The 72,089-nt window shown below is 34.0% G+C and overlaps 1 protein-coding gene and 1 long non-coding RNA gene across 2 annotated transcripts; both read left to right on the top strand.

The window, feature by feature from the left end:
* The first annotated feature begins 26,938 nt into the window (after positions 1-26,938).
* LOC138929495 (uncharacterized) lies at positions 26,939-27,598 on the top strand. Its single transcript, XR_011445784.1, has 3 exons — positions 26,939-26,972; positions 27,024-27,179; positions 27,236-27,598. It is a non-coding gene; the product is annotated as an uncharacterized lncRNA (long non-coding RNA).
* A 26,636-nt stretch (positions 27,599-54,234) lies between these two features.
* Positions 54,235-60,186, top strand: LOC121501956 (uncharacterized). The gene is made up of 5 exons (XM_070288934.1): positions 54,235-54,602; positions 54,692-55,352; positions 55,424-56,666; positions 56,757-60,097; positions 60,150-60,186. The coding sequence occupies exons 1-4, from the start codon at positions 54,235-54,237 to the stop codon at positions 59,927-59,929; spliced, it is 5,445 nt and encodes a 1,814-aa protein (XP_070145035.1). The 3' UTR covers positions 59,930-60,097; positions 60,150-60,186.
* The last annotated feature ends 11,903 nt before the right edge of the window (positions 60,187-72,089 follow it).

The following is a 72,089-nucleotide window of genomic DNA, read 5'->3' as shown; positions in this document are numbered from 1 at the left end:
TGTAAATTTGTAAACAAAAAGTTCACATCTCAGCTAATAATGAAATTGGTAAACAAAAACTTCACAACTCAGATAATAATGCATGTATCCACGGCAGAATTTGTACTTATATTAGTTTTAACACGGCTAATACATTTGCATACTCAATTGTAAATTTGTAAACAAAAAGTTCACAACTCAGCTAATAATTCATGTATCCACGGCAGAATTTGTATTTATATTAGTTTTTACACGGCTTATACATTTGCATACTCAATTGTAAATTTGTATACAAAAAGTTCACAACTCAGCTAATAATGCCTGTATCCACTTCAGATTTAGTATTTATATTAGTTTTTACACGGCTAATACATTTGCATACTCGATTGTAAATTTGTAGACAAAAAATTCACAGCTCAGCTTATAATGCATGTATCCACGGCAGAATTTGTACTTATATTAGTTTTTACACGGCTTATACATTTGCATACTCAATTGTAAATTTGTAAACAAAAAGTTCACATCTCAGCTAATAATGAAATTTGTAAACAAAAACTTCACAACTCAGATAATAATGCATATATCCACTTCAGAATTTGTATTTATATTAGTTTTTACATGGCTAATACATTTGCATACTCAATTGTAAATCTGTAGACAAAAAGTTCACAACTCAGCTAATAATGCCTGTATCCACTTCGGCTAATACATTTGCATACTCAATTGTAAATTTGTAGACAAAAAATTCACAGCTCAGCTTATAATTCATGTATCCACTTCAGAATTTGTATTTATATTAGTTTTTACACGGCTAATACATTTGCATGCTCAATTCTAAAATTGTAAACAAAAAGTTCACAACTCAGATAATAGTGCATATATCCACTTGAGAATTTGTAATTGTATTAGTTTTTACATGGCTAATACATTTGCATACTCAATTGTAAATTTGTAAACAAAAACTTCACAACTCAGCTAATAATTCATGTATCAACTTCAGAATTTGTACTTATATTAGTTTTTACACGGCTAATACATTTGCATACTCAATTGTAAATTTGTAAACAAAAACTTCACATCTCAGCTAATAATGAAATTTGTAAACAAAAACTTCACAACTCAGATAATAATGCATATATCCACCACAGAATTTGTATTTATATTAGTTTTTACATGGCTAATACATTTGCATACTCAATTGTAAATTTGTAAACAAAAAGTTCACAACTCAGCTAATAATGCCTGTATCCACTTTAGATTTAGTATTTATATTAGTTTTTACACGGCTAATACATTTGCATACTCAATTGTAAATTTGTAGACAAAAAATTCACAACAAAAACTTCACAACTCAGATAATAATGCATATATCCACTTCAGAATTTGTATTTATATTAGTTTTTACATGGCTAATACATTTGCATACTCAATTGTAAATTTGTAAACAAAAAGTTCACAACTCAGCTAATAATGCCTGTATCCACTTCAGATTTAGTATTTATATTAGTTTTTATACGGCTAATACATTTGCATACTCAATTGTAAATTTGTAGACAAAAAATTCACAGCTCAGCTTATAATGCATGTATCCACGGCAGAATTTGTACTTATATTAGTTTTTACACGGCTTATACATTTTCATACTCAATTGTAAATTTGTAAACAAAAAGTTCACATCTCAGCTAATAATGAAATTTGTAAACAAAAACTTCACAACTCAGATAATAATGCATATATCCACTTCAGAATTTGTATTTATATTAGTTTTTACATGGCTAATACATTTGCATACTCAATTGTAAATCTGTAGACAAAAAGTTCACAACTCAGCTAATAATGCCTGTATCCACTTCGGCTAATACATTTGCATACTCAATTGTAAATTTGTAGACAAAAAATTCACAGCTCAGCTTATAATTCATGTATCCACTTCAGAATTTGTATTTATATTAGTTTTTACACGGCTAATACATTTGCATGCTCAATTCTAAAATTGTAAACAAAAAGTTCACAACTCAGATAATAGTGCATATATCCACTTCAGAATTTGTAATTGTATTAGTTTTTACATGGCTAATACATTTGCATACTCAATTGTAAATTTGTAAACAAAAAGTTCACAACTCAGCTAATAATTCATGTATCAACTTCAGAATTTGTACTTATATTAGTTTTTACACGGCTAATACATTTGCATACTCAATTGTAAATTTGTAAACAAAAAGTTCACATCTCAGCTAATAATGAAATTTGTAAACAAAAACTTCACAACTCAGATAATAATGCATATATCCACCACAGAATTTGTATTTATATTAGTTTTTACATGGCTAATACATTTGCATACTCAATTGTAAATTTGTAAACAAAAAGTTCACAACTCAGCTAATAATGCCTGTATCCACTTCAGATTTAGTATTTATATTAGTTTTTACACGGCTAATACATTTGCATACTCAATTGTAAATTTGTAGACAAAAAATTCACAGCTCAGCTTATAATGCATGTATCCACGGCAGAATTTGTACTTATATTAGTTTTTACACGGCTTATACATTTGCATACTCAATTGTAAATTTGTAAACAAAAAGTTCACATCTCAGCTAATAATGAAATTTGTAAACAAAAACTTCACAACTCAGATAATAATGCATATATCCACTTCAGAATTTGTATTTATATTAGTTTTTACATGGCTAATACATTTGCATACTCAATTGTAAATCTGTAGACAAAAAGTTCACAACTCAGCTAATAATGCCTGTATCCACTTCAGATTTAGTATTTATATTAGGTTTTACACGGCTAATACATTTGCATACTCAATTGTAAATTTGTAGACAAAAAATTCACAGCTCAGCTTATAATTCATGTATCCACTTCAGAATTTGTATTTATATTAGTTTTTACACGGCTAATACAATTGCATGCTCAATTCTAAAATTGTAAACAAAAAGTTCACAACTCAGATAATAGTGCATATATCCACTTCAGAATTTGTAATTGTATTAGTTTTTACATGGCTAATACATTTGCATACTCAATTGTAAATTTGTAAACAAAAAGTTCACAACTCAGCTAATAATTCATGTATCAACTTCAGAATTTGTACTTATATTAGTTTTTACACGGCTAATACATTTGCATACTCAATTGTAAATTTGTAGACAAAAAATTCACAGCTCAGCTTATAATGCATGTATCCACGGCAGAATTTGTACTTATATTAGTTTTAACACGGCTAATACATTTGCATACTCAATTGTAAATTTGTAAACAAAAAGTTCACAACTCAGCTAATAATTCATGTATCCACTTCAGAATTTGTATTTATACTAGTTTTTACACGGCTAATACATTTGCATGCTCAATTCTAAAATTGTAAACAAAAAGTTCACAACTCAGAAAATAGTGCATATATCCACTTCAGAATTTGTAATTATATTAGTTTTTACATGGCTAATACATTTGCATACTCAATTGTAAATTTGTAGACAAAAAATTCACAACTCAGCTAATAATTCATGTATCCACTTCAGAATTTGTATTTATATTAGTTTTTACACGGCTAATACATTTGCATGCTCAATTCTAAAATTGTAAACAAAAAGTTCACAACTCAGATAATAGTGCATATATCCACTTCAGAATTTGTAATTATATTAGTTTTTACATGGCTAATACATTTGCATACTCAATTGTAAATTTGTAAACAAAAAGATCACAACTCAGCTAATAATGCCTGTATCCACTTTAGATTTAGTATTTATATTAGTTTTTACACGGCTAATACATTTGCATACTCAATTGTAAATTTGTAGACAAAAAATTCACAGCTCAGCTTATAATGCATGTATCCACGGCAGAATTTGTACTTATATTAGTTTTTACACGGCTTATACATTTGCATACTCAATTGTAAATTTGTAAACAAAAAGTTCACATCTCAGCTAATAATGAAATTTGTAAACAAAAACTTCACAACTCAGATAATAATGCATATATCCACTTCAGAATTTGTATTTATATTAGTTTTTACATGGCTAATACATTTGCATACTCAATTGTAAATTTGTAAACAAAAAGTTCACAACTCAGCTAATAATGCCTGTATCCACTTCAGATTTAGTATTTATATTAGTTTTTACACGGCTAATACATTTGCATACTCAATTGTAAATTTGTAGACAAAAAATTCACAGCTCAGCTTATAATGCATGTATCCACGGCAGAATTTGTACTTATATTAGTTTTTACACGGCTTATACATTTGCATACTCAATTGTAAATTTGTAAACAAAAAGTTCACATCTCAGCTAATAATGAAATTTGTAAACAAAAACTTCACAACTCAGATAATAATGCATATATCCACTTCAGAATTTGTATTTATATTAGTTTTTACATGGCTAATACATTTGCATACTCAATTGTAAATCTGTAGACAAAAAGTTCACAACTCAGCTAATAATGCCTGTATCCACTTCGGCTAATACATTTGCATACTCAATTGTAAATTTGTAGACAAAAAATTCACAGCTCAGCTTATAATTCATGTATCCACTTCAGAATTTGTATTTATATTAGTTTTTACACGGCTAATACATTTGCATGCTCAATTCTAAAATTGTAAACAAAAAGTTCACAACTCAGATAATAGTGCATATATCCACTTCAGAATTTGTAATTGTATTAGTTTTTACATGGCTAATACATTTGCATACTCAATTGTAAATTTGTAAACAAAAAGTTCACAACTCAGCTAATAATTCATGTATCAACTTCAGAATTTGTACTTATATTAGTTTTTACACGGCTAATACATTTGCATACTCAATTGTAAATTTGTAAACAAAAAGTTCACATCTCAGCTAATAATGAAATTTGTAAACAAAAACTTCACAACTCAGATAATAATGCATATATCCACCACAGAATTTGTATTTATATTAGTTTTTACATGGCTAATACATTTGCATACTCAATTGTAAATCTGTAGACAAAAAGTTCACAACTCAGCTAATAATGCCTGTATCCACTTCAGATTTAGTATTTATATTAGGTTTTACACGGCTAATACATTTGCATACTCAATTGTAAATTTGTAGACAAAAAATTCACAGCTCAGCTTATAATGCATGTATCCACGGCAGAATTTGTACTTATATTAGTTTTTACACGGCTTATACATTTGCATACTCAATTGTAAATTTGTAAACAAAAAGTTCACATCTCAGCTAATAATGAAATTTGTAAACAAAAACTTCACAACTCAGATAATAATGCATATATCCACTTCAGAATTTGTATTTATATTAGTTTTTACATGGCTAATACATTTGCATACTCAATTGTAAATCTGTAGACAAAAAGTTCACAACTCAGCTAATAATGCCTGTATCCACTTCAGATTTAGTATTTATATTAGGTTTTACACGGCTAATACATTTGCATACTCAATTGTAAATTTGTAGACAAAATATTCACAGCTCAGCTTATAATTCATGTATCCACTTCAGAATTTGTATTTATATTAGTTTTTACACGGCTAATACAATTGCATGCTCAATTCTAAAATTGTAAACAAAAAGTTCACAACTCAGATAATAGTGCATATATCCACTTCAGAATTTGTAATTGTATTAGTTTTTACATGGCTAATACATTTGCATACTCAATTGTAAATTTGTAAACAAAAAGTTCACAACTCAGCTAATAATTCATGTATCAACTTCAGAATTTGTACTTATATTAGTTTTTACACGGCTAATACATTTGCATACTCAATTGTAAATTTGTAGACAAAAAATTCACAGCTCAGCTTATAATGCATGTATCCACGGCAGAATTTGTACTTATATTAGTTTTAACACGGCTAATACATTTGCATACTCAATTGTAAATTTGTAAACAAAAAGTTCACAACTCAGCTAATAATTCATGTATCCACTTCAGAATTTGTATTTATACTAGTTTTTACACGGCTAATACATTTGCATGCTCAATTCTAAAATTGTAAACAAAAAGTTCACAACTCAGAAAATAGTGCATATATCCACTTCAGAATTTGTAATTATATTAGTTTTTACATGGCTAATACATTTGCATACTCAATTGTAAATTTGTAGACAAAAAATTCACAACTCAGCTAATAATTCATGTATCCACTTCAGAATTTGTATTTATATTAGTTTTTACACGGCTAATACATTTGCATGCTCAATTCTAAAATTGTAAACAAAAAGTTCACAACTCAGATAATAGTGCATATATCCACTTCAGAATTTGTAATTATATTAGTTTTTACATGGCTAATACATTTGCATACTCAATTGTAAATTTGTAAACAAAAAGATCACAACTCAGCTAATAATGCCTGTATCCACTTCAGATTTAGTATTTATATTAGTTTTTACACGGCTAATACATTTGCATACTCAATTGTAAATTTGTAGACAAAAAATTCACAGCTCAGCTTATAATGCATGTATCCACGGCAGAATTTGTACTTATATTAGTTTTTACACGGCTTATACATTTGCATACTCAATTGTAAATTTGTAAACAAAAAGTTCACATCTCAGCTAATAATGAAATTTGTAAACAAAAACTTCACAACTCAGATAATAATGCATATATCCACTTCAGAATTTGTATTTATATTAGTTTTTACATGGCTAATACATTTGCATACTCAATTGTAAATTTGTAAACAAAAAGTTCACAACTCAGCTAATAATGCCTGTATCCACTTCAGATTTAGTATTTATATTAGTTTTTACACGGCTAATACATTTGCATACTCAATTGTAAATTTGTAGACAAAAAATTCACAGCTCAGCTTATAATGCATGTATCCACGGCAGAATTTGTACTTATATTAGTTTTTACACGGCTTATACATTTGCATACTCAATTGTAAATTTGTAAACAAAAAGTTCACATCTCAGCTAATAATGAAATTTGTAAACAAAAACTTCACAACTCAGATAATAATGCATATATCCACTTCAGAATTTGTATTTATATTAGTTTTTACATGGCTAATACATTTGCATACTCAATTGTAAATCTGTAGACAAAAAGTTCACAGCTTAGCTAATTATGCCTGTATCCACTTCAGAATTTGTATTTATATTAGTTTTTGACAAGGCTAATACATTTGCATACTTCATTGTAAATTTGTAAACAAAAAGTACAAAGCTCAGCTAATAATGCATTCACTTCAGAATTTGTATTTATATTAGTTTTTACACGGCTAATACATTTGCATGCTCAATTGTAAAATTGTAAACAAAAAGTTCACAACTCAGATAATAGTGCATATATCCACTTCAGAATTTGTATTCACAACTCAGCTAATAATGAATGTATTAACGGCAGAATTTGTACTTATATTAGTTTTTACACGGCTTATACATTTGCATAATCAATTGTAAATTTGTAAACAAAAAGTTCACAACTCAGATAATAATGCATATATCCACTTCAGAATTTGTATTTAAATTAGATTTTACATGGCTAATACATTTGCATACTCAATTGTAAATTTGTAAACAAAAAGTTCACAACTCAGCTAATAATGCATGTAGCCACGTCAGAATTTGTACTTATATTAGTTTTAACACGGCTAATACATTTGCATACTCAATTGTAAATTTGTAAACAAAAAGTTCACAGCTCAGCTAATAATGCATGTATCCTTTTCAGAATTTATATTTATATTCGTTTTTACAAGGCATTAGCCTTGTTTGCATACTCAATTGTAAATTTGTAAACAAAAAGTTCACAGCTCAGCTAATAATGCCTGTATCCACTTCAGAATTTGTATTTATATTAGTTTTTACATGGCTAATTCATTTGCATACTCAATTGTAAAATTGTAAACAAAAAGTTCACAACACAGATAATAATGCATATATCCACTTCAGAATTTGTAATTATATTAGTTTTTACATGGCTAATACATTTGCATACTCAATTGTAAATTTGTAAACAAAAAGTTCACAACTCAGCTTATAATGCATTCACTTCAGAATTTGTATTTATATTAGTTTTTACACGGCTAATACATTTGCATGCTCAATTGTAAAATTGTAAACAAAAAGTTTACAAGTCAGATAATAGTGCATGTATCCACGACAGAATATGTACTTATATTAGTTTTTACACTGCTTATACATTTGCATACTCAATTGTAAATTTGTAAACAAAAATTTCACAACTCAGCTAATAATGCCTGAATCCACTTCAGAATTTGAATTTATATTAGTTTTTACAAGGCTAATACATTTGCATACTCAATTGTAAATTTGTAAACAAAAAGTTCACAACTCAGCTAATAATTCATGTATCCACTTCAGAATTTGTATTTATATTAGTTTTTACACGGCTAATACATTTGCATGCTCAATTGTAAAATTGTAAACAAAAAGTTTACAACTCAGATAATAGTGCATATATCCACTTCAGAATTTGTAATTATATTAGTTTTTACATGGCTAATACATTTGCATACTTAATTGTAAATTTGTAAACAAAAAGTTCACAACTCAGCTAATAATTCATGTATCCACTTCAGACTTTGTATTTATATTAGTTTTTACACGGCTAATACATTTGCATACTCAATTGTAAATTTGTAGACAAAAAGTTCACAGCTCAGCTAATAATGCATGTATCCACTTCAGAATTTGTAATTATATTAGTTTTTACATGGCTAATACATTTGCATACTTAATTGTAAATTTGTAAACAAAAAGTTCACAACTCAGCTAATAATTCATGTATCCACTTCAGAATTTGTATTTATATTAGTTTTTACATGGCTAATACATTTGCATACTCAATTGTAAATTTGTAGACAAAAAGTTCACAGCTCAGCTAATAATGCATGTATCCACTTCAGAATTTGTATTTATATTAGTTTTTACACGGCTAATACATTTGCATGCTCAATTCTAAAATTGTAAACAAAAAGTTCACAACTCAGATAATAGTGCATATATCCACTTCAGAATTTGTAATTATATTAGTTTTTACATGGCTAATACATTTGCATACTCAATTGTAAATTTGTAAACAAAAAGTTCACAGCTCAGCTAATAATGCATGTATCCACTTCAGAATTTGTAATTATATTAGTTTTTACATGGCTAATACATTTGCATACTTAATTGTAAATTTGTAAACAAAAAGTTCACAACTCAGCTAATAATTCATGTATCCACTTCAGAATTTGTATTTATATTAGTTTTTACATGGCTAATACATTTGCATACTCAATTGTAAATTTGTAGACAAAAAGTTCACAGCTCAGCTAATAATGCATGTATCCACTTCAGAATTTGTATTTATATTAGTTTTTACACGGCTAATACATTTGCATGCTCAATTCTAAAATTGTAAACAAAAAGTTCACAACTCAGATAATAGTGCATATATCCACTTCAGAATTTGTAATTATATTAGTTTTTACATGGCTAATACATTTGCATACTCAATTGTAAATTTGTAAACAAAAAGTTCACAACTCAGCTAATAATGCCTGTATCCACTTCAGATTTAGTATTTATATTAGTTTTTACACGGCTAATACATTTGCATACTCAATTGTAAATTTGTAGACAAAAAATTCACAGCTCAGCTTATAATGCATGTATCCATGGCAGAATTTGTACTTATATTAGTTTTTACACGGCTTATACATTTGCATACTCAATTGTAAATTTGTAAACAAAAAGTTCACATCTCAGCTAATAATGAAATTTGTAAACAAAAACTTCACAACTCAGATAATAATGCATATATCCACTTCAGAATTTGTATTTATATTAGTTTTTACATGGCTAATACATTTGCATACTCAATTGTAAATTTGTAAACAAAAAGTTCACAACTCAGCTAATAATGCCTGTATCCACTTCAGATTTAGTATTTATATTAGTTTTTACACGGCTAATACATTTGCATACTCAATTGTAAATTTGTAGACAAAAAAATCACAGCTCAGCTTATAATGCATGTATCGACGGCAGAATTTGTACTTATATTAGTTTTTACACGGCTTATACATTTGCATACTCAATTGTAAATTTGTAAACAAAAAGTTCACATCTCAGCTAATAATGAAATTTGTAAACAAAAACTTCACAACTCAGATAATAATGCATATATCCACTTCAGAATTTGTATTTATATTAGTTTTTACATGGCTAATACATTTGCATACTCAATTGTAAATCTGTAGACAAAAAGTTCACAACTCAGCTAATAATGCCTGTATCCACTTCGGCTAATACATTTGCATACTCAATTGTAAATTTGTAGACAAAAAATTCACAGCTCAGCTTATAATTCATGTATCCACTTCAGAATTTGTATTTATATTAGTTTTTACACGGCTAATACATTTGCATGCTCAATTCTAAAATTGTAAACAAAAAGTTCACAACTCAGATAATAGTGCATATATCCACTTCAGAATTTGTAATTGTATTAGTTTTTACATGGCTAATACATTTGCATACTCAATTGTAAATTTGTAAACAAAAAGTTCACAACTCAGCTAATAATTCATGTATCAACTTCAGAATTTGTACTTATATTAGTTTTTACACGGCTAATACATTTGCATACTCAATTGTAAATTTGTAAACAAAAAGTTCACATCTCAGCTAATAATGAAATTTGTAAACAAAAACTTCACAACTCAGATAATAATGCATATATCCACCACAGAATTTGTATTTATATTAGTTTTTACATGGCTAATACATTTGCATACTCAATTGTAAATTTGTAAACAAAAAGTTCACAACTCAGCTAATAATGCCTGTATCCACTTCAGATTTAGTATTTATATTAGTTTTTACTCGGCTAATACATTTGCATACTCAATTGTAAATTTGTAGACAAAAAATTCACAGCTCAGCTTATAATGCATGTATCCACGGCAGAATTTGTACTTATATTAGTTTTTACACGGCTTATACATTTGCATACTCAATTGTAAATTTGTAAACAAAAAGTTCACATCTCAGCTAATAATGAAATTTGTAAACAAAAACTTCACAACTCAGATAATAATGCATATATCCACTTCAGAATTTGTATTTATATTAGTTTTTACATGGCTAATACATTTGCATACTCAATTGTAAATCTGTAGACAAAAAGTTCACAACTCAGCTAATAATGCCTGTATCCACTTCAGATTTAGTATTTATATTAGGTTTTACACGGCTAATACATTTGCATACTCAATTGTAAATTTGTAGACAAAAAATTCACAGCTCAGCTTATAATTCATGTATCCACTTCAGAATTTGTATTTATATTAGTTTTTACACGGCTAATACAATTGCATGCTCAATTCTAAAATTGTAAACAAAAAGTTCACAACTCAGATAATAGTGCATATATCCACTTCAGAATTTGTAATTGTATTAGTTTTTACATGGCTAATACATTTGCATACTCAATTGTAAATTTGTAAACAAAAAGTTCACAACTCAGCTAATAATTCATGTATCAACTTCAGAATTTGTACTTATATTAGTTTTTACACGGCTAATACATTTGCATACTCAATTGTAAATTTGTAGACAAAAAATTCACAGCTCAGCTTATAATGCATGTATCCACGGCAGAATTTGTACTTATATTAGTTTTAACACGGCTAATACATTTGCATACTCAATTGTAAATTTGTAAACAAAAAGTTCACAACTCAGCTAATAATTCATGTATCCACTTCAGAATTTGTATTTATACTAGTTTTTACACGGCTAATACATTTGCATGCTCAATTCTAAAATTGTAAACAAAAAGTTCACAACTCAGAAAATAGTGCATATATCCACTTCAGAATTTGTAATTATATTAGTTTTTACATGGCTAATACATTTGCATACTCAATTGTAAATTTGTAGACAAAAAATTCACAACTCAGCTAATAATTCATGTATCCACTTCAGAATTTGTATTTATATTAGTTTTTACACGGCTAATACATTTGCATGCTCAATTCTAAAATTGTAAACAAAAAGTTCACAACTCAGATAATAGTGCATATATCCACTTCAGAATTTGTAATTATATTAGTTTTTACATGGCTAATACATTTGCATACTCAATTGTAAATTTGTAAACAAAAAGATCACAACTCAGCTAATAATGCCTGTATCCACTTCAGATTTAGTATTTATATTAGTTTTTACACGGCTAATACATTTGCATACTCAATTGTAAATTTGTAGACAAAAAATTCACAGCTCAGCTTATAATGCATGTATCCACGGCAGAATTTGTACTTATATTAGTTTTTACACGGCTTATACATTTGCATACTCAATTGTAAATTTGTAAACAAAAAGTTCACATCTCAGCTAATAATGAAATTTGTAAACAAAAACTTCACAACTCAGATAATAATGCATATATCCACTTCAGAATTTGTATTTATATTAGTTTTTACATGGCTAATACATTTGCATACTCAATTGTAAATTTGTAAACAAAAAGTTCACAACTCAGCTAATAATGCCTGTATCCACTTCAGATTTAGTATTTATATTAGTTTTTACACGGCTAATACATTTGCATACTCAATTGTAAATTTGTAGACAAAAAATTCACAGCTCAGCTTATAATGCATGTATCCACGGCAGAATTTGTACTTATATTAGTTTTTACACGGCTTATACATTTGCATACTCAATTGTAAATTTGTAAACAAAAAGTTCACATCTCAGCTAATAATGAAATTTGTAAACAAAAACTTCACAACTCAGATAATAATGCATATATCCACTTCAGAATTTGTATTTATATTAGTTTTTACATGGCTAATACATTTGCATACTCAATTGTAAATCTGTAGACAAAAAGTTCACAGCTTAGCTAATTATGCCTGTATCCACTTCAGAATTTGTATTTATATTAGTTTTTGACAAGGCTAATACATTTGCATACTTCATTGTAAATTTGTAAACAAAAAGTACAAAGCTCAGCTAATAATGCATTCACTTCAGAATTTGTATTTATATTAGTTTTTACACGGCTAATACATTTGCATGCTCAATTGTAAAATTGTAAACAAAAAGTTCACAACTCAGATAATAGTGCATATATCCACTTCAGAATTTGTATTCACAACTCAGCTAATAATGAATGTATTAACGGCAGAATTTGTACTTATATTAGTTTTTACACGGCTTATACATTTGCATAATCAATTGTAAATTTGTAAACAAAAAGTTCACAACTCAGATAATAATGCATATATCCACTTCAGAATTTGTATTTAAATTAGATTTTACATGGCTAATACATTTGCATACTCAATTGTAAATTTGTAAACAAAAAGTTCACAACTCAGCTAATAATGCATGTAGCCACGTCAGAATTTGTACTTATATTAGTTTTAACACGGCTAATACATTTGCATACTCAATTGTAAATTTGTAAACAAAAAGTTCACAGCTCAGCTAATAATGCATGTATCCTTTTCAGAATTTATATTTATATTCGTTTTTACAAGGCATTAGCCTTGTTTGCATACTCAATTGTAAATTTGTAAACAAAAAGTTCACAGCTCAGCTAATAATGCCTGTATCCACTTCAGAATTTGTATTTATATTAGTTTTTACATGGCTAATTCATTTGCATACTCAATTGTAAAATTGTAAACAAAAAGTTCACAACACAGATAATAATGCATATATCCACTTCAGAATTTGTAATTATATTAGTTTTTACATGGCTAATACATTTGCATACTCAATTGTAAATTTGTAAACAAAAAGTTCACAACTCAGCTTATAATGCATTCACTTCAGAATTTGTATTTATATTAGTTTTTACACGGCTAATACATTTGCATGCTCAATTGTAAAATTGTAAACAAAAAGTTTACAAGTCAGATAATAGTGCATGTATCCACGGCAGAATATGTACTTATATTAGTTTTTACACTGCTTATACATTTGCATACTCAATTGTAAATTTGTAAACAAAAAGTTCACAACTCAGATAATAATGCCTGAATCCACTTCAGAATTTGTATTTATATTAGTTTTTACAAGGCTAATACATTTGCATACTCAATTGTAAATTTGTAAACAAAAAGTTCACAACTCAGCTAATAATGCATGTATCCACTTCAGAATTTGTATTTATATTAGTTTTTACACGGCTAATACATTTGCATGCTCAATTGTAAAATTGTAAACAAAAAGTTTACAACTCAGATAATAGTGCATATATCCACTTCAGAATTTGTAATTATATTAGTTTTTACATGGCTAATACATTTGCATACTCAATTGTAAATTTGTAAACAAAAAGTTCACAACTCAGCTAATAATGCATGTATTCACTTCAGAATTTGTATTTATATTAGTTTTTACAATGTTAATACATTTGCATACTCAGGTATTAATTTGTAAACAAAAATTTCACAACTCAGCTAATAATGCCTGAATCCACTTCAGAATTTGAATTTATATTAGTTTTTACAAGGCTAATACATTTGCATACTCAATTGTAAATTTGTAAACAAAAAGTTCACAACTCAGCTAATAATTCATGTATCCACTTCAGAATTTGTATTTATATTAGTTTTTACACGGCTAATACATTTGCATGCTCAATTGTAAAATTGTAAACAAAAAGTTTACAACTCAGATAATAGTGCATATATCCACTTCAGAATTTGTAATTATATTAGTTTTTACATGGCTAATACATTTGCATACTTAATTGTAAATTTGTAAACAAAAAGTTCACAACTCAGCTAATAATTCATGTATCCACTTCAGACTTTGTATTTATATTAGTTTTTACACGGCTAATACATTTGCATACTCAATTGTAAATTTGTAGACAAAAAGTTCACAGCTCAGCTAATAATGCATGTATCCACTTCAGAATTTGTAATTATATTAGTTTTTACATGGCTAATACATTTGCATACTTAATTGTAAATTTGTAAACAAAAAGTTCACAACTCAGCTAATAATTCATGTATCCACTTCAGAATTTGTATTTATATTAGTTTTTACATGGCTAATACATTTGCATACTCAATTGTAAATTTGTAGACAAAAAGTTCACAGCTCAGCTAATAATGCATGTATCCACTTCAGAATTTGTATTTATATTAGTTTTTACACGGCTAATACATTTGCATGCTCAATTCTAAAATTGTAAACAAAAAGTTCACAACTCAGATAATAGTGCATATATCCACTTCAGAATTTGTAATTATATTAGTTTTTACATGGCTAATACATTTGCATACTCAATTGTAAATTTGTAAACAAAAAGTTCACAGCTCAGCTAATAATGCATGTATCCACTTCAGAATTTGTAATTATATTAGTTTTTACATGGCTAATACATTTGCATACTTAATTGTAAATTTGTAAACAAAAAGTTCACAACTCAGCTAATAATTCATGTATCCACTTCAGAATTTGTATTTATATTAGTTTTTACATGGCTAATACATTTGCATACTCAATTGTAAATTTGTAGACAAAAAGTTCACAGCTCAGCTAATAATGCATGTATCCACTTCAGAATTTGTATTTATATTAGTTTTTACACGGCTAATACATTTGCATGCTCAATTCTAAAATTGTAAACAAAAAGTTCACAACTCAGATAATAGTGCATATATCCACTTCAGAATTTGTAATTATATTAGTTTTTACATGGCTAATACATTTGCATACTCAATTGTAAATTTGTAAACAAAAAGTTCACAACTCAGCTAATAATGCCTGTATCCACTTCAGATTTAGTATTTATATTAGTTTTTACACGGCTAATACATTTGCATACTCAATTGTAAATTTGTAGACAAAAAATTCACAGCTCAGCTTATAATGCATGTATCCACGGCAGAATTTGTACTTATATTAGTTTTTACACGGCTTATACATTTGCATACTCAATTGTAAATTTGTAAACAAAAAGTTCACATCTCAGCTAATAATGAAATTTGTAAACAAAAACTTCACAACTCAGATAATAATGCATATATCCACTTCAGAATTTGTATTTATATTAGTTTTTACATGGCTAATACATTTGCATACTCAATTGTAAATTTGTAAACAAAAAGTTCACAACTCAGCTAATAATGCCTGTATCCACTTCAGATTTAGTATTTATATTAGTTTTTACACGGCTAATACATTTGCATACTCAATTGTAAATTTGTAGACAAAAAAATCACAGCTCAGCTTATAATGCATGTATCCACGGCAGAATTTGTACTTATATTAGTTTTTACACGGCTTATACATTTGCATACTCAATTGTAAATTTGTAAACAAAAAGTTCACATCTCAGCTAATAATGAAATTTGTAAACAAAAACTTCACAACTCAGATAATAATGCATATATCCACTTCAGAATTTGTATTTATATTAGTTTTTACATGGCTAATACATTTGCATACTCAATTGTAAATCTGTAGACAAAAAGTTCACAGCTTAGCTAATAATGCCTGTATCCACTTCAGAATTTGTATTTATATTAGTTTTTGACAAGGCTAATACATTTGCATACTCCATTGTAAATTTGTAAACAAAAAGTACAAAGCTCAGCTAATAATGCATTCACTTCAGAATTTGTATTTATATTAGTTTTTACACGGCTAATACATTTGCATGCTCAATTCTAAAATTGTAAACAAAAAGTTCACAACTCAGATAATAGTGCATATATCCACTTCAGAATTTGTATTCACAACTCAGCTAATAATGAATGCATTAACGGCAGAATTTGTACTTATATTAGTTTTTACACGGCTTATACATTTGCATAATCAATTGTAAATTTGTAAACAAAAAGTTCACAACTCAGATAATAATGCATATATCCACTTCAGAATTTGTATTTAAATTAGATTTTACATGGCTAATACATTTGCATACTCAATTGTAAATTTGTAAACAAAAAGTTCACAACTCAGCTAATAATGCATGTAGCCACGTCAGAATTTGTACTTATATTAGTTTTAACACGGCTAATACATTTGCATACTCAATTGTAAATTTGTAAACAAAAAGTTCACAGCTCAGCTAATAATGCATGTATCCTTTTCAGAATTTATATTTATATTCGTTTTTACAAGGCTAATACATTTGCATACTCAATTGTAAATTTGTAAACAAAAAGTTCACAGCTCAGCTAATAATGCCTGTATCCACTTCAGAATTTGTCTTTATATTAGTTTTTACATGGCTAATTCATTTGCATACTCAATTGTAAAATTGTAAACAAAAAGTTCACAACACAGATAATAATGCATATATCCACTTCAGAATTTGTAATTATATTAGTTTTTACATGGCTAATACATTTGCATACTCAATTGTAAATTTGTAAACAAAAAGTTCACAACTCAGCTAATAATGCATTCACTTCAGAATTTGTATTTATATTAGTTTTTACACGGCTAATACATTTGCATGCTCAATTGTAAAATTGTAAACAAAAAGTTTACAAGTCAGATAATAGTGCATGTATCCACGGCAGAATATGTACTTATATTAGTTTTTACACTGCTTATACATTTGCATACTCAATTGTAAATTTGTAAACAAAAAGTTCACAACTCAGATAATAATGCCTGAATCCACTTCAGAATTTGTATTTATATTAGTTTTTACAAGGCTAATACATTTGCATACTCAATTGTAAATTTGTAAACAAAAAGTTCACAACTCAGCTAATAATGCATGTATCCACTTCAGAATTTGTATTTATATTAGTTTTTACACGGCTAATACATTTGCATGCTCAATTGTAAAATTGTAAACAAAAAGTTTACAACTCAGATAATAGTGCATATATCCACTTCAGAATTTGTAATTATATTAGTTTTTACATGGCTAATACATTTGCATACTCAATTGTAAATTTGTAAACAAAAAGTTCACAACTCAGCTAATAATGCATGTATTCACTTCAGAATTTGTATTTATATTAGTTTTTACAATGTTAATACATTTGCATACTCAGGTATAAATTTGTAAACAAAAATTTCACAACTCAGCTAATAATGCCTGAATCCACTTCAGAATTTGAATTTATATTAGTTTTTACAAGGCTAATACATTTGCATACTCAATTGTAAATTTGTAAACAAAAAGTTCACAACTCAGCTAATAATTCATGTATCCACTTCAGAATTTGTATTTATATTAGTTTTTACACGGCTAATACATTTGCATGCTCAATTGTAAAATTGTAAACAAAAAGTTTACAACTCAGATAATAGTGCATATATCCACTTCAGAATTTGTAATTATATTAGTTTTTACATGGCTAATACATTTGCATACTTAATTGTAAATTTGTAAACAAAAAGTTCACAACTCAGCTAATAATTCATGTATCCACTTCAGACTTTGTATTTATATTAGTTTTTACACGGCTAATACATTTGCATACTCAATTGTAAATTTGTAGACAAAAAGTTCACAGCTCAGCTAATAATGCATGTATCCACTTCAGAACTTGTGTTTATATTAGTTTTTACACGGCTAATACATTTGCATACTCAATTGTAAATTTAAAAACAAAAAGTTCACAAATCAGCTTATAATGCCTGAATCCACTTCAGAATTTGTACTTATATTAGTTTTTACACGGCTAATACATTTGCATACTCAATTGTAAATTTGTAGACAAAAAATTCACAACTCAGCTAATAATGCCTGTATCCACTTCAGATTTAGTATTTATATTCGTTTTTACAAGGCTAATACATTTGCAAACTCAATTGTAAATTTGTAAACAAAAAGTTCACAGCTCAGCTAATAATGCATGTATCCACTTCAGAATTTGTATTTATATTAGTTTTTACATGGCTAATTCATTTGCATACTCAATTGTAAAATTGTAAACAAAAAGTTCACAACACAGATAATAATGCATATACCCACTTCAGAATTTGTAATTATATTAGTTTTTACATGGCTAATACATTTGCATACTCAATTGTAAATTTGTAAACAAAAACTTCACAACTCAGCTAATAATGCATTCACTTCAGAATTTGTATTTATATTAGTTTTTACACGGCTAATACATTTGCATGCTCAATTGTAAAATTGTAAACAAAAAGTTTACAAGTCAGATAATAGTGCATGTATCCACGGCAGAATATGTACTTATATTAGTTTTTACACTGCTTATACATTTGCATACTCAATTGTAAATTTGTAAACAAAAAGTTCACAACTCAGATAATAATGCCTGAATCCACTTCAGAATTTGTATTTATATTAGTTTTTACAAGGCTAATACATTTGCATACTAAATTGTAAATTTGTAAACAAAAAGTTCACAACTCAGCTAATAATGCATGTATCCACTTCAGAATTTGTATTTATATTAGTTTTTACACGGCTAATACATTTGCATGCTCAATTGTAAAATTGTAAACAAAAAGTTTACAACTCAGATAATAGTGCATATATCCACTTCAGAATTTGTAATTATATTAGTTTTTACATGGCTAATACATTTGCATACTCAATTGTAAATTTGTAAACAAAAAGTTCACAACTCAGCTAATAATGCATGTATCCACTTCAGAATTTGTATTTATATTAGTTTTTACAATGTTAACACATTTGCATACTCAGGTATAAATTTGTAAACAAAAATTTCACAACTCAGCTAATAATGCCTGAATCCACTTCAGAATTTGAATTTATATTAGTTTTTACAAGGCTAATACATTTGCATACTCAATTGTAAATTTGTAAACAAAAAGTTCACAACTCAGCTAATAATTCATGTATCCACTTCAGAATTTGTATTTATATTAGTTTTTACACGGCTAATACATTTGCATGCTCAATTGTAAAATTATAAAAAAAAAGTTTACAACTCAGATAATAGTGCATATATCCACTTCAGAATGTGTAATTATATTAGTTTTTACATGGCTAATACATTTGCATACTTAATTGTAAATTTGTAAACAAAAAGTTCACAACTCAGCTAATAATTCATGTATCCACTTCAGACTTTGTATTTATATTAGTTTTTACACGGCTAATACATTTGCATACTCAATTGTAAATTTGTAGACAAAAATTTCACAACTCAGCTAATAATGCCTGAATCCACTTCAGAATTTGTATTTATATTAGTTTTTACACGGCTAATACATTTGCATGCTCAATTGTAAAATTATAAACAAAAAGTTTACAATTCAGATAATAGTGCATATATCCAATTCAGAATTTGTAGTTATATTAGTTTTTACATGGCTAATACATTTGCATACTTAATTGTAAATTTGTAAACAAAAAGTTCACAACTCAGCAATAATTCATGTATCCACTTCAGAATTTGTATTTATATTAGTTTTTACACGGCTAATACATTTGCATGCTCAATTGTAAAATTGTAAACAAAAAGTTTACAATTCAGATAATAGTGCATATATCCAATTCAGAATTTGTAGTTATATTAGTTTTTACATGGCTAATACATTTGCATACTTAATTGTAAATTTGTAAACAAAAAGTTCACAACTCAGCTAATAATTCATGTATCCACTTCAGAATTTGTATTTATATTAGTTTTTACACGGCTAATACATTTGCATACTCAATTGTAAATTTGTAGACAAAAAGTTCACAGCTCAGCTAATAATGCATGTATCCACTTCAGAATTTGTGTTTATATTAGTTTTTACACGGCTAATACATTTGCATACTCAATTGTAAATTTCAAAACAAAAAGTTCACAAATCAGCTAATAATGCCTAAATCCACTTCAGAATTTGTATTCACAACTCAGCTAATAACGCATGTATTAACGGCAGAATTTGTACTTATATTAGTTTTTACACGGCTTATACATTTGCATAGTCAATTGTAAACTTGTAAACAATAAGTTCACAACTTAGCTAATAATGCCTGAATCCACGGCAGAATTTGTACTTATAAAATAATGCATATATCCACTTTAGAATTTGTATTTATTTAAGTTTTTACAAGGCTAATACATTTGCATACTCAATTGTAAATTTGTAAATAAAAAGTTCACAGCTCAGCTAATAATGCCACTTCAGATTTAGTATTTATATTAGTTTTTACACGGCTAATACATTTGCATACTCAATTGTAAATTTGTAGACAAAAAATTCACAGCTCAGCTTATAATGCATGTATCCACGGCAGAATTTGTACTTATATAAGTTTTTACACGGCTAATACATTTGCATGCTCAATTGTAAAAATGCTTGTATCCACTTCAGAATTAGTATTTATATTAGTTTTTACAAGGCTAATACATTTGAATACTCAATTGTAAATTTAAAAACAAACAGTTCACAACTCAGCTAATAATGCCTGAATCCACTTCAGAATTTGTATTCACAACTCAGCTAATAACGCATGTATTAACGGCAGAATTTGTACTCATATTAGTTTTTACACGGCTTATACATTTGCATAGTCAATTGTAAACTTGTAAACAAAAAGTTCACAACTCAGATAATAATGCATATATCCACTTAAGAATTTGTATTTATATTAGTTTTTACATGGCTAATACATTTGCAAACTAAATTGTAAATTTGTAAACAAAAAGTTCACAACTCAGATAATAATGCCTGAATCCACTTCAGAATTTGTATTTATATTAGTTTTTAAAAGGCTAATACATTTGCATACTCAATTGTAAATTTGTAAACAAAAAGTTCACAACTCAGATAATAATGCCTGAATCCACTTCAGAATTTGTATTTATATTAGTTTTTACAAGGCTAATACATTTGCATACTCAATTGTAAATTTGTAAACAAAAAGTTCACAACTCAGCTAATAATGCATGTATCCACTTCAGAATTTGCATTTATATTTGTTTTTACACGGGTAATACATTTGCATGCTCAATTGTAAAATTGTAAACAAAAAGTTCACAACTCAGATAATAGTGCATATATCCACTTCAGAATTTGTAATTATATTAGTTTTTACATGGCTAATACATTTGCATACTCAATTGTAAATTTGTAAACAAAAAGTTCACAACTCAGCTAATAATGCATGTATCCACTTCAGAATTTGTATTTATATTAGTTTTTACAATGTTAATACATTTGCATACTCAGGTATAAATTTGTAAACAAAAATTTCACAACTCAGCTAATAATGCCTGAATCCACTTCAGATTTTGTATTTATATTAGTTTTTACAAGGCTAATACATTTGCATACTCAATTGTACATTTGTAAACAAAAAGTTCACATCTCAAATAATAATGAAATTTGTAAACAAAAACTTCACAACTCAGATAATAATGCATATATCCACTTCAGAATTTGTATTTATATTAGTTTTTACATGGCTAATACATTTGCATACTCGATTGTAAATTTGTAAACAAAAAGTTTATTGAGCGGCAGAATTTAAAGCGAGAAATCAGAACACCGTGCGTATGCTGCGGAATTTTATTTGAGACTAAATTTGAAGTTGAAGAAGAAACAAAGAGTAGGTATACATTTTTTCGTATTCTCTATTCCTTAGAGCGAGACAAATATAGATACTTCGAGATCTCTTTCCTATACCTATACAAGCGTGCATTGTATTAAAGAAATATACAGGGTATTCTATTTTCTACAAAGTTCACAACTCAGATAATAATGCCTGAATCCACTTAAGAATTTGTATTTATATTAGTTTTTACAAGGCTAATACATTTGCATACTCAATTGTAAATTTTTAAACAAAAAGTTCACAACTCAGCTAATAATGCATGTATCCACTTCAGAATTTGTATTTATATTAGTTTTTACACGGCTAATACATTTGCATGCTCAATTGTAAAATTGTAAGCAAAAAGTTCACAACTCAGATAATAGTGCATATATCCACTTCAGAATTTGTAATTATATTAGTTTTTACATGGCTATTACATTTACATACTCAATTGTAAATTTGTAAACAAAAAATTAACAACTCAGCTAATAATGCATGTATCCACTTCAAAATTTGTATTTATATTAGTTTTTACAATGTTAATACATTTGCATACTCAGGTATAAATTTGTAAACAAAAATTTCACAACTCAGCGAATAATGCCTGAATCCACTTCAGAATTTGTATTTATATTAGTTTTTACAAGGCTAATACATTTGCATACTCAATTATAAATTTGTAAACAAAAAGTTCACAACTCAGCTAATAATGCATGTATCCACGGCAGAATTTGTACTTATATTAGTTTTTACACGGCTTATACATTTGCATACTCAATTGTAAATTTGTAGACAAATAGTTCATAACTCAGCTAATAATGCATGTATCCACTTCAGAATTTGTACTTATATTAGTTTTAATACTGCTAATACATTTGCATACTCAATTGTAAATATGTAAACAAAAAGTTCACAACTCAGCTAATAATGCATGTATCCACTTCAGAATTTGTATTTACATTAGTTTTTACAATGTTAATACATTTGCATACTCAGGTATAAATTTGTAAACAAAAATTTCACAACTCAGCTAATAATGCCTGAGTCCACTTCAGAATTTGTATTTATATTAGTTTTTACAAGGCTAATACATTTGCATACTCAATTGTAAATTTGTAAACAAAAAGTTCACAACTCAGCTAATAATGCATGTATCCACTTCAGAATTTGTATTTACATTAGTTTTTACAATGTTAATACATTTGCATACTCAGGTATAAATTTGTAAACAAAAATTTCACAACTCAGATAATAATGCCTGAATCCACTTCAGATTTTGTATTTATATTAGTTTTTACAAGGCTAATACATTTGCATACTCAATTGTAAATTTGTAAACAAAAAGTTCACATCTCAGCTAATAATGAAATTTGTAAACAAAAACTTCACAACTCAGATAATAATGCATATATCCACTTCAGAATTAGTAGTTAAATAAGCCTGGTTTCGGGACCTTTGATGTCGGTAAAAAGGGTAATAAAAATGCAATTAATGGATTAGCTGTCAAAATTAGAGTGGTTTAGATAATAAAAATGCACTTAGTTAGGGGGAGATATGAACCTGTCATAAGAGGGGGTAATAAAGATGGAATAAATTAGGGTCAGTGCATGTAAAAGGACACTTGAGATCAAGTGTTCAAGGGGTTCCCACAGGGATATGGATACGAGTGCGAATGCAACGGAGCGATCCCGCTACCGATCCCGGATCGATGCACGTGCACCGACGACCCCTCACTTAGAGGGTGAGGCAATTGAAAAAGGGCGCACCGGGGAGATCCTGCACCGACAGGAGTGATCCTGACCCACACGTGTACGTTCACCCACTTAAGGCAATTGAAAAAGGGCGCACGGCGCACAGTAGCGCCTTTTCTCATTTTACGTTGCAAAAATCATAACTTCTGAACAAAATAAGATAACTAAATAATTTAAACGCCATTTGATTGTTAATTGTTGTAAAATTTACATATGTATTGGAAAATCTGCCACGCCCACTCATTCGCCTTTTTAAAGGGTATCAAAGTAAAGAAATATTTTTTTCTCAATGAAGACAATTTTTTAAAAATATTTTTTATTTAATTTTTTATCTTTATTTTTATGTATTTGCTCAGATAAAAATAATTTGAAAACTGAAAAAAATTTTTTTTTTTTATTTAAACGTGTAACCGACACGCGCTACAGTTAGTATATTTTTTGGTTAGTATGGAGCTGAGTCGGTATTTTGGTATATTTAACCCTGAGTAGTTTTGGTTTATGCTGTTGCATTTCCGGGGACGCAGCTCGACGCAGCAGATGTAAGTTGATTTTAGCCCAGAATAGATCCACAAAGGTCGTAGTTATAGTGTGTATAGTGGCTCAGCCCATCCAAAAAAGATATAGACTACTTAAGCCAGAAAAAAGTGAAAAAAATGGACACCTGGCAGGTAGCGATTTACCTGTGCAAGCCCTAACCCAATTCCCCTATTTTTTAGATTGGGTTACAGTTTATGAATGTGTCTATTATTTAAAGCAAAAATCATGGCGATAGGTAATATAGTTTTTGTGTAATATTACCTGAAAGTCAACAAATTTTTCCTTTTTTTTTCTTATGATGCAAAAATGGAAACAAAGTTCAACTTTGAATGCTCATATCTTCTACAAAAAAAATCCGAAAATTGATTTTACAGCAGATTCTGAATCCATGGGAAATTTCCTGTCGAATAAGTATGGTTAAAATTGTTTTTGCGACAACGACTTTTTCGATTTTTGCAACGGCTTTTGTTCGGGAGGCGCTACTGTGCGGCGGCGGTCCTGCTCCGCCCGGATAAGGCAATTGAAAAAGGGCGCACGGCGGCGGTCCTGCTCCGCCCGGAGTGATCCTGAGCATCCCGTGTACGTTCACCCACGATCCTCGTTTGAAAAAGGGACAGGGTGTAAGTGAAGAAGGGCGCCAGACGTGAACGTTCAGACAACATCCTCACTTGATAAAGGGACGGGGTGTAAGTGAACAAGGGCGCCAGAGTCGAAACATGTTCCCACCCACGACTCAGGACTGTGATTTTCCCTGTGAGATACCTCACTTGAAAAAGGTCACTTGTTTTCCCACTAAAGGGCCGCTGGAAAGAGGATCAGAGCAGTCAAATTTTCCCACCCTCATCCCACCTACACTAGATCAAGTGCGTGCAACAACCTGCTCAATTAGCTTACCAAAAATCTGGATGGGTGAAGGATGCACTTGTAACGGTTTCTCAACACTCTGTGCAATGTGAAACACCCCATCCACCCAAACTCAAACCCACAGTCAATCTGAAAAGTAAAGGCTGCAAAAGAAATATCCCATATCCCATTTCCACCATTAAAAAAATACTATCTATTTATTTATTTATTTTTTTTTTTATAAATATAATTTTATTTTCAAGTATATTAATTAAAAGCGATGTTCCAAATTGACATACATTTTCATAATTTTTAATGATTTTTGTGAGCGTACAGTAAAGAAATGGCAAGCACATGTATCAACTCCATCCTCGACATTATCGTGTGCCCAACAACAAGATGTGAAATGTTGTCCATGAATATTAGAAACCAGCGGTGTATCAGCCATCCTTTTATAAAAATATTTGAGTGACTCCTCCAGATATTGCTCATGTTCGGGGAAAATTTGATGTTTAAACATTTTCATGAAATTATTTATTTTTATTACAAGTTGTTGAATGCTATTACTGGTTGAGATGATGTCTTTGTTTTTTAGTGCTAGCATTCTGATGGATCCGTGTACGTCTACTTGCAATGAATTCAAAAATTTAAATGAAGTAATCCTTTCCAAATTGTTAGACGATACGCTGAACCAATCCAGTTAGTGGCGAGTATTCAACTAGTCGATCATGGATGAGAAGGCAATATGCCTTTGTATTTATCTCACTCGCAACAGTTAGTTCAGTGGAAATTTTTATATCAGTCGCTCCTGATTTGACACTCGCGTTCTGGTATGAGAGATCAACAACCACAATAGGAGCCTTCGACATGAATTCCATCGGAGATAAAAGAGCTCGGGGTTCTCGATTGTAATAGCTCTCTTGAAATTTTGTATACATGTCATACAAGACAGCAAACCGATTCTCATTATATTTAACATTCAAATCCTCATAGGGATATACTTCAGAATTAAGATATACCTTTGCATTTCTCAAATTGTTTGTAATTAGTTCTCCATTCAATGTAAATGCAATAACAGCAAAACGTGGACGTTCTCTGTTTGCAGACATCTTGACATTCCATATATGATGTGTTCCCTGAACCAATGTCGGATTTATATAACAATCCCAACTCCGGAATGCGAGTGGGAGGCTAGCTCCACTCTTTACTACATTAAACATTTTAATTTTAGCACTGTCACTTGGAACGATGTGGGGGATCTTCCAACTTATACTATTTATAGCAATGTTATGGATTTTTACATCAACATTTTTCACAAACATATCATCAGGGTTTTTCGTAACTAACAGAACGAGCTCATGTTTACAGTTTAAGACGACTTTCTTATAGTCTTCAGCGAACCCCATCAACATTTTTAAAGGTACAGAAAAACTGAAATGTCCTCCAGAAGGGATATTGTCCCCGCCACTCCACCCCGCATTGCGATAAGCCGCTCCTTCCTGTTGGCCGACTGAGAGAAAGTTCTTAATAGTCGTTGTTATTCCAGTAAAACGCGTCCTATCCAATTCACAGCCATTCAACTCATATCTTATTTCATCCAGAAAATAGGCCATACAATTATTTTTGAGCAAACCGCTAACGCCATTTGTACTAGTCGTTCCTGTATTTGAGTCAATAATTTTGCTAAGCGTTCCTTCAAAATGGAGAAAACTTTCACATGGAAGGACATACAAATCTTGGTTTTGCAAACTGATCCGTACTTCATCATTTGCTTTGAAGTTCTGCTGATATTGATAATATGAATGAAACTCTTTTTTAATAATAGATTCATCGTTAGCAGGCTTTTCCTGGACATAAAAGATCTCATTCATTTGAATATTAGTTGATAAACTTTATTTAATATTAAATCCCAACGATTTCAAAATCAATTTATTTTTTAATGTGAGGGCCGGGCGTTGATGTGAAGATGATGGTGCTTTCACTTCAGCTTTAGATTTGATAATGTTATCAAAGGATCGATGAGTACCCCTTTTATTGTAAATAATCATTCTGTCGGTCGTAAGTGGAGACGGATTGATACAGTTTCTCCACGCAAATTAACTAAATCTCCGTCCTGATCAGTTATCCGTATTTCTAGTGTGCTTATTTCTCTGGTGTTCACAGGCAAATAAATCAAATTTCGTGGTGTTATGTTCATTTTATATCCAGGGGGGACATTGATTCCAAATTCATGAAGCACATGATTTGATTTATTCCCTACATATGACCCGCTTATAATGTTGCATTCCAATCTAACAGAATTTATTTTTAAAATATTGACGGGATTATCCGAGATGTAAACTTCTTTCTCATGTGGTCTTAATTTTCGTTTATTAAATCCGAATAAACGACCAATTGATCGTTCATGATTAAAATATACGGTCTCATTTTTAGTAATTACTTGAACTTGTAAAGTGTTGATATTACACTCTATTTTTATACTGTCTTGAAGCTCATACTCCTTGAGCTTATTAATAATATATTTTGAAATATCATCAAACTCATATGAGCCAATTGGTATTTCAATGACTTTGTTCCCAATATGAAATAAGTTGTTCCCCTTATCAACATTCGGTATAGAATTGAATGTATAAAAATCAATTAGAGCACATTCATAATTACGTTTTAGCTCAATTTGTGGGAAAAAATTCTCGCTAAGTACAGATGTATTCCCATTTAGAGCTATTGTCAATGATGTAGTCATTATGATGCTTGAGTCTGAACTGACTTTATTCACAATAATATTATTATATTTATATTATCATTATTATTTATTCAAGTATAATAAATTGATCGAATCCTTTTCTATATCGTCCAGCTTTCATATCATCGTCTTTAAAGATTACAAGAAATCCAAATTTATCGTCCCAACACTTTCGTGAAATTTCCATGAATGTTTCAAAATTCATATCAAAATGAACATGATCTCGATATATGTGACGAAGGTTCATATCGTCCTGCTTAAACATTATAATAAAATTTGCATTATCTCGTATTAAATGTTTTGGAATATGTGTATACGTTTGACATAAATAGAATGAATCAATATTTCTATGTCGCCCCATACAAAAATAATTGCGAATAGCAGTTTGCTTTTCACACGCTACGTCATCAAACACCATGATGGAATTGTTTTTAGCTTCCTCTGGTGACAAAACGCTGTCATTCGCTGAAAATGTATAATATCCCATTCCTCGTATTGGTTTTACAAGTTTTTCCAAATACTCATATTTCGGTTGATATAAACTCTTTGAATACACGTATATATTTTCGAATTTCAGGCCGTTTGGGTCCTCGATTAAGGCAATCATCACATTAGTTTTTCCGCTATTGGACGGACCTACCACCAAAGCTCTGATCGTGTTTGGGAGCAGTGAACTGTGACGCCGATGTTTACTCTCCCCATCACCACCACTTTCAATGTTTTTTACTATGATTTTTTTATTTTGTCTTAATAAACGCATGTTTTAGAGATATGTACTTCATTCAAAGACAACCAGTCGTTAATTGAGGTTGATATAAAATGGGTAAACATTTTTATAATATTACCAGTCATAAATCAAATGTCAAACAGGGTACAGGTCTCATAAATAATTTAATAAACACTCTTCCCTTTGAGGCTCATATACCTGGGTATAATTACTGTGGACCTGGTACGAAGCTAGAGAAACGATTAGCTCGCGGTGATCGGGGGATCAACGGCTTAGACGAAGCTTGTAGGGAACACGATATAGCATATTCAAATACAAAGGATTTGGGGGAACGTCATAAAGCAGACTCGATTTTAATTGATAGGGCTTGGGATCGAGTAAAAGCAGCGGATAGCAGCATTAGTGAGAGGGCTGCATCATATTTTGTTACAAACATGATGAAGCTAAAAAAGAAATTTGGTATGGGAGCAAAGCAACAGAAAAAGAAAGTGGTGAAAAAATCTCTTGCATCAATCATCAAAAAGGCAACCACCGAATTGCGAAAGCATAAGCCACTTGACATATTGAATGCTGTTAAAGTGGCACGCAGTGCAGTATCGAAATCAATGGGATGTAAGAAAAATGTTGTAATTCCACGGGTAATAGCAGTTCCAAAAGTTGGTGGTTTTTTACCATTGGTACCTATTTTAACAGCCCTTAGCGCTGTGGGTAGTTTAGCGTCAGGTAGCGCTGCAATTGTAAAATCAATTAACAATGCAAAGATGGCAAAGGCACAACTTGAGGAAAACCAGAGACATAACAGAAAAATGGAATCTGTATCGTTGGGTAAAGGCTTGTACCTGCAACCATACAAGAAAGGCTATGGCATATCATTTTCAAAAAATAATAATAAACAAAAAAACTATTAAATGAGCTACCCAAGAGAGCACTTTCCAATTTTGATATATTGAAGTTTGCCTTTAAAAATATTCCACATTTTCGGGGGGTTTATATGAGAGATGAGATACCCAAAGTACCACATTATTCCGAGTGTGGAATAATAAATTTAGCAGACTCATCATCAGAAGGAACGCATTGGGTGGCGTATTATAAGAAAGGATCAGACTCGTACTACTTTGACAGTTTTGGTAACTTGCAGCCGCCTTTAGAAATAATTAGATATTTAGGGGAAAAAATAAGATATAATTATCAGCGTTTCCAAAAATTTGGTACTTTTAACTGTGGGCATTTATGCCTTAAATTTTTGCTAGACTGTAATTCTTCCCATACCCTTCGTAACCACTTCACATGAAGTGGACACTTTGACCTTTTACAAAGCTAGACGTTCTATCCCTTGAGACCGAATACCATAGTACAAGTGGATAGCAGTGGGAGGAGAAATATGCTCCTTGGCGGGTATAAATTCAGGGACCTCGTCTAGGAAAAATATCATTCAGCCACCAGCATCAGCAGCAACAACAGTAGCAGCAACAGCAGCATCATGAACCAGTTCACCACCACCACCACCAGCTCTACCAGCTCCACCAGCTCTACCAGCTCCACCAGCTCTACCAGCTCCGCCAGCTCCACCGACTCCAACAACGCATCCAGCTCCACCAGCTCCACCAGCTCCAACTCAACCGCCTCCAACCTCCCCACTGGGGTCACGCAGGAGGACATCGATGCCCTTTTGAGGGATATTGAGGAAGACCCTCAGATGCAGGCCTTCAACGCCTGCAGAGTGAAAAGGAAGTTTACCTTTCACAAGCTGCCAATAAATATACCCTTTCATATTTATTCGGCCAGGCGGGTGACGGGAAGGTACGGCACCAATATTATGGTGGAACTGGATACAAGGAATGTATTCCTCCCGGAGAGGTTCTCGCACCTTAGTGATGAGGTAATCCAAAACATTTCTTCAGGGTCGTATTCTCTCCAAAAGCTGAAGGATGGGAACGTTATAATAGATTTAAGTACAAATTTCAATAAATAATAAAAAAAAAATTAAAATTAAAAAAAAATTACAAATTTTTTTATTGGGAAAAGGGACTTGGGAAAATTCTTTTTCAGCCTTTATATTTCAGTTAAAAAATGAAAACAAAAATAATTAAATAAAAAAAAAAAAATTTTATATATATATAAAAAATATTACAAATTTTTTATTGGGAAAAGGGACTTGGGAAAATTCTTTTTCAGCTTTTATATTTCAGATTAAAAATGAAAAAAAAAAAAAATAATAAATAAAAAAAAAATTTTATATATATAAAAAATATTACAAATTTTTAATTGGGAAAAGGGACTTGGGAAATTTATTTTTTTTTTCAGCCTTTATATTTCAGTTAAAAAATGAAAACAGACCTGATAAACAGATCAGGTCTGATTATCAGGTCGGTTTATCAGACCTGATACGGTTTATCAGACCTGGTAAACAGATCAGGTCTGATTATCAGGTCGGTTTATCAGACCTGATACGGTTTATCAGACCTGGTAAACAGATCAGGTCTGATTATCAGGTCGGTTTATCAGACCTGATACGGTTTATCAGACCTGGTAAACAGATCAGGTCTGATTATCAGGTCGGTTTATCAGACCTGATACGGTTTATCAGACCTGGTAAACAGATCAGGTCTAATTATCAGGTCGGTTTATCAGATTAGGTATATATGATCATGATTTATTAATTATTTCTCAGTGCATACCGGACTCCGAGACAGATATAACCAGTATTGTTCTTTCGATTGAAACATTCTAAAATTTCATCACAATGAACCAAAATATTTTATCACAATTGAATAAAACTCGAAATGCTTTAAAAAAAAATTTTTTTGAGCTAAAACAATTTAAAAGTCAGAATACTATGGGTTTAGAAGAAACATTTAAGCCGATAACTGAACCGCTAAATGAACTTGTTAATCATACCAAAAAAATTGAGTACAATAAACACAAAGAGAACCAATATGATAAAACTAAGATGGAGATTGAAAATAAAACTCCGCATATGAAAAAGAGGAAACTTACATTTTATACTGCGCCTAACAAAAATTCAAATGCTGAAGAAGATGAATACAATCTATCGGATTGGAGGTTGAAAAGTGCTGAAGAAGATGATTATGAGAATACTCGCAATGATAATAGAGATGATGATGATGATGATGATGATCAATTTTACTCCCAACCCGCAATAGACGATGATTTTTCATTCACACCACCCGATCACCACTTAAATAAATCACCTGCAATATCAAGCCAAACGTCTCTCCACGCACCAAGTGTATTATCAAGGCAATCCTCCCTCAATTCATCTCCATTGATAGCAACTCAACCTCTGTTTGAAGAGAGCCCGAAAAATTTTAATGTTAGTGAACTGGCACGAGAACGAATTTTGGATAAGACATATGGACCATACAAAAATGAAGCTGGGCAATTAATGTTGGGAAATAACAAAATAAATGTAACCAACAATATAATTGAATTTGATGATGGTCAAAACTGGCGACTCACAAGCGGATTATATTCTTTAATATGTCACCACCTCCCAAATAATTATAATGCAGATGACCTGGAAATATATCGAGAAATATTAATAAAAACAAATGTGTATCGAAGAAATTTTCAACCAAATGGACAAGTGAAAGGAACGAGAGCATTGAAATATTCGAAAATTATTAAACCACTTTTAGCTAAGGTACCCGTCGCCGAATCTACACCCAAAGGGAAAAAAGAAATAATAAGTGGGTCTGGTTTCATGACACTTGAGATGAATAAGCCTAAATTAATCTACTGGAACGATCCAAATGAATTAGTGGAACGACTTCAGCTCTTAATAGCATCGGAATCAGCAGGCAATCAAAACCACAATAATGAGATTACATCGATAATTGAGGAACTAAGAGAGGCTAAAATTATATTCTAATTAAGTATATAATTATGAAACATTATCAAATAAGATTATAATCATAATGTCCGTTGACAAGTTTGGACGTTTTTTACATGACAAGCAGAACACTAATTTAAAACGATATGAAAAATCTGGGACAGGACTCTTCATAGATACGGATGGAAACTTTAATATTCAGCGAAGGCGCTTAAAAAATGGAGACTTTCCAATAGAGAATTCGGACTTAGTCATTAAAGAATATGTTGACAAGGCTATACTCGATATAAGAGCATCGCTAATGTCACATCAAGAGGAGTTAATTATTAGTATTCCTGATGTGAGGGCCACCGATATTGAGGATCGTTTAGACAGACTTGAGGTTATTATTTCAAGTATTATTGAAAAAAAAGGATATTCTAAGTAACTTGTGTGAAAATGAGTAGACGGGGTATTATTAATGAATTACATGCTCCTGCACGAAAACATTTTCTACGTCGGAGAGTTATTACAAAGGGAATAAATTGGTTATGGCAGGCTGACTTGGTGGATATGCAAAAGTACTCTCCCACGAATAAGGGATATCGCTACCTTCTTACAGTTATTGACACCTTCTCAAAGCTCGCCTTTGGCGAAGCACTTAAGTCTAAGACTGCTTCACATGTTTCTGAAGCAATGGAAAAAATTTTCAACTCTGGGTATGGAGTACCTAAGCATCTACAAACAGATGACGGTAAAGAGTTTTTTAACATACAATTTAAGTCGTTGATGAATCGTTATGAAATAAATCATTATTCGACATTTAGTACTCTAAAGGCTTCCATTGTGGAACGATTCAACAGGACATTAAAAGAACTAATGTGGAAGGAGTTTTCTTACAATGGGACCTATAAATGGATCGATATGTATCAAGCCTTAATTAACTTTTACAACAATAAAGTACACAGGACTATAAAAATGGCTCCCGTAGAAGTAAACGCCGAGAATGAGAGGCATATCTTGCAAACTGTGTACAATAATATCAAAATGTTTGCAGGTAGCAAACTGAAAACTGGTGACAATGTTCGAATTTCGAAATATAAGGGAGTTTTTGAAAAAGGATTTACTCCGAATTGGAATGTTGAAATTTTTACAATATACAAAATTCAAAACACTTATCCGGTAACATACCTATTAAAGGACTTGAATGGAAATCCCGTAAAAGGCGGATTCTATAAGGAAGAGCTGAAAAAAACCCGATTTCCCAACACATATCTAGTTGAAAAAGTACTTAAAAGACAATGCAAAAGAGCACTCGTACGTTGGTTGGGCTTCCCGAAAAGTGACGACAGCTGGATAAATACATCTGAAATTTTGTAATTTTATTTTTTTAATTTTTATTTATTTTTAATTTTAACTTTACATTATACATTATATTTTAATCTTAGATCTAAACATTTTGAATAAATTATTTTAGTTTAAAACTTAAATACAATGTTTTATTTACAAATTTGAATTTATATTTTATATCACAAATTCTGGATTTTCTAGTTTAGCTATTTTAATATAATGCCAAATTAAATCTCGTTCATATTCGTCGAGCGCACTGTTTGTTTCCTCCAACTTTCTTTTTAAGTCTTCTCTCTTTCTTTCACTCATTATCGCAAGAGTTTCATTATTTAACCCCCGTGCTCTGTCTGCTAGAGATGAGATACACCCCATAAGTTCCCCTTCTCTTGTCGAATAGTGTCCTATCGCTTTTGTGGCAATTCCGTCTTCACATATTAGCCTCTTGTCATCGTTATTATCTAATGTAATTTTTGTAATTTTGTATGTATTAATTTCATGCCCCCTAGACCGAAACAAATACATGCTATCACTTTCTTGTTGTCCTGTGAACAAACAATTTTTATATTTCTCGAATGTAATTTTCTCCAAGGCACTTCGCTTCACGCCCTTATTTTTTTTGACACATTTTTCGGGCTCGCTACCTGCACTTGACGCTGTATAGGCGTACATCTTAGACCTTAGACCCACAAACTCTGTCATTGGCCTGCCATGCAGCTCATCCTTAAAGTACCCTAAGCGCTTCTTGATACACTGCGGAAAACCATATTGCCTAGCCAATTCATCAGGGTATTCAGATGTATCAAATTTTAATTGAATATCATCTCGAATGTCCTTATATAAATCCTCTGTCTTTATGGAATAGATAAATGAATCTGTATCCATATAGTTTAATTTCAGTGCATCTTGAAATTTTGGTTTCATATAAGAGTAGTGAAAATCGTACATTTTCCATTTGGATAACTCCAACACTACAAAACCTAGATATGTTGGCTTATCACAAACGTTATGCAACCTATTCATTTGAATTGCGTACATGTTTTCACTAAACTTAGTTGCACTGTGAAAATTTGATTTAGCTATTAGGTCCCTAGCACATAATCTCGGACGCCCACCTTTTGGACCCACAGGTGGAGCTTCCCATTCTGTCACTATCCGAATATCTTTGCGCTTTAAGCTGTTTTCCATCGTTTTACCATAGACGCTGTTGTTTAAAAGCTTATACAAGTCTTTTTCGAAGTTACTTTTAGCCCTAGTCCTGTGTGCAGTGTTAATGTCAATATATTCTTTAAGCCAGGGTTTTTGCTTGAATCGAAGGATATTGTGAATCTTTTCAAGTTTCAATCCTTTAAGTAAGCATTGCTGCAAAGTTCTGTAGTGCATAATGTATTTATTTTTATCGCAAAGATCCGCTATTAACTTTGCAGTCTTGGATTTTTTTGAAGGACGTCTATTTGCGGGACAGAAAGGCAGGTCATTGTGTTGGTCGTGAAGTGCATATGGGTACTTCAAGTCGACCTCTAGAATGTATCCATACTCACTACTTTCAGAAATAGAATTAATATTAAATGATTCTATTTCTGAAGGTTCCATCCATTTAAAATCGCCATAGGGGAGTGGTTCAGACATTGCCCATCCATATAAATTGTTCGCGTCCACATACATCAAATATTCCGATTCCTTAGTTGGATCGAAATCTTTGAGGTATTTGTGGTTCGCTTTTGTATATCGATGACTACTTTGAACTAAACCCCCCCGAATTCCACTTTGAATAAATGAAATCATGTCTATATCCGATATTAACTCGAGGGATATTTTGGTAGTCTTCAACATCGCATCCCATGAGAAGCCCGGAGTTGTATAATAATGGGCAGGATCGAGATCGTAGATACCTTTACAGATAGCCCTAAAATTCTGAAAGACATCTGTCAGCAACAAAACGTCTGTCTTCAAATATAGCTCTAAATAATCTCTAAGTGTTTTACACTTGAAGTGGGACCAAACCTGAACTGCATGGAGATAATCAGCTTCAGAACATTCTGAGTCTGTTAATTTGCTGAAAAATGCACTCCTTGGTGGGAGACAAGTTTCCATCAGCTTGCGCTCAGAATCTAAATATTCATAGGGAAATACACCTTTCCTACGAAGCAAACTAAAATCAGTACTATTTGGAAATTGATTTCGAAGAACTTTGAAATCCCCTTCATTTAAAGTTCCTGCAAGGTTGTCTAGGCTAGAGGGCATGAAACGAATAGTATCTAAAAATCTAATTTCTAATTTATTTTTTCCTATAGGAATATATTTTGAAATTGAAATATATACCTCCTTATTCAAGGGAATTATTTTAATTTCACCCTCAATCTCCCCGAGTTCTTTCACAAATAAATGAGCATCGTATTTAGACATATTGTGAAAGAAAACAGGTATGAAATCTCCTGTCTTATACTTAAGGTTACACTCGCTATGTGCAGCCCCTCGAAATTGACCAGTAAAATGACAGTGATCTCTCACTCTATCATTTCCTAAAACTCCCTTACATATGTGGCAGTTAAGGGCCTCATCAAAATCATAAGCATCCTGTGCACTCATTTGAAGGGGGACTATATAATTCATGTACTTCTCGTAAATAGCAGACAAATCAGACGTTAAACTATCTACAAAAGTGCGCCCGACATTTGATCCTGTCTTTGAAACATATTTATCTAAGGCAGGGTCAAATGAACACTTAATATAATACCCGAAGGCAATCGGAATATGCTTATTTACTATTTGCGTCTTCTCACTTACATCTATCGTTGTGGGCTCGAGTATACACTCGAAGTCGGCATACACAGCAAAGGGTACCTCCAGCTGGCGGTTAATATGGTCGAATTTGATGACATCTCCTTCCTTGGGTGCTTCGCTCACAATGTTGGTGCATCTTTCTGCATGGCGCTGAGCTCTGGCCTCATTTGTTGAGTATGAGAGGCACTTGTTGCAGAACCAACGCTTATCACCGCTTTTTCCCAATTGTGATGATAGAAGTCTGTAAAACAAAAATGTATGTATATGTATGAGTGGATTGACATAAAAATGTATTTATTTCATATATATATATTTTTTTTTTTTTTTTTTGATTTATTTATGTTTTTTCTTACCCGGACATATTTTTAATCCACAGGTAATGGCCATAATTATCGGGGGTTGGTCCATCGAGGAAAAGCATATTAACATGATTCTCCTTTTCCATTCCATTTGAATACAGTGGACCGTATACGTTGTCCTTCTCCTCATCATACCCAAACACATTTACACTTATGTGAGGGTTTTGAAGCACGAAATTGTCAATGCTCTTTATTTTCATCGGGAACGTCAATCCAGTAAAATCAATTTTTATATTATTGGTGTGGATAATTGGTGATTTAATATCCACACCATAGGCATTGCACCTTTCTCCTTTCTCTTTTAAGGGGTTAAGTGCTGAGACTATTGCCCACTTGAAGCAGAAAACATCCCTGTTCTGCACATTGATGCATGCTCTGCGTTTTTTAAGAGAGGGAGGGAGATCGAAATACTCAGATCCCTTGAGAGGAACACATTGCATCATGTTCAACTCGACCCTAACTATGCGTGTTAGGGTCCATCCACTGTCCTTCTCTTGGAACTCACCCATTTTCGTAATAATGGCTTCAGTGTGGGAATTATATAAATCGGATAAATTTGAGCCAATCGTAAGCAGAGTCATCTTACTCTGAAACGATTTCATTTCCACTTGTGTTTCATGTTCTTTAATTAACATGTATTCTGCAAACAGTTCAAAATTTATTTTTGAAGCTGTGTGGAACGATAGCACTCTTTCGATATGAGGGAGCAGCGCTTGGCCCGCTTCATTTAGGAATTCAACAGGAATCCTAAGAGCTGCTCCCTCATTTATGAACATATACTGAAGGATGCGTCCCTTGTATCCATCGACGATTTGCTTTACACTCCCATCCAGGGGTCGGGTAGCAAAATATTTGTGCTGCTCCGTCCGCACATGGTTGTGCCATTGAGTGGATAGGGGTAGGTACCGCTGGCAGGAGTTGCAATAAATTGCATTCATGTTGTTGTTGATGATGTTGTTGTTGTTGTTGGCGTACATTTTTGTATTTGTTTGTTTTTAAAAACTTTTGGTTTTTTGTTATTATTTTTTTAAGATTTTTGGTTTTGTTCGTTTTTGATTGTTTTTAAAAACTTTTGTTTTTTTGATATTAATTTTTTTTTAAGGTTTTTGGTTTTGTTTGTTTTTGATTGTTTTTAAAAACGTTTGGTTTTTTGTTATTAATTTTTTTAAGGTTTTTTTCGTTTTTGTGTATTTTGTAAATTATATTTTACAAACTTTTTTACACTTTGCACTTGATTTTTATTTCACTTTGAAATTTTTCGGTTGCGGTTGCGGCGGCGGTTGATGGTGACGGTTGAGACACAAACTAGAAGTGATTCTTAAGTCACAACTAGTCTTTTCGTAGACCCACAAAAAGATCAACAAACAAATACGAAAAATGTGGGACAAACACTTGATGTCCATTCCCAACCTTTCCATCCTTTTTTGATGTGTGATCCAACTTCGTTGAGAAACCGTTACAAGTGCATCCTTCACCATCCCTACTTTGGTGAGCTAATTGAGCAGGTTGTTGCACGCACTTGATCTAGTGTAGGTGGGATGGGGGTGGGAAAATTTGACTGCTCTGATCCTCTTTCCAGCGGTCCTTCAGTGGGAAAACAAGTGACCTTTATCAAGTGAGGTATCTCACAGGCAAAATCACAGTCCTGAGTCGTGGGTGGGAACATGTTTCGACTCTGGCGCCCTTGTTCACTTACACCCCGTCCCTTTATCAAGTGAGGATGTTGTCTGAACGTTCACGTCTGGCGCCCTTCTTCACTTACACCCTGTCCCTTTTTCAAACGAGGATCGTGGGTGAACGTACACGGGATGCTCAGGATCACTCCGGGCGGAGCAGGACCGCCGCCGTGCGCCCTTTTTCAATTGCCTTATCCGGGCGGAGCAGGACCGCCGCCGTGCGCCCTTTTTCAATTGCCTTAAGTGGGTGAACGTACACGTGTGGGTCAGGATCACTCCTGTCGGTGCAGGATCTCCCCGGTGCGCCCTTTTTCAATTGCCTCACCCTCTAAGTGAGGGGTCGTCGGTGCACGTGCATCGATCCGGGATCGGTAGCGGGATCGCTCAGTTGCATTCGCACTCGTATCCATATCCCTGTGGGAACCCCTTGAACACTTGATCTCAAGTGTCCTTTTACATGCACTGACCCTAATTTATTCCATCTTTATTACCCCCTCTTATGACAGGTTCATATCTCCCCCTAACTAAGTGCATTTTTATTATATAAACCACTCTAATTTTGACAGCTAATCCATTAATTGCATTTTTATTACCCTTTTTACCGACATCAAAGGTCCCGAAACCAGGCTTATTTAACTACTAGAATTTGTATTTATATTAGTTTTTACATGGCTAATACATTTGCATACTCAATTGTAAATTTGTAAATAAAAAGTTCACAACTCAGATAATAATGCCTGAATCCACTTCAGAATTTGTATTTATATTAGTTTTTACAATGTTAATACATTTGCATACTCAGGTATAAATTTGTAAACAAAAATTTCACAACTCAGATAATAATGCCTGAATCCACTTCAGATTTTGTATTTATATTAGTTTTTACAAGGCTAATACATTTGCATACTCAATTGTAAATTTGTAAACAAAAAGTTCACATCTCAGCTAATAATGAAATTTGTAAACAAAAACTTCACAACTCAGATAATAATGCATATATCAACTTCAGAATTTGTATTTATATTAGTTTTTACATGGCTAATACATTTGCATACTCAATTGTAAATTTGTAAACAAAAAGTTCACAACTCAGCTAATAATGCATGTATCCACTTCAGAATTTGTATTTATATTGGTTTTTACACGGCTAATACATTTGCATGCTCAATTGTAAAATTGTAAACAAAAAGTTCACAACTCAGATAATAGTGCATATATCCACTTCAGAATTTGTAATTATATTAGTTTTTACATGGCTAATACATTTGCATACTCAATTGTAAATTTGTAAACAAAAAGTTCACAACTCAGCTAATAATACATGTATCCACTTCAGAATTTGTAATTATATTAGTTTTTACAATGTTAATACATTTGCATACTCAGGTATAAATTTGTAAACAAAAATTTCACAACTCAGCTAATAATGCCTGAATCCACTTCAGAATTTGTATTTATATTAGTTTTTACAAGGCTAATACATTTGCATACTCAATTGTAAATTTGTAAACAAAAAGTTCACAACTCAGCTAATAATGCATGTATCCACGGCAGAATTTGTACTTATATTAGTTTTTACACGGCTTATACATTTGCATACTCAATTGTAAATTTGTAGACAAAAAGTTCATAACTCAGCTAATAATGCCTGTATCCACTTCAGAATTTGTATTTACATTAGTTTTTACAATGTTAATACATTTGCATACTCAGGTATAAATTTGTAAACAAAAATTTCACAACTCAGCTAATAATGCCTGAATCCACTTCAGATTTTGTATTTATATTAGTTTTTACAAGGCTAATACATTTGCATACTCAATTGTAAATTTGTAAACAAAAAGTTCACATCTCAGCTAATAATGAAATTTGTAAACAAAAACTTCACAACTCATATAATAATGCATATATCCACTTCAGAATTTGTATTTATATTAGTTTTTACATGGCTAATACATTTGCATACTCAATTGTAAATTTGTAAACAAAAAGTTCACAACTCAGATAATAATGCCTGAATCCACTTCAGAATTTGTATTTATATTAGTTTTTACAAGGCTAATACATTTGCATACTCAATTGTAAATTTGTAAACAAAAAGTTCACAACTCAGCTAATAATGCATGTATCCACTTCAGAATTTGTATTTATATTAGTTTTTACACGGCTAATACATTTGCATGCTCAATTGTAAAATTGTAAAAAAAAAGTTCACAACTCAGATAATAATGCATGTATCCACTTCAGAATTTGTATTTATATTAGTTTTTACATGGCTAATACATTTGCATACTCAATTGTAAATTTGTAAACAAAAAGTTCACAACTCAGATAATAATGCCTGAATCCACTTCAGAATTTGTATTTATATTAGTTTTTACAAGGCTAATACATTTGCATACTCAATTGTAAATTTGTAAACAAAAAGTTCACAACTCAGCTAATAATGCATGTATCCACTTCAGAATTTGTATTTATATTAGTTTTTACACGGCTAATACATTTGCATGCTCAATTGTAAAATTGTAAAAAAAAAGTTCACAACTCAGATAATAGTGCATATATCCACTTCAGAATTTGTAATTATATTAGTTTTTACATGGCTAATACATTTACATACTCAATTGTAAATTTGTAAACAAAAAGTTCACAACTCAGATAATAATGCCTGAATCCACTTCAGAATTTGTATTTATATTAGTTTTTACAAGGCTAATACATTTGCATACTCAATTGTAAATTTGTAAACAAAAAGTTCACAACTCAGCTAATAATGCATGTATCCACTTCAGAATTTGTATTTATATTAGTTTTTACACGGCTAATACATTTGCATGCTCAATTGTAAAATTGTAAAAAAAAAGTTCACAACTCAGATAATAGTGCATATATCCACTTCAGAATTTGTAATTATATTAGTTTTTACATGGCTAATACATTTACATACTCAATTGTAAATTTGTAAACAAAAATTTCACAACTCAGCTAATAATGCCTGAATCCACTTTAGAATTTGTATTTATTTAAGTTTTTACAAGGCTAATACATTTGGATACTCAATTGTAAATTTGTAAACAAAAAGTTCACAACTCAGATAATAGTGCATATATCCACTTCAGAATTTGTAATTATATTAGTTTTTACAATGTTAATACATTTGCATACTCAATTGTAAATTTGTAAACAAAAAGTTCACAACTCAGCTAATAATTCATGTATCCACTTCAGAATATGTATTTATATTAGTTTTTACACGGCTAATACATTTGCATGCTCAATTGTAAAATTGTAAACAAAAAGTTCACAACTCAGATAATAGTGCATATATCCACTTCAGAATTTGTAATTATATTAGTTTTTACATGGCTAATACATTTGCATACTCAATTGTAAAGTTGTAAACAAAAAGTTCACAACTCAGCTAATAATTCATGTATCCACTTCAGAATTTGTATTTATATTAGTTTTTACACGGCTAATACATTTGCATACTCAATTGTAAATTTGTAGACAAAAAGTTCACAGCTCAGCTAATAATGCCTAAATCCACTTCAGAATTTGTACTTATATTAGTTTTTACACGGCTAATACATTTGCATACTCAATTGTAAATTTGTAAACAATAAGTTTACAACTCAGCTAATAATGCCTGAATCCACGGCAGAATTTGTACTTTTAATATAATGCATATATCCACTTTAGAATTTGTATTTATTTAAGTTTTTACAAGGCTAATACATTTGCATACTCAATTGTAAATATGTAAACAAAAAGTTCACAACTCAGCTAATAATGCCTGTATCCACTTCAGATTTAGTATTTATATTAGTTTTTACACGGCTAATACATCTGCATACTCAATTGTAAATTTGTAGACAAAAAATTCACAGCTCAGCTTATAATGCATGTATCCACGGCAGAATTTGTACTTATATTAGTTTTTACACGGCTTATACATTTGCATACTCAATTGTAAATTTGTAAACAAAAAGTTCACATTTAGTATTTATATTAGTTTTTACACGGCTAATACATCTGCATACTCAATTGTAAATTTGTAGACAAAAAATTCACAGCTCAGCTTATAATGCATGTATCCACGGCAGAATTTGTACTTATATTAGTTTTTACACGGCTTATACATTTGCATACTCAATTGTAAATTTGTAAACAAAAAGTTCACATCTCAGCTAATAATGAAATTTGTAAACAAAAACTTCACAACTCAGATAATAATGCAAATATCCACTTCAGAATTTGTATTTATATTAGTTTTTTCATGGCTAATACATTTGCATACTCAATTGTAAATCTGTAGACAAAAAGTTCACAGCTCAGCTAATAAAGCCTGTATCCACTTCAGAATTTGTATTTATATTAGTTTTTACAAGGCTAATACATTTGCATACTCCATTGTAAATTTGTAAACAAAAAGTACAAAACTCAGCTAATAATGCATTCACTTCAGAATTTGTATTTATATTAGTTTTTACACGGCTAATACATTTGCATACTCATTTGTAAATTTGTAAACAAAAAGTTCACAACTCAGCTAATAATGCATGTAGCCACGTCAGAATTTGTACTTATATTAGTTTTAACACGGCTAATACATTTGCATACTCAATTGTAAATTTGTAAACAAAAAGTTCACAGCTCAGCTAATAATGCATGTATCCACTTCAGAATTTGTATTTATATTCGTTTTTACAAGGCTAATACATTTGCATACTCAATTGTTAATTTGTAAACAAAAAGTTCACAGCTCAGCTAATAATGCCTGTATCCACTTCAGAATTTGTATTTATATTAGTTTTTACAGGGCTAATTCATTTGCATACTCAATTGTAAATTTGTAAACAAAAAGTTCACAACTCAGATAATAATGCATATATCCACTTCAGAATTTGTATTTAAATTAGTTTTTACATGGCTAATACATTTGCATACTCATTTGTAAATTTGTAAACAAAAAGTTCACAACTCAGCTAATAATGCATGTAGCCACGTCAGAATTTGTACTTATATTAGTTTTAACACGGCTAATACATTTGCATACTCAATTGTAAATTTGTAAACAAAAAGTTCACAGCTCAGCTAATAATGCATGTATCCACTTCAGAATTTGTATTTATATTTGTTTTTACATGGCTAATACATTTGCATACTCATTTGTAAATTTGTAAACAAAAAGTTCACAACTCAGCTAATAATGCATGTAGCCACGTCAGAATTTGTACTTATATTAGTTTTAACACGGCTAATACATTTGCATACTCAATTGTAAATTTGTAAACAAAAAGTTCAAAGCTCAGCTAATAATGCATATATCCACTTCAGAATTTGTATTTAAATTAGTTTTTACATGGCTAATACATTTGCATACTCATTTGTAAATTTGTAAACAAAAAGTTCACAACTCAGCTAATAATGCATGTAGCCACTTCAGAATTTGTACTTATATTAGTTTTAACACGGCTAATACATTTGCATACTCAATTGTAAATTTGTAAACAAAAAGTTCACAGCTCAGCTAATAATGCATGTATCCACTTCAGAATTTGTATTTATATTCGTTTTTACATGGCTAATACATTTGCATACTCATTTGTAAATTTGTAAACAAAAAGTTCACAACTCAGCTTATAATGCATGTAGCCACGTCAGAATTTGTATTTATATTCGTTTTTACAAGGCTAATACATTTGCATACTCAATTGTTAATTTGTAAACAAAAAGTTCACAGCTCAGCTAATAATGCCTGTATCCACTTCAGAATTTGTATTTATATTAGTTTTTACAGGGCTAATTCATTTGCATACTCAATTGTAAAATTGTAAACAAAAAGTTCACAGCTCAGCTAATAATGCCTGTATCCACTTCAGAATTTGTATTTATATTCGTTTTTACACGGCTAATACATTTGCATACTCAATTGTAAATTTGTAAACAAAAAGTTCACAGCTCAGCTAATAATGCATGTATCCACTTCAGAATTTGTATTTATATTCGTTTTTACAAGGCTAATACATTTGCATACTCAATTGTTAATTTGTAAACAAAAAGTTCACAGCTCAGCTAATAATGCCTGTATCCACTTCAGAATTTGTATTTATATTAGTTTTTACAGGGCTAATTCATTTGCATACTCAATTGTAAAATTGTAAACAAAAAGTTCACAGCTCAGCTAATAATGCCTGTATCCACTTCAGAATTTGTATTTATATTAGTTTTTACATGGCTAATACATTTGCATACTCAATTGTAAATTTGTAAACAAAAAGTTCACAACTCAGCTAATAATGCATTCACTTCAGAATTTGTATTTATATTAGTTTTTACACGGCTAATACATTTGCATGCTCAATTGTAAAATTGTAAAAAAAAAGTTCACAACTCAGATAATAGTGCATATATCCACTTCAGAATTTGTCATTATATTAGTTTTTACATGGCTAATACATTTGCATACTCAATTGTAAATTTGTAAACAAAAAGTTCACAGCGCAGCTAATAATGCCTGTATTTTGTATTTATATTAGTTTTTACAAGGCTAATACATTTGCATGCTCAATTGTAAAATTGTAAACAAAAAGTTTACAACTCAGATAATAGTGCATGTATCCACGGTAGAATATGTACTTATATTAGTTTTTACACGGCTTATACATTTGCATACTCAATTGTAAATTTGTAAACAAAAAGTTCACAACTCAGATAATAATGCCTGAATCCATTTCAGAATTTGTATTTATATTAGTTTTTACAAGGCTAATACATTTGCATACTCAATTGTAAATTTGTAAACAAAAAGTTCTCAACTCAGCTAATAATTCATGTATCCACTTCAGAATTTGTATTTATATTAGTTTTTACACGGCTAATACATTTGCATGCTCAATTGTAAAATTGTAAACAAAAAGTTTACAACTCAGATAATAGTGCATGTATCCACGGTAGAATATGTACTTATATTAGTTTTTACATGGCTAATACATTTGCATACTCAATTGTAAATTTGTAAACAAAAAGTTCACAGCGCAGCTAATAATGCCTGTATTTTGTATTTATATTAGTTTTTACAAGGCTAATACATTTGCATGCTCAATTGTAAAATTGTAAACAAAAAGTTTACAACTCAGATAATAGTGCATATATCCACTTCAGAATTTGTAATTATATTAGTTTTTACATGGTGTATAAAGGCGCGGTTGGCCTTTATTGTAGAGTTCAGATGGCAGGTTAAAAAATGCCGAGATCAGGAGAAACACATGCACGTCGGTCCAAAGTATAGGCAAAAAAGTGCCGGTTTTAATGGCCGGCGGAAAAAGCTGGCTTTTCAAGTGATCGCATATTCTTATGCGTTAGTGGGTTGTACAATTTAGTATTTGTAAGACTTAATACTAAAAGTTAAAATTATGTTATGTTTCCATTTCACGTTCATTTCTTTCTAAGGTGTGAACTAGGTATAAGTCTTCAGTTTTTTGTCTTAACTAATTACAAGGGTTTTCATGGTGTAAATTAGGTAAAGGTATTTCAGTTATTAGTCTTAATATAATACAAGCTGATTTCAAATTTTTTGTTGTTGGAATGATATTCCAACATGCTGCCCGCCTTGCCAGGTGGCAATCAATTGGCGATAATGGACTGCAGTTTCGTTAGGCAGCGAATGGCTTCCTTCAGTTGGCCCAGCGGCGAAGGCTTGTTGCTGGGACTGCGATGGTAACTCCGTTTTCCACTGCTTTGCTGTCGATTGCGGCTTTCTCGCTCCTTGGTGTGCTGCTGGTCAGGCCTGGTGCGCTTGGCTGACTCCTTTCCCTTTGTCTCCTCGGCTGGTCCATGCAGGATCGTGTGGTGCAGTTCTCCGCACACATGGCAGATGTCTTTGGATCGGCACTGTTGGAGTGTGTGAGAGGATGCCAAGCAGTTGACGCAATAGTGCAAACGTCTTACAGCTCGTCGTTTAGCGATAAAGTCAAGTTTTAGAAACTTTTCGCAGAAACGCAACGGGTGCTTTTGGCGGCACATTTTGCATTGATGTCCCATCTGGTGAGAAAAAACATTATAAGCGACTGATAGAGAAACGATATGATATGTTAGCAGTGGTGTTGGGAGTTGTGTTATGTGTGTGTGTGATTACTGGGAGGAATCGGGTTTAGTTTCGAGGACGATAAGTTTGACGACCGGACGAGTTATTTCACCCGTGCGGGTTTGTAAATCTACGACGCGAATTTGATTATCGGGTCCCGGATGAACCTTGATAACTCTCCCTAGACGCCACTCTGTTGGTGGGCAGGCATCATCCTTAATAATGACGATGTCGTCGAGATCTAAGTTTCGAGAAGGGTACTTCCATTTATAACGACGGTGCAGTTCTGAGAGATATTCATCCCTCCAACGTCTACTCAGTTCTTGATGCATTATTTTGAGTTTCTGCCAGCGATTATGTAGGCCGAGGTTCTCGCCCGGATTGTCGGGAAACACAATTAGGGGGGCTCCTCGGATAAAATGACCTGGGGTTAAAGGGAGTAGTTGGTCAGCATCTGATTTTAGTGTTGACAGCGGTCTAGAGTTGAGAACCGCTTCTATTTTTGCGAGTAAAGTAGAAAACTCTTCGAAAGTAAAGGCGTGGGATCCTGCTACGCGCTTAAAGTGTTTTTTAAATGATTTTACAGCCGCTTCCCAAAGACCACCCATGTGTGGAGAGTGAGGAGGTATGAATTGCCATTCGAACGAGCGGCTACTAAAAATTGCAGTTATGTGTTCGTTGGCATTTTTGAGAAAGGTTTCCCATGTCTTCGTGAGTTCTCGGCTGGCTCCAAGGAAATTCTTCCCATTATCGGAGACCATCTTGTTGGGAAGTCCCCTGCGACTTACAAAGCGCTCGAAAGTCGCAAGAAAAGCCTTTGTGGATAGTTCAGACACCGATTCCAGATGAACGGCTTTGGTGGAAAAGCATACGAAAACCGCTACGTAACCCTTGAGAATGTGGCTTGAACGAATCGCTGACGTTTTTAAGTCAAAAGGTCCTGCAAAATCAACACCAGTAATTGTGAATGCCGGAGTGAATGTGACTCGATCAGAAGGGAGGGCTGCCATTATCTGATTCGAAGTTCTCTGCTTAAATCGGTTGCAGGTAATACATCTTCGGATGCAGTTTTTTACTTTGTTTGTCAAGCGAGGAATATAGAATTCTTGACGGATGCATCGGAGCATGAGTCTGTTTTCTGCGTGGAGTAAGATTTGGTGTACAAATTTTATGAATAGAGTGCATAGTGCAGAGTTTGGAGGTAAGAGCACTGGGTGGCTCTCGTTATATGGCAGATTTGAATTGACTAGGCGGCTGTTGATGCGAATTTGGCCATCGTTGTCAATAAATGGGTTAAGGGGGCTGAGCGAGCTTTTGGATGAAATCACCTTGTTTTTAAATAATCGAGTGTATTCCTCTGGGTAATGCATTTTCTGAGCTGCGATAACAAGTCGAGTTTTAGCTAGTTTAGTAAGTGCATTCATGTTGACAGCAGTGCGTTTATGTCGTGGGTGCCAACTTAAAATGCGAGCTGTGGCTCTTAGGGCTCGAGAGTACGAGGTGAATTTTAGACATTGATCCTCGTCGTCCGACTGAGTACAGCAATGAACTAGGACTCGCGATTCTGGGGGAGAATATTCCGGTTTGCACGAGATTGGCCATTTTTCCTTTGGTAAGGATAGCCATTGTGGACCATTCCACCAAAGTGTGGATTCTTTTAGCTCATTTGTTGAGCATCCTCGCGTTCCCAGATCTGCAGGGTTGTCCTTTGACCTGACATGACTCCAGGTCGCATTGGGACTTTCTGCGTGAATGCTTGCTGTGCGGTTTGCGACATATGTTTTCCATGTATGAGGAGGTTTTTCTAACCAGGCAAGAACTATTTCAGAGTCACACCATAACAGAGGACTCAGTTTTCCAAGACGTGTCTCGTGGAGAGCGTGTTTTGCTAATTTAGCGAGCAGTTCTGCGCCACATAGTTCGAGGCGTGGTAAGCTTAGGGTTTTTAAGGGGGCTACTTTACTCTTTGCCAGAAGTAAATGGGATTGAATAACTCCCGAGGGGTATACAGTTCGTATGTATATTGTCGCACAGTACGCCTTTTCGGATGCATCACAGAAACCGTGTAGTTGTACATCCAGATCTGGGTTGTAATGGATCCAGCGAGGGATGTATATGTGGGTTAGTTCTCGAAGATTTTGGATGAAGGCATTCCATCTATCGATAGTGTTTTGGGAGACATTATCATCCCAGCCGTGATTCTCCAGCCATAGGGATTGAAGCAGTAGCTTTGCTTGAATTATTATTGGCGTTAGCCAGCCTGCCGGGTCGAACAACGTCGAAGCGTAGGATAAAATGCTACGTTTAGATATCTGAGTGGCTGAATTAGGCGGGTTTATGTCGTATGAGAAACAATCATCATTGGCATTCCACTTAATGCCCAATGTGTGGGTAACGCTAGAGTCGGAGACTTTGATAAAATTGTCATTGAATAAGTGATCTCGAGGGATTTCACTGAGCAACGCGTCGTGATTTGCGGTATTTTTCTTGAGCAGAAAACCCGCGGATTGCAATGCCATTCGAATTTCAGATTGGGCTTTCTTGGCACCATCGAGTGTATGGTCGCCGAAAAGGATGTCATCCACATATGTTTCGGAGAGTAAAATTTTTGAGGCTAATGGAAACTCGTGTTCACAGTCTTTGGCTAACTGTTGAAGGGTTCTGATAGCCAGATATGGGGCACAATTAACTCCAAAAGTGACGGTGTTGAGCTCGAAATCTTTCAAAGGACCACTGCCCTCTGGTTGGAAAATAATGCGTTGAAAGGGTCTATCGTCGGGGTGTACAAGAATTTGGCGGTACATCTTCTCAATGTCCCCGTTGAACACATACTTGTACAATCGCCAATTGAGAAGGATTCCAAGTAAATCGGCCTGTAGAGTAGGGCCTTTGTGTAAAACATCGTTAAGCGATCTGCCCGAAGATGTGGATCTGGATGCGTTAAATACGACTCTCAGCTTTGTTGTCGTGCTAGAGGGTTTTACTACTCCATGGTGTGGCAAATAGTATGAAAAATATTGATTTTTCCGTACAATTTCGAAGGGCTGGGTCTCTGACATGTGACCAAGAGTAATGTATTCTGACAGTACTTTATTATATTGCGATTTAAGAGACTCATTTTTGGATAGAGTGGTTTGCATGCGATGACATTGAGATCTAGCAATGACTCTAGAGCAGCCCAAGTGTTGTGAGGTGGGAAACTCGGATTTAAAAGGGAGACGGACCATATAGCGTCCATCAGGCAGTCGTTGGGTCGTCTCGGCGAATAATTTTTCGCAAATTTGGTCCGAGTGAGAAGTTTGTTTTGGGACGGATATCTCTTCCACTTCCCAAAATTTTTGAAGAAGATTGCCGAGGTTGTCGGAATTATCCTCTACGCAAGTGGAAAATGTGCAAACGTTGGATGTGGTAGCCTCGCTTAAAGAGCCACTTACGATCCATCCGAATATGGTGCACTGAGCGAGTAGGTTTTGAGAGAGAGGAGTTCGAATGCCCTCTAGAAAGATTTTAGGGGCAATATCACTCCCAATTATGAGATCAATCTCAGCAGCGGTTGAGAAATTCGGGTCAGCTAAGTCGAGATTAATGAGACAGCTATCTGCGGGTCTGGGAGTACTTATTGCCGGGATCAGATTTGTGAGCTTCTCGAGTACAATTGCATCTACTGAAATTTCTTTAGTTCTGAGGTTGTCTGTGAGTACCAGATGGCATATCTTAGAGGACGAGTTAACAAGTTTGCCTCCCATTCCGGAGATGCTTGTGTAGTGTTTAAGAGCGCGCAGCTTAAGTCTGCGTTGTGACTTTTCTGTGATAAAGGTGCGCTGGGATCCTTGATCGATCAGGGCTCGGAGGCAGAAGAGTTCTCCTCTATGAAGCACACGGACTAATGCCGTTGGGAGAATGACATTCCGATTTTGAGTGGAATGATGTGCTACAACATTGGATGGTTGAGCTAATTCTGGGCTTTGTCTTGGTCTCGGAGGAAAGTGCAATAAGGAATGGTGGTTTTTGTGGCAAGTATTGCAACTTTTCCCACTTTTACATTCCTTTGCAGTGTGATTATATGAGAGACAGTTAATACAAAGATTAGCCGACTTCGCAAATTGGAAACGATCGTTCGGGCTAAGTTTTCTAAATTGACTGCATTGTCGTAGGTGATGTGACTCCTTACAATGTTTACATGGGTCTGATGCCATCGTGGTGTGTGCTACTGCATTAGTTTTGTTGGATGACTTGAGGGGTGGTTGGTGAAAAGATTTCACAGGCTTAATGGAAGAAAGACGTTCTAGTACCTCTACTCGAATCACTAGAAAATCATTCATTTGTTGCCAAGTCGGCAAATCCTTTCGGGAGTCGAGAGATTGTTCCCAAAGGGAGAGCGTCTGATCGGGTAATTTTGATGAGCATAGATGAACCAGCAACGGGTCCCAATTTTCAGTTTGAACTGTTTGAGCCTTTAGTACTGAAAGACAGTGTGTCACTGTGGACAGAATGCTCTTTATCCCCTCGTCATCTTCCTTATAAACCTTATCCATGGAAAAGAGCCTTTTCAACTGCGTGTCTACTAGCAAACGTTTGTTTTCGAAACGCTTGGACAAGGCGTCCCACGCGGGAGCGAAGTTCTCATCGCACAGTAGAAACTGTTTGACGATAGTGCCAGCTTCTCCTCGGGTTTTACTTCTTAAGTGATACAATTTTTGAGCAGCTGTGAGCTTGGGGTGATTGCTATATACAGCAGTAAACATGTCCCTAAAGGCGGGCCAATCTTCGTAGCAACCACTAAAAAGTTCGGTGTCGCAGGGAGTTACCTTAATATGGCATGAATTCATCGATGTGTTAGCAAGGGCTGACGAGTTTGGGTCCCCGCTTAAATTAAATTGAACTTCTCCTTGGATTCCACGACATAGATCTTGTAACAGAGTTTTGACTCTATAAAACTCGTCTTCGCATGTAGAAAAGGTCAAACTGATTTGCTCTTCCCTGTCAGCAGACATCTCCTCGTCAGTGGATACCATCAAGCTTCGAAAATCTTGATCTGCTTCAGCAAAAAGAGTGTCCAAACGACGTAATCTCTCAGTAACGAGGGATTCTCTGGTGTCTATTGTGAAGGTGGGAGATTTAGCACAAAACTGCAGCACTCGGCTTGTAGAGAAATCAAAACGTCGTTGGGCAGACATTGTGAAAAATCAGGAAAAAATCGAATGGGATACAACAAATGATATCAGTGATCTGGAGTGTATTTATAAAAAAAGGGTTGATTTTAGCTCCTAGCGGACAAAGTAGGGTTATGTCGCCTTAAAGGTGAATAAATGGGGTGCATATAAGCCAAAAGAAAAGACAAAGTAGGGTTATGTCTCCTTGTGTATGTAAAGGTGAATAAATGGGGTGCATATAAGCCAAAGAAAAGACAAAGTAGGGTTATGTCACCTTGTGTATGTAAAGGTGAATAAATGGGGTGCATATAAGCCAAAGAAAAGACAAAGTAGGGTTGTCTCCTTGTGTATGTAAAGGTGAATAAATGGGGTGCATATGAGCCAAAGAAAAGACAAAGTAGGGTTATGTCTCCTTGTGTATGTAAAGGTGAATAAATGGGGTGCATATAAGCCAAAGAAAAGACAAAGTAGGGTTGTGTCTCCTTGTGTATGTGGATGTGAATAAATGGGGTGCATATAAGCCAAAGAAAAGACAAAGTAGGGTTATGTCTCCTTGTGTATGTAGACGTGCCAAAAAAGTAGTATATAAGCGGACCAACGTACATATATGTAAAAGTATGTACTCGCACTAGCTTCGATGTATGTGTGTATGTAGACGTGCAAAAAAGTATATAAGCGGACCAACGTACATATATGTAAAGGTATGTACTCGCACTAGCTTCGATGTATGTGTGTATGTAGATGTGTCAAAAAAAGTAGTATATAAGCGGACCGATGTACATGTGTAAAGTATGTATGCACCCGCACTAACTTCGATTTATGTGTGTATGTAGACGTGTCAAAAAAAGTAGTATATAAGCGGACCGATGTACATGTGTAAAGTATGTATGCACTCGCACTAACTTCGATTTATGTGTGTATGTAGACGTGCAAAAATTTAGTGATATGCGGACTGACGTACATATGTATGTGTAAAAGTATGTATGCCCTCGCACTAGCTGCGGTTTATGTATGTACATATGCACGTGCGTGCGGTTTTTTTTGCGCAAGAAAACCACGGTTCTTATTGAGATGTATGTATGTATGTAGTTATTTGCACAGCACATTCACTGGGGTATGTATGTATGTATGGGTCTGCATTTATTCGAGAAAACCAATATGTCGACGGCCAAACATTGTAATCGATAGGTAGAATAAGTGTTGGAAGGAAATTCTAGTATTTTGTAAGTTATCCGATGTTGTATGGATTTCTTGGCCCATGAAGTAGGGGCCTACTAATATCGGCACTGTGAATGCCGCCTAAATTGTGCTTTTTCATTGTCTTGTGAATTGTAGGAGGGCACACTGCGGTAAGCTTAAGTTAGTTTAAAAATGTATTAGGCTAATTTAATGTATTCACAGAATAAAACCGCACCCTTGAAGTTATCCCTCTCTTCGGACCTACTTGTGTGGGGGGCCGTTTAAGGCAACTCCGCATGAAGCAAGACAACTCCTTTTATTCGCAGTCCTAGGGAGACTGCAAGGGCAACTTGCGCTGGATGGTCTGATGCCCAGCTAGAGAGTTGCCAGGAGCGCATTCCCGTCCCAGTAGCAGAGTCGCAGTCAGCGATATAGTGGAGCGCAGCCAGCGCCGAACACTGGGTACGGACGGTGGCGCAGGAGCGCCAGGCGCACATTCCCGTACCAGTAGAGGAGTCGCAGTCAGCGACATTGAGGAGCGCAGCCAGCGCCGAACACTGGGTACGGACGGAGACGCAGTCAGCGTCAATTGAGGTATCCGCAGCAAGCGGACAGAAGGCGCAAGGAGCGTCAAGCGTCGGTGTGACGCAGGCAGCGGCACAAGGGTCGCCATTTTGAAGCGCGCTGAGGCAGCGCCATATTGAACCTGGGATGCAGCATTCCCCCAGGAGGAGTTCCCGGCTGAACGGAGGGGAAGCCACCCCTACAACAACGCGAGCGGATCAGCAGCCAGCGAGTAGTGGAGCGGGAAACCGGCCGCAAGTGAACATAACCACGGCGGCGGCCATTTCTCGCCCAGCCACTACGGTGACTACAGTAGCGTCCCAACCGAGGAGTACTGCTGTCACAGCTGCGAGTTCAGTGCCGGAGGAAGGCCAGCCACTCACGTCGTACCTTATGGAGAGGATTACGGCGTTGGAGAATGAGCTGAGGCAGGTTAAAGTCCTGGACAGTGAGAGCACCGCCAAACGCGCGCCAATCGCAGTTGGCCCAAGCGCAAATGGCGCCAACAGTGAAGCGTCGGGGCGGCCGCCATCTTGGGGCGGCCGCCAGTAGCCACATCTAACGGTGAGGCCCCAACTAACGGGGTCGGGCCTGTTCCACATAGCTGTGTCGGTGCGAGCAGTACGGCCTGCACGCAGCCGCCATATTGGAGTGGACCGCCATTGCTAACGACTAGCAATCATCTAGTGGAGCCACTGTGTGCTACGAGTGTTGCGCAGACGGCGCATGGATTCGTGCTACCGGGCGGGAGCATCCACAACGTGGCAACAGCATCGCCATTTGTTGGATCCTACGCCTCGATGACGCCGAATGGAGCCCAAGGAGCGAATGGGCCAAGAAGGCTTCCGGACCTGCCTGTATTTGGAGGGCAGCCCGAGGAGTGGCCTATATTTAACTGTGCATTTGTGGAGACGACCCAAGCATACAACTGCACAGACCTGGAGAACAACCAGAGGCTGTTGAAGGCGCTGAAGGATGAAGCACGCGAGACAGTGAAGTCGCTACTGATTCACCCTGGGAACGTCAGCGCCGTGATGGAGCAGCTGCGCTTTAGGTTTGGCCGACCGGAGCAGCTTATACGCAGCCAGCTGAACAGCGTGCGAGAGGTGCCGCCGATTTCGGAGCAGCACCTGGCGAGGATCGTCCCCTTCGCAACCCGAGTGAGTAACCTCACGGCCTTCTTGCAGTCAGCGAAGGCGGAGCAGCACCTGGGGAACCCCACCCTCATGGAGGAGCTAGTGGCAAAGCTTCCTACGAGCAAGCGAGTGGATTGGGCAGGCACGCTGCATCGATCGAGCCCTTTCCCACTGTAGCGCACTTCAGCACGTGGCTACAGGAGTACGCAAACATCGTGTGTACGATTTTGGACGTCGAGGGAAAGGAGCCGAGGCGTCGAGTCCTGCATGCGAGCGTCGACCAGAACGGATGCGAGCAGCGGGATGATCGGCATGGAGGTTGTCCCATTTGTGGAGGGCAACACGCTACGACGAGCTGTAGAGAGTTCATCGGAGCTTCGCCATCGAGAAGGTGGAGCATGGTGAAGAGGCATCGGCTCTGCTTCACATGCTTACGGATTGGTCATACAGCTAGAACCTGCAATGGGCACGGCGAGTGCCGAATCAACGGATGCCGCCAGATGCATCACCGTCTGCTACATGGAGCGGACGAGGGGCGAAGATGGCCGGAGCAGCAAAGTGGCTTCAGGCGCCACGACGGTGGGAACCAGCAGTCAGCAGTTTCCAGACGCAGCCCGGAAAGAAGGTCTTCGCCACGAGGTGGTTACAGGGACCACGAGAGGAGCCAGCAGCCGGCGGTTCTCAGAAATAGCCTGGAGAGAAGAGCCCCGCAGCCAGCGGAGGCACCTGTGCAAAGGAACTTAAGCTGCATTGACGCCGAGGGAGGCCGACTATTGTTCCGTATACTGCCAGTAACGCTGTACGGAGCTGGTCGCCAGGTAGATACCTACGCGCTTCTGGATGAAGGATCCTCCGTCACGATGATCGATGACGAGTTGCGGAGGGATCTGGGAGTGCGAGGCGAACATCGACAGCTTAACATTCAATGGTTTGGAGGAAAGGCCAGTAGAGAGCCCACCAACGTGGTGAGTCTAGAGATAAGTGGAGCTGGGAAGCCCACTCGCCACGCGTTGAGGAACGTGTACGCCGTTTCGAGTTTGAGTCTGCCGATGCAGACGTTATGTCGGCGAGATGTCCAGGGCGTGCATAAGGATGCGCGTCTGCCGATGAAGCCCTACAGCAACGCGGTGCCGAAGTTGCTCATCGGACTGGACCATGGACATTTGGGATTGCCACTTAGGACGAGGCGGTTTGCCAGAGAGGGACCGTATGCGGCCGCAACCGAGCTTGGATGGGTTGTGTATGGGCCGGTAAGTGGACAATCGACTACGCCGTCACCGAGGTCCTGCCTTCTAGCCGTGTCAATGGAAGATGCGATGGAAAAGATGGTAGAGGACTACTTCGAGATGGAAAGCTTTGGTGTGAAGCTCGCGCCACAGGTCGCAGCAAGCGATGACGCGCGGGCACAAAGGATCCTCGAAGACACCACGGTGAAAGTGGGGCGTCGCTACCAGACGGGACTACTCTGGAAGGACGACCACGCTGTGCTGCCACGGAGCTACGAGATGGCGCACTGACGGCTGATCAACGTAGAGAAGAAGTTGAAGCGCAACGGGCAGTTGGCGCTGGAATACGATCGTATTATCAAGGATTACGTGTCCAAAGGGTATGCGAGGAAGCTGCAGCCGGATGAGGTCGCCGTGAAGAGCGACAAGCTATGGTATTTGCCACATTTTGGTGTCGAAAACCCGAACAAGCCCGGTAAGGTCCGGCTTGTGTTTGATGCTGCAGCCAAGGTTGGAGGAACCTCTCTAAATTCGGCGCTGGACAAGGGGCCTCAGCACTATAAGCCCTTGCCAGCCGTGCTCTTCCATTTCAGGGAAGGAGCAGTCGGAGTCTGCGGTGACATCAAGGAGATGTTCCACCATGTGCTGATCCGACCCGAGGATCGATGTTCCCAACGGTTCCTTTGGAGAGATGGCAACGACGATCGAGACCCGGATGTGTACGAGATGAACGTAATGACGTTTGGAGCAGCCTGCTCGCCGAGCACTGCGCATTACGTGAAGACGCTGAATGCCCTGAAGTTTCGGGATTCAGATCCGAGGGCAGTCAAGGCCATCATCGACCACCATTATGTTGATGACTACGTGGACAGTTTCGCTACAGAGAGCGAGGCTATTGCGGTATCTACCCGAGTGAAGGAGATACATGCGGAGGCTGGCTTCGAACTATGCCAGTTTTCATCCAGCTCACCCATCGTGGAAGCGGCGTTGGGACCACCTGGACGAGTCAAGAGCGTCGGATGGGGTGAGGCTGAGCAGAAGATCCTTGGAATGCGCTGGCAGGTAGCAACGGATGACTTCAGATTCAACGTGGAGTATCATCGAGTGCCAGAAAGCGTTCTAAGTGGAGATCGAGTCCCTACAAAGAGGGAGTATTTGAGCCTGCTGATGTCAACATTCGACCCATTGGGATTCCTGTGCTGCCTGATGATTACAGCGAAGCTGTTGCTGCGAGAGATATGGAGGCAGAAGATCCAGTGGGACGAACCACTACCGGAGGAGATAGGCAGAGCCTTTGCTGCCTGGCGCAGGCAGATGGACGCCGTGGGACAGTTCCGATGTCCTCGGCACTATTTTGGGCATGGAGCAGTTCGGACCATCGAGTTGCACGTGTTCGTGGATGCGAGTCAATCTGCATTCGCGGCGGTGGCCTATTGGAGGGTCATGTACGAGGATGGCAAAGTGCTGGCTAGTTTCGTGTGCGCAAAGACGAAGTGCGCGCCGATGAGAACGATGTCAATCCCACGGCTGGAGCTGCAGGCAGCGGTTCTTGGAACCAGATTGATAAACACTATCAAGGAGGAGCACAGTGTGGACATCAGCGAAACGGTATTATGGACGGACTCAAAAACGGTGCTGAGATGGATCGGCAGCACCCACCGCCGGTATAAGCAGTTTGTTGGCAACCGAGTGGCGGAGATTTTGGAGTCGTCGGAGGTTTCCCAGTGGAGATGGGTACCTACAGCTGACAACGCAGCGGATGATGCGTCGCGGTCGCAGAACAAGGCGGACCTTAGCCCGGAATCCCGGTGGCTAAGCGGTCCCGCATTTTTGAGGCAGCCAGCGAGCGGCTGGCCAGTGCCTGAGGAGGGAACTGAGCGTGTTCCGGATGCATCTGATGACGAGGAGATGCCGAGTGAGTTTGCATTGGTGGCCACAAATGAATTTGTCATTCCGTTCCAGAGATTCTCGAGCTTCAGCCGCCTGGTGAGGACCACAGCCTGGGTCTTGAGGTTTGCGCGTTGGTGCCGCAGACAGAGAAGCGAGCTCGAGGAATACGGACTCACTGCAAAGGAGTGTGAGGCCGCGGAGAACCTGCTGGTCAGGCAGGCCCAATTGGAATCGTTTCCCGATGAAATGAGGTCGGCGAAACACGGAAAGGAAGTCGCCAGCTCGAGCGAGATTCGAGGTCTGGCGCCGTACATGGATGAACATGGAGTTCTGCGAGTTCATGGCAGAGTTGATGCTGCGCTGTGCATGCCGTACAGTGCGAGGAGGCCTGTGATACTGTCACACAGGCACAGTCTTACTGAGATGATTGTGAGACACTTCCACGCCCAGATGAAGCATCAAAACGTGGATGCGACGATTGCTCAGATCCGGACGAGATTCTGGGTCACGAAGATGAGGCGCATGCTGAAGGAGGTGATCTCGTCGTGCTACGAGTGCAAGTTGCAGCGAACGCGGCCGATGCCGCCGATAATGGCACCCCTTCCAGAGGATCGATTGGAAGCGGGTGGATGGCCATTCAAATATACTGGATTGGACTACTTTGGACCACTGCTGGTGACTGTTGCCCGTCACCGAGAGAAGCGTTGGGTCGCCTTGTTCACGTGTTTGACGACAAGGGCGATTCATCTGGAGCTGGCGCATGACCTGTCGACGGATTCCTGCATAATTGCGATCAGGAACTTCGTCTGCCGTAGAGGACCGGTACATAGACTGCGGAGTGACAACGGCAAGAACTTCGTGGGAGCTGACAGGGAGGCCAGACGATTCGGAGACGTGTTCGAGACGGAGAGAATACAGAGTGAGTTATCCAGCAGGAGCATTGAATGGGTCTTTAATTGCCCATCGAACCCGTCCGAGGGTGGAGTATGGGAGCGGATGGTGCAGTGCGTCAAGCGAGTGCTGCGCCATACATTGAAGGAAGTCGCGCCGAGGGATCACGTATTGGAAAGTCTACTGATCGAGGCGGAGAATGTGGTCAATTCGCGTCCGCTCACCCACTTGCCGGTGGATGCGGACCAGGAGGCGCCGTTGACGCCAAACGACCTGCTCAAGGGAGCAGCTAACCTGCCGAATACGCCTGGTTTGGAGGCGGGGCTGCCCAAGGAGGGTTCTACGCGAAAGCAGTGGAGGATTGCTCGCATGCTGCGAGACCGTTTCTGGAGGAGGTGGGTCCTGGAGTACCTGCCTACGCTGGTGCGCCGCGAGAAGTGGTGCCGGAGAACGGAGCCCATCCGCCAGGGCGATATGGTCTTCGTCTGCGATCCTGCCTTGCCCAGACGAGAGTGGCGCAAGGGCATCGTGGAGGAGGTCTACAGCGGAGCTGATGGAGTCGTCAGACGCGCCAGTGTGCGCGTGAGCGACAACGGACTATCTCGGACAATGTTGCGGCCTGTCTCGAAACTTGCAGTTTTGGATTTGAGTGAAGCGGTTCTTCACGGGGTCGGGGATGTCGACGGCCAAACATTGTAATCGATAGGTAGAATAAGTGTTGGAAGGAAATTCTAGTATTTTGTAAGTTATCCGATGTTGTATGGATTTCTTGGCCCATGAAGTAGGGGCCTACTAATATCGGCACTGTGAATGCCGCCTAAATTGTGCTTTTTCATTGTCTTGTGAATTGTAGGAGGGCACACTGCGGTAAGCTTAAGTTAGTTTAAAAATGTATTAGGCTAATTTAATGTATTCACAGAATAAAACCGCACCCTTGAAGTTATCCCTCTCTTCGGACCTACTTGTGTGGGGGGCCGTTTAAGGCAACTCCGCATGAAGCAAGACACAATATAATAAAAAGAATTGCACTGAGTATGTATGTATGTATGTGTGGGCATTTATTCGAGAAAACCAATATAATGAAGAGAATTGCACTGCGTATGTATGTATGTATGTGTGGGCATTTATTGTGCAAAAAAGGTTTAAAAAATGATTTCCGAGATAACGGATAAGTGTGGGTTTCCGTTTATTTGTGCAAAAGAGAGCTTAAAAGTGGTTGAGTTTAACGTGTCTGTAGGGTCAGCCACGAGGATTACTTTTTTTCACACGCTCTGGGGGCAGCAAAGAAAAAATCCAAAAGAGATGTCCACTTCTTTTGCGCTCGGGCCAGCACAAAAAACTCTCCAGAAAGATGTCCAGTTCTGTCGACGTCGAAGGACCATGTATAAAGGCGCGGTTGGCCTTTATTGTAGAGTTCAGATGGCAGGTTAAAAAATGCCGAGATCAGGAGAAACACATGCACGTCGGTCCAAAGTATTGGCAAAAAAGTGCCGGTTTTAATGGCCGGCGGAAAAAGCTGGCTTTTCATGTGACCGCATATTCTTATGCGTTAGTGGGTTGTACAATTTAGTATTTGTAAGACTTAATACTAAAAGTTAAAATTATGTTATGTTTCCATTTCACGTTCATTTCTTTCTAAGGTGTGAACTAGGTATAAGTCTTCAGTTTTTTGTCTTAACTAATTACAAGGGTTTTCATGGTGTAAATTAGGTAAAGGTATTTCAGTTATTAGTCTTAATATAATACAAGCTGATTTCAAATTTTTTGTTGTTGGAATGATATTCCAACACATGGCTAATACATTTGCATACTCAATTGTAAATTTGTAAACAAAAAGTTCACAACTCAGCTAATAATGCATGTATCCACTTCAGAATTTGTATTTATATTAGTTTTTACACTGTTAATACATTTGCATACTCAGGTATAAATTTGTAAATAAAAATTTCACAACTCAGCTAATAATGCCTGAATCCACTTCAGAATTTGTATTTATATTAGTTTTTACAAGGCTAATACATTTTCATACTCAATTGTAAATTTGTAAACAAGAAGTTCACAACTCAGCTAATAATGCATGTATCCACGGCAGAATTTGTACTTATATTAGTTTTTACACGGCTTATACATTTGCATACTCAATTGTAAATTTGTAGACAAAAAGTTCACAACTCAGCTAATAATGCATGTATCCACGTCAGAATTTGTACTTATATTAGTTTTAACACGGCTAATACATTTGCATACTCAATTGTAAATTTGTAAACAAAAAATTCACATCTCAGCTAATAATGCATATATCCACTTCAGAATTTGTAATTATATTAGTTTTTACATGGCTAATACATTTGCATACTCAATTGTAAATTTGTAGGGTAAGGTGGGGTAAAGCCGACCTAGTAAATGGTTTTGGCTATAAAATGCTTATTTTACATCGGATCAAGTCGTTATAAATACCAAATTAAAGGTTAGACTTTTGCGCAACTTTCTATGCATAGCATTTTATTCATACCGTTGAAAAGTTTTGAGATACAAGCGTTTTACGAAAAAGTTCATTTTTGCTATGTTCAAAAATGATGGGGTAAACCCGACCGCCTATGTTTTTGGTTGATTTAGTACAGATATAACCTAAATATAGGTTTTGCAATGATAAATCAATCAATGTTATATGCACTTTATAGGACTTTATTCAAAGAATCTAAATCCACTTACCTTTTCATGCGATAACTTTGACAAAAAGAAATATCCTGCAGTTAATTATGCACAAAAATGAAATTCAAAAATGTGAAAACTAACTTGTTGTCGTTTGACCATCTCAATGTTGACTAATAAAATGCTGTCATACCACCATTTACATTGTTTTCGATGCTCTACACGACAACACTAATATTATTTTGCGTAGTGCTTCCGATTTTCGAAAACAGAGGGAGGTCGGGTTTACCCACACTGTCGGCTTTACCCCACCTTACCCTAAACAAAAAGTTCACAACTCAGCTAATAATTCATGTATCCACTTCAGAATTTGTATTTATATTAGTTTTTACACGGCTAATACATTTGCATGCTCAATTCTAAAATTGTAAACAAAAAGTTCACAACTCAGATAATAGTGCATATATCCACTTCAGAATTTGTAATTATATTAGTTTTTACATGGCTAATACACTTGCATACTCAATTGTAAATTTGTAAACAAAAAGTTCACAACTCAGCTAATAATTCATGTATCAACTTCAGAATTTGTATTTATATTAGTTTTTACACGGCTAATACATTTGCATACTCAATTGTAAATTTGTAGACAAAAAGTTCACAGCTCAGCTAATAATGCATGTATCCACTTCAGAATTTGTGTTTATATTAGTTTTTACACGGCTAATACATTTGCATACTCAATTGTAAATTTAAAACCAAAAAGTTCACAAATCAGCTTATAATGCCTGAATCCACTTCAGAATTTGTACTTATATTAGTTTTTACACGGCTAATACATTTGCATACTCAATTGTAAATTTGTAAACAAAAAGTTCACAACTCAGATAATAGTGCATATATCCACTTCAGAATTTGTAATTATATTAGTTTTTACATGGCTAATACATTTGCATACTCAATTGTAAATTTGTAAACAAAAAATTCACAGCGCAGCTAATAATGCCTGTATTTTGTATTGATATTAGTTTTTACAAGGCTAATACATTTGCATACTCAATTGTAAATTTGTAAACAAAAAGTTCACAACTCAGCTAATAATTCATTCACTTCAGAATTTGTATTTATATTAGTTTTTACACGGCTAATACATTTGCATGCTCAATTGTAAAATTGTAAAAAAAAAGTTCACAACTCAGATAATAGTGCATATATCCACTTCAGAATTTGTAATTATATTAGTTTTTACATGGCTAATACATTTGCATACTCAATTGTAAATTTGTAAACAAAAAGTTCACAGCGCAGCTAATAATGCCTGTATTTTGTATTTATATTAGTTTTTACAAGGCTAATACATTTGCATGCTCAATTGTAAAATTGTAAACAAAAAGTTTACAACTCAGATAATAGTGCATGTATCCACGGCAGAATATGTACTTATATTAGTTTTTACACGGCTTATACATTTGCATACTCAATTGTAAATTTGTAAACAAAAAGTTCACAACTCAGATAATAATGCCTGAATCCACTTCAGAATTTGTATTTATATTAGTTTTTACAAGGCTAATACATTTGCATACTCAATTGTAAATTTGTAAACAAAAAGTTCACAACTCAGCTAATAATGCATTCACTTCAGAATTTGTATTTATATTAGTTTTTACACGGCTAATACATTTGCATGCTCAATTGAAAAATTGTAAAAAAAAAGTTCACAACTCAGATAATAGTGCATATATCCACTTCAGAATTTGTAATTATATTAGTTTTTACATGGCTAATACATTTGCATACTCAATTGTAAATTTGTAAACAAAAAATTCACAGCGCAGCTAATAATGCCTGTATTTTGTATTTATATTAGTTTTTACAAGGCTAATACATTTGCATACTCAATTGTACATTTGTAAACAAAAAGTTCACAACTCAGCTAATAATTCATTCACTTCAGAATTTGTATTTATATTAGTTTTTACACGGCTAATACATTTGCATGCTCAATTGTAAAATTGTAAACAAAAAGTTCACAACTCAGATAATAGTGCATATATCCACTTCAGAATTTGTAATTATATTAGTTTTTACATGGCTAATACATTTGCATACTCAATTGTAAATTTGTAAACAAAAAGTTCACAACTCAGCTAATAATGCATGTATCCACTTCAGAATTTGTATTTATATTAGTTTTTACACTGTTAATACATTTGCATACTCAGGTATAAATTTGTAAATAAAAATTTCACAACTCAGCTAATAATGCCTGAATCCACTTCAGAATTTGTATTTATATTAGTTTTTACATGGCTAATACATTTGCATACTCAATTGTAAATTTGTAAACAAAAAATTCACAGCGCAGCTAATAATGCCTGTATTTTGTATTTATATTAGTTTTTACAAGGCTAATACATTTGCATACTCAATTGTACATTTGTAAACAAAAAGTTCACAACTTAGCTAATAATTCATTCACTTCAGAATTTGTATTTATATTAGTTTTTACACGGCTAATACATTTGCATGCTCAATTGTAAAATTGTAAACAAAAAGTTCACAACTCAGATAATAGTGCATACATCCACTTCAGAATTTGTAATTATATTAGTTTTTACATGGCTAATACATTTGCATACTCAATTGTAAATTTGTAAACAAAAAGTTCACAACTCAGCTAATAATGCATGTATCCATGGAAGAATTTGTACTTATATTAGTTTTTACACGGCTTATACATTTGCATACTCAATTGTAAATTTGTAGACAAAAAGTTCACAACTCAGCTAATAATGCATGTATCCACGTCAGAATTTGTACTTATATTAGTTTTAACACGGCTAATACATTTGCATACTCAATTGTAAATTTGTAAACAAAAAGTTCACATCTCAGCTAATAATGCATATATCCACTTCAGAATTTGTAATTATATTAGTTTTTACATGGCTAATACATTTGCATACTCAATTGTAAATTTGTAAACAAAAAGTTCACAACTCAGCTAATAATTCATGTATCCACTTCAGAATTTGTATTTATATTAGTTTTTACACGGCTAATACATTTGCATACTCAATTGTAAATTTGTAGACAAAAAGTTCACAGCTCAGCTAATAATGCATGTATCCACTTCAGAATTTGTGTTTATATTAGTTTTTACACGGCTAATACATTTGCATACTCAATTGTAAATTTAAAAACAAGAAGTTCACAAATCAGCTTATAATGCCTGAATCCACTTCAGAATTTGTACTTATTTTAGTTTTTACACGGCTAATACATTTGCATACTAAATTGTAAATTTGTAAACAAAAAGTTCACAACTCAGCTAATAATGCATTCACTTCAGAATTTGTATTTATATTAGTTTTTACACGGCTAATACATTTGCATGCTCAATTGTAAAATTGTAAACAAAAAGTTCACAACTCAGCTAATAATTCATGTATCCACTTCAGAATTTGTATTTATATTAGTTTTTACACGGCTAATACATTTGCATGCTCAATTGTAAATTTGTAAACAAAAAGTTCACAACTCAGCTAATAATTCATGTATCCACTTCAGAATTTGTATTTATATTAGTTTTTACACGGCTAATACATTTGCATGCTCAACTGTAAATTTGTAAACAAAAAGTTCACAACTCAGATAATAGTGCATATATCCACTTCAGAATTTGTAATTATATTAGTTTTTACGTGGCTAATACATTTGCATACTCAATTGTAAATTTGTAAACAAAAAGTTCACAACTCAGCTAATAATTCATGTATCCACTTCAGAATTTGTATTTATATTAGTTTTTACACGGCTAATACATTTGCATACTCAATTGTAAATTTGTAGACAAAAAGTTCACAGCTCAGCTAATAATGCATGTATCCACTTCAGAATTTGTGTTTATATTAGTTTTTACACGGCTAATACATTTGCATACTCAATTGTAAATTTAAAAACAAAAAGTTCACAAATCAGCTTATAATGCCTGAATCCACTTCAGAATTTGTACTTATTTTAGTTTTTACACGGCTAATACATTTGCATACTCAATTGTAAATTTGTAAACAAAAAGTTCACAACTCAGCTAATAATGCCTGAATCCACTTCAGAATTTGTATTTATATTAGTTTTTACATGGCTAATACATTTGCATACTCAATTGTAAATTTGTAAACAAAAAATTCACAGCGCAGCTAATAATGCCTGTATTTTGTATTTATATTAGTTTTTACAAGGCTAATACATTTGCATACTCAATTGTACATTTGTAAACAAAAAGTTCACAACTTAGCTAATAATTCATTCACTTCAGAATTTGTATTTATATTAGTTTTTACACGGCTAATACATTTGCATGCTCAATTGTAAAATTGTAAACAAAAAGTTCACAACTCAGATAATAGTGCATACATCCACTTCAGAATTTGTAATTATATTAGTTTTTACATGGCTAATACATTTGCATACTCAATTGTAAATTTGTAAACAAAAAGTTCACATCTCAGCTAATAATGCATATATCCACTTCAGAATTTGTAATTATATTAGTTTTTACATGGCTAATACATTTGCATACTCAATTGTAAATTTGTAAACAAAAAGTTCACAACTCAGCTAATAATTCATGTATCCACTTCAGAATTTGTACTTATTTTAGTTTTAACACGGCTAATACATTTGCATACTCAATTGTAAATTTGTAAACAAAAAGTTCACATCTCAGCTAATAATGCATATATCCACTTCAGAATTTGTAATTATATTAGTTTTTACATGGCTAATACATTTGCATACTCAATTGTAAATTTGTAAACAAAAAGTTCACAACTCAGCTAATAATTCATGTATCCACTTCAGAATTTGTATTTATATTAGTTTTTACACGGCTAATACATTTGCATACTCAATTGTAAATTTGTAGACAAAAAGTTCACAGCTCAGCTAATAATGCATGTATCCACTTCAGAATTTGTGTTTATATTAGTTTTTACACGGCTAATACATTTGCATACTCAATTGTAAATTTAAAAACAAAAAGTTCACAAATCAGCTTATAATGCCTGAATCCACTTCAGAATTTGTACTTATTTTAGTTTTTACACGGCTAATACATTTGCATGCTCAATTGTAAAATTGTAAACAAAAAGTTCACAACTCAGCTAATAATTCATGTATCCACTTCAGAATTTGTATTTATATTAGTTTTTACACGGCTAATACATTTGCATGCTCAATTGTAAATTTGTAAACAAAAAGTTCACAACTCAGCTAATAATTCATGTATCCACTTCAGAATTTGTATTTATATTAGTTTTTACACGGCTAATACATTTGCATGCTCAATTGTAAAATTGTAAACAAAAAGTTCACAACTCAGCTAATAATTCATGTATCCACTTCAGAATTTGTATTTATATTAGTTTTTACACGGCTAATACATTTGCATGCTCAATTGTAAAATTGTAAAAAAAAAGTTCACAACTCAGATAATAGTGCATATATCCACTTCAGAATTTGTAATTATATTAGTTTTTACATGGCTAATACATTTGCATACACAATTGTAAATTTGTAAACAAAAAATTCACAGCGCAGCTAATAATGCCTGTATTTTGTATTTATATTAGTTTTTACAAGGCTAATACATTTGCATGCTCAATTGTAAAATTGTAAATAAAAAGTTTACAACTCAGATAATAGTGCATGTATCCACGGCAGAATTTGTATTTATATTAGTTTTTACACGGCTAATACATACTCAATTGTAAATTTGTAGACAAAAAGTTCACAGCTCAGATAATAATGCCTGAATCCACTTCAGAATTTGTATTTATATTAGTTTTTACAAGGCTAATACATTTGCATACTCAATTGTAAATTTGTAAACAAAAAGTTCACAACTCAGCTAATAATGCATGTATCCACTTCAGAATTTGTATTTATATTAGTTTTTACACTGTTAATACATTTGCATACTCAGGTATAAATTTGTAAACAAAAATTTCACAACTCAGCTAATAATGCCTGAATCCACTTCAGAATTTGTATTTATATTAGTTTTTACAAGGCTAATTCATTTGCATACTCAATTGTAAATTTGTAAACAAAAAGTTCACAACTCAGCTAATAATGCATGTATCCACTTCAGAATTTGTATTTATATTAGTTTTTACACGGCTAATACATTTGCATGCTCAATTGTAAAATTGTAAACAAAAAGTTCACAACTCAGCTAATAATGCATTCACTTCAGAATTTGTATTTATATTACTTTTTACATGGCTATACATTTGCATGCTCAATTGAAAAATTGTAAAAAAAAAGTTCACAACTCAGATAATAGTGCATATATCCACTTCAGAATTTGTAATTATATTAGTTTTTAAATGGCTAATACATTTGCATACTCAATTGTAAATTTGTAAACAAAAAATTCACAGCGCAGCTAATAATGCCTGTATTTTGTATTTATATTAGTTTTTACAAGGCTAATACATTTGCATACTCAATTGTAAATTTGTAAACAAAAAGTTCACAACTCAGCTAATAATTCATTCACTTCAGAATTTGTATTTATATTAGTTTTTATACGGCTAATACATTTGCATGCTCAATTGTAAAATTGTAAAAAAAAAGTTCACAACTCAGATAATAGTGCATATATCCACTTCAGAATTTGTAATTATTTTAGTTTTTACATGGCTAATACATTTGCATACTCAATTGTAAATTTGTAAACAAAAAGTTCACAGCGCAGCTAATAATGCCTGTATTTTGTATTTATATTAGTTTTTACAAGGCTAATACATTTGCATGCTCAATTGTAAAATTGTAAACAAAAAGTTTACAACTCAGATAATAGTGCATGTATCCACGGCAGAATATGTACTTATATTAGTTTTTACACGGCTTTTACATTTGCATACTCAATTGTAAATTTGTAAACAAAAAGTTCACAACTCAGCTAATAATTCATGTATCCACTTCAGAATTTGTATTTATATTAGTTTTTACACGGCTAATACATTTGCATACTCAATTGTAAATTTGTAGACAAAAAGTTCACAGCTCAGCTAATAATGCATGTATCCACTTCAGAATTTGTGTTTATATTAGTTTTTACACGGCTAATACATTTGCATACTCAATTGTAAATTTAAAAACAAAAAGTTCACAAATCAGCTTATAATGCCTGAATCCACTTCAGAATTTGTACTTATTTTAGTTTTTACACGGCTAATACATTTGCATACTAAATTGTAAATTTGTAAACAAAAAGTTTACAACTCAGCTAATAATGCATTCACTTCAGAATTTGTATTTATATTAGTTTTTACACGGCTAATACATTTGCATGCTCAATTGTAAAATTGTAAACAAAAAGTTCACAACTCAGCTAATAATTCATGTATCCACTTCAGAATTTGTATTTATATTAGTTTTTACACGGCTAATACATTTGCATGCTCAATTGTAAATTTGTAAACAAAAAGTTCACAACTCAGCTAATAATGCATGTATCCACTTCAGAATTTGTAATTATATTAGTTTTTACATGGCTAATACATTTGCATACTCAATTGTAAAATTGTAAACAAAAAGTTCACAACTCAGCTAATAATTCATGTATCCACTTCAGAATTTGTATTTATATTAGTTTTTACACGGCTAATACATTTGCATGCTCAACTGTAAATTTGTAAACAAAAAGTTCACAACTCAGATAATAGTGCATATATCCACTTCAGAATTTGTAATTATATTAGTTTTTACGTGGCTAATACATTTGCATACTCAATTGTAAATTTGTAAACAAAAAGTTCACAACTCAGCTAATAATTCATGTATCCACTTCAGAATTTGTATTTATATTAGTTTTTACACGGCTAATACATTTGCATACTCAATTGTAAATTTGTAGACAAAAAGTTCACAGCTCAGCTAATAATGCATGTATCCACTTCAGAATTTGTGTTTATATTAGTTTTTACACGGCTAATACATTTGCATACTCAATTGTAAATTTAAAAACAAAAAGTTCACAAATCAGCTTATAATGCCTGAATCCACTTCAGAATTTGTACTTATTTTAGTTTTTACACGGCTAATACATTTGCATACTCAATTGTAAATTTGTAAACAAAAAGTTCACAACTCAGCTAATAATGCATTTACTTCAGAATTTGTATTTATATTAGTTTTTACACGGCTAATACATTTGCATGCTCAATTGTAAAATTGTAAAAAAAAAGTTCACAACTCAGATAATAGTGCATATATCCACTTCAGAATTTGTAATTATATTAGTTTTTACATGGCTAATACATTTGCATACACAATTGTAAATTTGTAAACAAAAAATTCACAGCGCAGCTAATAATGCCTGTATTTTGTATTTATATTAGTTTTTACAAGGCTAATACATTTGCATGCTCAATTGTAAAATTGTAAACAAAAAGTTTACAACTCAGATAATAGTGCATGTATCCACGGCAGAATTTGTATTTATATTAGTTTTTACACGGCTAATACATTTGCATACTCAATTGTAAATTTGTAGACAAAAAGTTCACAGCTCAGCTAATAATGCATGTATCCACTTCAGAATTTGTGTTTATATTAGTTTTTACACGGCTAATACATTTGCATACTCAATTGTAAATTTAAAAACAAAAAGTTCACAAATCAGCTTATAATGCCTGAATCCACTTCAGAATTTGTACTTATTTTAGTTTTTACACGGCTAATACATTTGCATACTCAATTGTAAATTTGTAAACAAAAAGTTCACAACTCAGCTAATAATTCATTCACTTCAGAATTTGTATTTATATTAGTTTTTATACGGCTAATACATTTGCATGCTCAATTGTAAAATTGTAAAAAAAAAGTTCACAACTCAGATAATAGTGCATATATCCACTTCAGAATTTGTAATTATATTAGTTTTTACATGGCTAATACATTTGCATACTCAATTGTAAATTTGTAAACAAAAAGTTCACAGCGCAGCTAATAATGCCTGTATTTTGTATTTATATTAGTTTTTACAAGGCTAATACATTTGCATGCTCAATTGTAAAATTGTAAACAAAAAGTTTACAACTCAGATAATAGTGCATGTATCCACGGCAGAATATGTACTTATATTAGTTTTTACACGGCTTTTACATTTGCATACTCAATTGTAAATTTGTAAACAAAAAGTTCACAACTCAGCTAATAATTCATGTATCCACTTCAGAATTTGTATTTATATTAGTTTTTACACGGCTAATACATTTGCATACTCAATTGTAAATTTGTAGACAAAAAGTTCACAGCTCAGCTAATAATGCATGTATCCACTTCAGAATTTGTGTTTATATTAGTTTTTACACGGCTAATACATTTGCATACTCAATTGTAAATTTAAAAACAAAAAGTTCACAAATCAGCTTATAATGCCTGAATCCACTTCAGAATTTGTACTGATTTTAGTTTTTACACGGCTAATACATTTGCATACTAAATTGTAAATTTGTAAACAAAAAGTTTACAACTCAGCTAATAATGCATTCACTTCAGAATTTGTATTTATATTAGTTTTTACACGGCTAATACATTTGCATGCTCAATTGTAAAATTGTAAACATAAAGTTCACAACTCAGCTAATAATTCATGTATCCACTTCAGAATTTGTATTTATATTAGTTTTTACACGGCTAATACATTTGCATGCTCAATTGAAAATTTGTAAACAAAAAGTTCACAACTCAGCTAATAATGCATGTATCCACTTAAGAATTTGTAATTATATTAGTTTTTACATGGCTAATACATTTGCATACTCAATTGTAAAATTGTAAACAAAAAGTTCACAACTCAGCTAATAATTCATGTATCCACTTCAGAATTTGTATTTATATTAGTTTTTACACGGCTAATACATTTGCATGCTCAACTGTAAATTTGTAAACAAAAAGTTCACAACTCAGATAATAGTGCATATATCCACTTCAGAATTTGTAATTATATTAGTTTTTACGTGGCTAATACATTTGCATACTCAATTGTAAATTTGTAAACAAAAAGTTCACAACTCAGCTAATAATTCATGTATCCACTTCAGAATTTGTATTTATATTAGTTTTTACACGGCTAATACATTTGCATACTCAATTGTAAATTTGTAGACAAAAAGTTCACAGCTCAGCT

The sequence above is a fragment of the Drosophila kikkawai genome, unplaced genomic scaffold (assembly GCF_030179895.1).
Source record: "Drosophila kikkawai strain 14028-0561.14 unplaced genomic scaffold, DkikHiC1v2 scaffold_247, whole genome shotgun sequence".
In the NCBI taxonomy this organism is placed as follows: domain Eukaryota; kingdom Metazoa; phylum Arthropoda; class Insecta; order Diptera; family Drosophilidae; genus Drosophila; species Drosophila kikkawai.
Note: the sequence above shows the minus strand (reverse complement) of the source record. Positions and strands in the feature narration are given on the sequence as shown.

Coding starts and splice junctions, on each gene's coding strand:
- LOC121501956 (XM_070288934.1), top strand. CDS start 54,235: ATGCAGCATTCCCCCAGGAGGAGTTCCCGGCTGAACGGAGGGGAAGCC. Junction 55,353..55,423: donor AGCTTCCTACGAGCAAGCGA/GTGGATTGGGCA, acceptor ACGTGGCTACAG/GAGTACGCAAACATCGTGTG. Junction 56,667..56,756: donor CACCACGGTGAAAGTGGGGC/GTCGCTACCAGA, acceptor TGATCAACGTAG/AGAAGAAGTTGAAGCGCAAC.